Consider the following 65,669-nt stretch of genomic DNA (forward strand, 5'->3'; position numbering starts at 1 on the left):
AGTATTTTGTCCTGGTATTATTTTAAACTATACAAACAAACAACATCTATTCGAGGTGGGAGGTGAAGAAAAAAAGAAGAAAAAATAAATAAATAAATAAATAAATAAATAAATAAATAAATACAAAATGGTAATAACTCATATAAATTAAAGAAAAGAAAATAATATAGTAGTAAGAAAGATAATAGTGGATAACAATAGTAATAAATAACAATAACAATAAGTATAAAACTAAATTAAGCTAAAGATTTTAAGTAGTCTTCCATTGCGTTCATTTCAACATAGTCATTCCAACGTTAAAGTAAATTAGACATTGAGTCACGAATTATTTTTCGGAAAACTGTCTTAGATTTGTCTCGTAAAGCCGGTGCAATGTTATTCCAGCCTAAAGTTCCGAAACGAGAAAAGGAACGCTTTTGAATTTCAAGCTTAACGTCTCAGTTTTGAAAGAAGTTACCTTCTGCTGCAGATCTTGCATTGTGTCAGTGAAGTTCGTTTGGTTTTATGAATAATGCTCGAAGAGGTAAAGGCGCAGATCCATGAGATATGACATGCATAAGGTTTGCAATGGTTTCAAAATAAATCATGGTTACGGGTAGAATCGTTGGTTTGACAAAAATTGGAATGACATGCTCATTTCTAGGGGTAAAAAATATGAAACGAAGAACTCGTTTTTGGAGGATAAGAGAGGATAAGAAGCTTGTTGAGAAGAAATTTGAAAGCGTGACCCCATACACATATCCTAGGAGTAAGGTCGGGTAAGATCAAGGAACGATAGTTCATCAGGAGAAAAAGTTGCCATCAATGAGAACACCAAGGAATTTGACATAATTTTTAAGATCTTAAGTGTTGTTGTCATAAACATTGATAGCAATTTCAAGGTCAGTCTTCTTTTGGGGAGGATGAAAAGTTATATAATTTGATTTTTGAATATTTCGGATCAGTCTGTTGACATTTAGCCTTTCGCACACCTTTTTCAACTCAGAGTTTACAACTTTTTCAAGCGTTTGAAGACTTTTGTCATCAGCAAAGAGAAGCAAATCAAGTATTTCCGAGGAATTCTGAATATCGTTTATATAGAGCAATAATAAGAAAGGGCCTAAAACAGATCCTTGAGGAACACCACAGGGATTATTACCTTTTCTGAGATATATTCACCAATTTGAGTTACCTGTGATCGTCCGTCGAGGTAAGAAGAGAGCAAGTCGTTAACAATGCCCCTAACTTCATAACGATATAATTTTGTCACAAAGAAAGATATTGCCCAGTGTTGTTGTCATAAACATTGATAGGAATTTCAAAAACACTCCCAAATATTTAAAATGAAACTCAAAAAAAGTTCACAGCTGCAGTGGGGTAAATGAACATCAAAAGTTTCTGATATCAATATGTTATCTTGTCGTTTTCTAGTTAAGTGATATTTTGAACCCAGTTAAGGTGGGGTGGGGACGTTATTATTAGAATCTTACGATATGTATGTTTTGGTTTCTTCCTTATGTACTGCACTACTTCAGAAGAAAATAACCACAAAATAGGGCCGGTTGCAATGACTCTGGTTTGTTTTCCAAAAATTGCCAAATTACACGAAATTTTTGCGACCACTTGATTTTAGAGGAGTGATATTTTGCGAGTATTTTTTCGTCAGTTTGGAGAATTAATGTAATCTTTCCTTTTTTCGCAACGTTAAATTTTTGTGAAAAATGCGAAAATGTGATGTTGTGAAAATTTCGTGTACTAAAGTAAGGTATTTTGGAAATGCAGTGTTTAAATTTTTGGAATGCAGTATTTTCCATGGCCAAAGCCGCATTTACAGCAAGGCGCCCAAATGTGTGACCACTTTTAATTTATTCACATTCTTTCGTGCAGATTTAATCCAATCAAAAGCCGTGGATAGCTTGCAGTTGACTTCTGATTGGATTAAATCTGCACGAAAGAATGTGAATAAATTAAAAGTGGTCACACATTTGGGCGCCTTGCTGTAACATGAGGAAAATACCCACCAAAGTATATTTATCAGTTTCCTATGTAATATTTGCTATGTTGCCTGTACTGTGTTAAAGATTGTTGTCAGTTTCGTGAGATAAACTCGAGTAAATGCCAGTATTCTTGCCAGGGTTCGAACAAGGGTTCGAGTCAGGACTATATTTAGTTTTTGCACAGAGTGAAACTTTTTAAGTTCTTGTACTGTAAATATGATATTCGTGTAATTTTTAAATTGCATTTATAACATAGCTAGCAAAGCCGCGCAATCAAATTCGGTATACTTAAACGTGCACCGTAATCCAATAGTGCACGCTGATAGCGTGAGCACATCCTTTCACCAGAAGTTATTTTTCTCGCTACATTTCCACAGGCAAAGTTTGGAGAGCACCCAAGGAGCTAGAGTTACTCTAGGCTATCGCCTCACGCAACTCTTAAGCTTTCGTGCTTTCCAAACTTCCCGCGTCACACCAATTGTTAAATAAAAAGTATTGCTCTAACCATCAAATAAAAGCTAATCACAACCGGAGTGGAAGATAATCGCGAACAAGTCGGAGTAAAAGCTAACCAGCTCGATTTCTGGTTTAAATCCTGGCTCGAAGTCTTTGCTCGGTTCCTGGCGCGAGTCCTGACTCGGTATTAAGGTATCCTCCAGTTCTGCTCTAAGCAAACAATTGTAAACTTAGTGTTATCTTTCATCCCGGGGGGGACTCCCATGTGAAAGGGGCGGGGATGCTCGTCGTCTCGCTTAGGGGTACAAATTTTAGATTTTTGGTCTCATTTAGGGAGTTTTGGGCAAAATCAAATGCCAATATTTTTAGCCGTCGGGGTCTTGTTTAGGGTTGCACACGAAGAAATATACAAATATAAATTCTACTGTCAGAATTTAATATCTTTAAGGTGTCCAAAAAAGCTTCAGCCACGCCCAGATATCGATTGGGCTCTTTTAGGGGTTCTTTTCAAAATTTTCGACGAGCATTTTCGCCCCTTTTATATGGGAGTCCCCCCGGGTTTTATGAAGTGTAGAAGTGCAATGTGGTATGTCAGTGTTTGGACAGCCGGCTGTTGTTGATTTGAAACTAGATAGCCTCGTGGGCTTACATTCAGGAGGGCTTTTTAGGAGGTTTTTTTTATAGGGATGTCCCATAGATGCTAGAAATGACTTAAAAATGTTGCTCAAAAGTTGCTCCAAAAGCTCTAAAACGTTGTTATAAAAGAAACTTCTTCAGATATTTGCTAGGTTGTCTTTGAAGGTAAGATTTCTAAGCATTTTATGCATTTTAAGGGCAGCAGAAATAGCCAAATAACATTTTTAGGCCAAAATTTGTTGAATTACAAAAATCTTGAAGATACCGATGACGTCAAATTTGCTGACGAGTGAATAATCCGGACGTTGAAGCATTTCCTGAACTTTCTCGGAAATCTTCGACAAATTTTGTTAATCTTCGGAGAAGTTTGAAAAATGCTCGGAAGCTTTGGTATGGCCTTCGAACAACACTCGGGAAATCTTTTGGAAATTTTCGGTCTTGAAACTGCAAAAAGTCGGACGTTAAAGCATCTTCTGAACTTTTTCGAAAATCTTCGGCAAATTTTGTTAATCTTCGGAGAAGTTTGAAAAATGCTCGGAAACTTTGGTATGGCCTTCGAACAACACTCGGGAAATCTTCAGAAATTTTCGGTCTTGAAACTGCAAAAAGTCGCTCGAATGTTGCTGGAAAAGAAAAATGATGCTCGAAATATGAAAAGTTGCCCAAAAGTTGCCGAGCATCTTTGGGACAGCCTTAATTTTTGACCCTGAATTTGGTGGGGGGAGGGGGGTGGGGTTTTTTATGAAGGGGCTTATTTTCGGAATTTTACGAATTAGAAAAAAAAATTTGCAAGAGTCTGTAACGCATTATTATTGTTGTTGTTGTTAAACTTGTAATAAACGTTAAAGGAATTCTCTTCAAGAATTATAGGAATAGCTTGTATTTCGTTCAGTAAAGGCAATTAATTCATATTCAGATTATTGTAACATGCAAAGTTTGGACCTTCGCAATTATAACACTATTAGTTAACTGCATCTTGTGTAATATCCAAGAGCCTATCTTTGAACTTAAGGTTTAAGTGTTCAACAATTTCTTCTCCATAGATCGATATCGATGGAAGTCAATTTAGTTTTCACCTTCCATTAATCAACTTTCGATTTACCTGCGTTAACTGAATTACCTACTACTACAAAAATTTAATCAACGTGCAATAAAGAAAAGAAGAGAATTCCAGTTCCGTAAGAGTCCTTACCGTTATGTTGTCCGACTGTTAAGAAAAAAACGCTCCTATACCTCTGGAAATGTGTAACGAGTTCCGTGCAGCGAGCCTGTGCTCTGCCTTTGAGTTCCCTATTGAGTTTTCGTAAAGAGTTCCCTATTTAGTTACTTTTTGGCATGGGTTACCACTTTTGAGTTTCATTTTGAGTTACCTTTTGAGTTTCATTTTGAGATCCCTTTGAGTTCCTTTTTGAGTTCCCTACTGCGTGCCTATTGAGTTCTCTTTTTGCATTGCCTATTGAGTTTTGAGATCCCTACTTAGTTTCTTAATTATAAGTAAAGAATTCACTATTTAGTTTCTTTTTGGGTTACCATTTGAGTTCCCTTTTCGCTTTCCTAATTGAATTCCCTTTTGAGTTCCCTATAGAGTTTCCTTTTGAGTTCCCTGTTCCCTTTTGAGGGCCTTCTGGAGGGATCCATATTCCCAACAAAATTTCCTTGCGTTACCGTGTTCCCTAAAATTATTTCTTCGATAACAGGTATTCTTTGTTCACATTTTCCCAAAAATTTAAAGGTCATGCTCCATGTTCCCTGAAACCCTTGGAGAGCCTCTCTTTTGAGTTCTCCATTGATTTCCATTTGGAGTTGCCTTTTCAATTCCCCATTGAATTTCCATTTGAGTTCCATTTAGAGTTCGTTTTTGGTTTCCTTTTGAGTTCAATTCTGAGTTCTCTATTAAGTTCCCTATTGCTTTTCTTTTTTATTTATTGTCCCTTTTGCATTGCCTTTGAGGCCCCTTTCAAGTCCTCTTTTGAGTTTCCCATTGCGTTTCGTTTTTGTGGTCCGATCTGCGTTCATTTTTGCACTAGTTTTGCATACCGTTCGCCATTACCCTTTGCGGTCCGTTTTTTTTTTTGGCTTTCTCTTTTGCGTTCTGTTTTGCGTGTTCCTGTTGCGTTCCCTTTGGGGTTCCTTCTGCGTTCGCCGTTTTAAACCCGCATAATTAGCCCATGCGCCTACTTTTGCGTACCGTTTTGGTTTTCGTTTTTGCGTTTTGTTTTGTGTGTTCATATTGCGTTTTCGGCTGTGTTTCTTCTGCTTTGCCTTTTGCTTTTTTGCCCATGCGGCTTCTTTTGCATACCGTTGTGATGTGCATTGACACAACTCGTGAATTAGGGTTTGTGCGCATTTTGACGGAAATGTGAAGGGATGGGTGGTTGGAGTTTTTTCTGGCAGTCCGTTCCTGTGATCCTCTTTGGTATTTTTTTCATTTCGACAGTTTGTGATCATAAGAAATTCAACTTTTGGTGAATTTGAATCTTCAGACATTTATTCATCATGCTTACTATACAGTTACATGTTTTAAGCACACCTCGGAGCTCGTATATGAATAACTGTCTTTATGTTCCGAATTTCCGTTATTCGAATTATACCAAAAACATCGGCAATAAACAAAAAACAAAATGATCAGAAGTGAGCGGTTTTAGTAGTTAGGTAAACAGACTTCTCTGTTCGCCAGGCTCGCGAGTTCAATTCGTTGCCGTCTCTCACGTGAAGGATGACGTCACCCCCGCAAGAAAGGGGAGGCTAGCATTTCGTTTAACTTGAACTGCGCTGCGAAATTAGTTAGTCACAGATTCGATATTGTTTTGGCGCTCAGAGAGAAGCCCGTACATTGTCTTTTAAAATATGTTAGGGAGGAATTATTTTTTGGGGGGGGGGGGGGTTTTTTAATAACCTTACTAAAAAGCTCTAAATGCTAGTAGGTTCTAGCTTCAATTCATATAGAATCGTTTCAAAAATCATATATGATTTAAATTTTTCCCTTATTATGCTTTGAATTATTACAATAAAGTTTACCTGTTAAGGCTAATTTACCATGTAGCGTCACTTTAGAACAGGTTGAAAGCTTTAGAGTCAACAAAATCTCAAAAAATATTGTTCAATATAAATGCTAATTATTCTGCATAAATCAACTTCTTATTCAATGGACCACCATACGTTACCTGTTATACAAATCATTCTTCAAATCCCTTTGACATAATGTCGTCTACGAGTTTTGAATGATCTTCTGAGACCTGAGATCTGCAAAATTTACGGATAGCTGAGAAATGGGCTGAATTCGAAGTTTAATCTGATAGCTGACAAACGGCCTTAAATTTAAGTGATAACTAATATAAGATTTCAACACCCCCAACAAAACCAGAACTAAGTTGTTTCAGAACGCTACAAGAAATAAACTCAGTATTTAACAAATTTCTATTTTTCTCGTCTCCTCCAGAAAACAAATTTAACATACTGTAAATTATAAATATACTGGTTTAATTCATTTCGCACTGACGGGGGAGGGGAGGGGGGTGAACTGTGATATACAGTGTATTAGCGGCAGGAAACAGCGATAAATATCATTCAGTAAGTTGTAAACATTCCACGAAAGTTTTTCAGAACTAAAGCCGTTTGTACAAGTTTTCCTTGTTTTTTTTTTTTTTTGTAATAAACTTCTCATTTTCACTTTGTTACGTTAACCCGTAGGTTTTCCAAGTCGAGAAACATTTCTGGCACTTTTTCATTATCTAGATTCCCGGCAAAGTTTTCCCGAAAGTGCGTTTATAAGTAGGAGATGACAATTACCTTCCCCTCCTCCGCCCCCTAACTTTTATTGTCAGTTTGTCAATGTCTGAAACACGAGGCTCTTAAGCCTCTAGTTTTTGTTTTGTTATATCGATAATAAGTAAGCTAACCATCCATAAAAACAATGCAATGGATATCTAACTGAGTTTTAGTAATCTCCAAGAGGGCTAAGCGGTGTTTAACACTTTTTTCAATCGGTTTAACGAAGAAAATTTTAAATAAGAAATGTTACTATATTTTAACATTAATTTTTAACGATCACTAGACAGCACAACTTTAATTTTAAAACATGTTTTAAAATAATGATAAAACATCAGGAAAATACAGTGTAAATTTGATTTCAAAAGGACTCCAAACCTATAAGACAATTTAAATTTATTTCACGGACAAACAGTTACATAAAAGCCGTCGAAGGGCGACGAGAGAAACAAACGTCGATCTATTTAAAAAAAGCTGAGCTCATAACAAAACTTGACGAAAGAAAACCGCAAAGTGAGTGGTATTAAGTGTTCAAAATCATTAACAAAGGAGTTTTCACGCACATATGAACAAGCAACGGCGCGTAAAGCTAATTTATTGCCCAAATTTGTTTCGGCGCCTGAAATACAACAGAAGTACTCATTAGCTAAACAGTCTTTTCAGCATGAAGTATACACTTTTAAATAAATTATTGACCTTAAAAGTCTTCTTACAAAAAGTGCAATTTTTGCATGGCTTTAACATATCTCCCACAGAGTCTTTCAAAGTTGACATAATACCGCAAAACAATAACAACATTAATTAACACGTGCTCTTTAGACCATTATGTCCGCAGAGCAGGTCCCTCGAAGAAAGATCTATTATGCGGTCTGAGTCAATATGCCAAGTTTAAATTTTTTCAACAATGAATTATGATTATGATGCCGCGAGAGGGAAAAATGCAGTTCAAAGTCTGTTTTTAGGGAAAGAAAAACATTTGATAACAAATCAGTTTTTTTGGTTAATTATTTCAGTGTTGTAGTATATCGCTGCACATTTTTACTCTTTATTTTTATTGTATTTGTTTTAGGCCCAAGGCTCGCTAAATACTGCAAGACTCGTGGAAATCTACAGCTATGCTACACACTTAAGTGTCTAAGAACGGATATGTATATCTACCTACAGTATTTTAAAAATGCGCACGTTAGCGAGCAAAAAGTACTTTGTTTATGCAATGCTCCAATGTCACTTTCCATAAATTATAATTTGTATGTACCACAAGATGCAAATCTTAAATTCACTCTTCCAAGCACAACTAAGTCCCTTTCCTAGGTTGTGATAAGTTAAATATTATGGTACGGCAGTATCTTTAAGAGTGTATACCGGACTAAGAATATTTCAAAAGAAATTTTGCAGAGATTTTCAATAAAGACTGGCGAAGTTTTCAGGGATTGAGTTGGTCCGCCTTGAATGAAATGAAGTTTGTTATCTTATAGTGAAATGATCATTTGGTTTTTCCTTAAACCGCTTTAAAACGCCTATAGGATTAATCAAAAAAAGATAGGTTACTGAAATCTAATCAAAGAAATGAAAAACAAAGTTTATCATACACCTTTCACAGGTCCCGTGAGCATTAAAACATGCCCGCGTGCTAACCGGAAATGTCTTAGATAAAGCCGAACGTTCGCGACACACGTGAACCATTCATTTCGCGCGCGCGCGAATTCAGTATGTTTTGTATACTTGCCAAAACCTTTTCTTGTTCAATCTTATTTCCAGCTAAATAAAGCTCAAGAAAACGGCCATATGATAAAGACCCTATTGACTGATCCGTCACGCGCTACGGAAAAATATTTCGCTCGCGTCCCTTTCTTAAAGCACTTGAGACTGACTCGCATGATCGTGAGAGAGCAAAGATTTTCGTTTCCGGTTCTCAGCAGTCAGTACCCGTTGATCATTTGTGTATTTCCTTAGCTACGGGTAGATTAGTTTTGAACCAAGTAGGCGGCATTTTGCCAAAGATAATCGAGGCGTTATATTAGATGCTCTTATATATATTGAAGATTCTATACCGCGTTTATCATTTAACCATAATCGTTCATATATTGAATACACGGGCATTTAACGAATTTTCCGAGATAACGATGCGAAAAAAGACCGTTAAAATCACTCACTTGTGAATTTTTCCGCCCAAATGTTGCTTCATTCGTTTAAGCTGACAAAAGGGTTGTTTCAAGTTTTAGTATATTCAATATCCGAGAGAGTTGCTTGAAAGAAAATGATGTTATTAAATATCAGCTGTCTTCGGCGACGGCCCGAATGCAAATTTAAGGTAATTGTTATCTTTGAGCAAACAATTTTGTCACTTGTGCCTTACGGCAGTAAATTGTCTTCAGTTCTTTGAGCGGGTAAATTCAATTGGAAGTTTTTATAATTTCTCCTTTCCTCTAGGGGTAATTAAATTTGACGACGCGACTTTCTTAAAGAAAGCTTTCATAACACTTAATAAAATATTAAAAAGAGATTTCGCATTAAAACGAAAAAGCTGAGAGCTGAGACGGTTTCATGTTCTGTACTTACAATGAATTTCCGAACAAAAACATAATGGAATATCGAGAGGGGGCCGTCATTAAGATATATACAGGCTCAATGAGACAGGGCTTTTATTGATAATAAATCAGAAACTTTATTGAAAACAGAAAAGAAAGCAATTCGAAAATAGCGCTTAAACCTTGCACATTGCTGGTAACAGCTCATTTAAATATTTCATCTTTTCTCTTCGCTCTAAATGAAAAAGCGAAAGCTTGAACGGTGTTTTTTGGAAGCATTCTCTAATGACGATTTTCCTTTTATTTATTTCGCATTTGTGGTCACTTCAACGGAGAAACAAAGCGATTAGACAGAGTTTAAACAATGCGGTATTGAGTTCAAAGACAGTGAAATTTATTCGAAAGCAGCTCTTTGTAAGCGCTTAATTAGCATATGCAACACCTGTCGTTTTCAATGTTTATTTCTCATCCACGCTAAACGCTTAAGCTCTCTATCTTTTCATGTTGTTTTGAGCGATCGCCTAGAAAGATCGCAGTATCGACACAGCAAAATCCGCTCAAAAAAATACTCGTTTAATTTCCTTAATGAAAGAGCGATGCATTGGAGCAAGGTTTATTTTAATTTTTTTTCCTTCTCTTCGCAGCCGGCTTTCGAAAGTGAAGTAAAAACAAAGCTAATATCTGCAATTTGAAACGCAAACCTAAATGGACAGCATGGGCAATGTTTACAAAAAAACCGCGACTTTCATTAGCGCTTGTGAGCCTTTTTGGTGTGGATGTGTAACCTAAATGTGTATAAACCACAACCTTTACAAAATGCTCAGTAAACGACAAATTAACAATGAAATTAAAACCTTCATATTGCTTTATAAGGTAGTAGCAAATTTTTCAGTTAGAAATGATGGTTTTTTACGTCTCTTTGGGTAAACTTTTACACTAATGAACCGAGCTGTGATCATTTTTAAGACTATTTTTAACATGCCTGTTTCCTGCTAGCCTCCACGTGCGACCGTTGTTTTGTCTCGCAAAATGAATTCATAATGACACTTTTTAGATCATCCTTAAAAACAATTACAGATGAAATCGGGCTGATGTTTGACAGCGCTTATTCAACAACCAATCAAATCGACGTAAAATGAACCCGTTCTCGTTTTAAAACGATGACTTATGAAATACATGCCGAGCCACTTTGAAACCGCGTTGCGAACCATTAGCTGATTGGTTAACATTAATGACCGTTTTCAATAGAAACAATTGGACCACATGTTTCATGCTCGTTCTTAAAGCAATCTTTCAATGTGCCTTTCAAACTTATTCACACTCAAGATGATAAAGTGTCAAGACTGCATTTCAAAAGCGCGCGGCCAGCTGCTCCGGTTTGATTCGCGACTATAATTGAAGCTCCGTGCTCGCATTAAGTTGGAACATCTACCGTTCAGGTGCCGGCGGTCTATTGTTGGCGTCAAAAACCCGTACACTTCATTCACAAAGTTAATCACCTCGATCAGAACAACTGAGAATTTTTCGCTCTCCGTGCCGCAGTGACAGAGGAAAGCTCGGATTAAATTCGTTAATACAGCCTCTAAAAACTGCACGCGACGTTTCAGAATATTGACCCACGAGACGAAGAGTTAACAATGGGAGACGAGATGCTTAACGTGTTTTATAGTGGAGATATTTTTTCCAGCCATGGCAAGATTAGCGCTCGGGAAGTGGCAAGCCTCAAGGCAACCTTCGATGAAAAAAGCGAATTTCGCCTGTTCAGGGACTATTTTGGACTGATACGGCTTGTTCAGAATGCTGAGTTAGAAGGCACGGGCCCCGGCGCGTTTGACAGTTTGTACGATTTCACGTACACCAAGAGATCTCGTGTAGACAGCGTGGGATCAGATCATTCTCTAACGAGCTCTAGCTCGGGTGGAAATCCAGATATCGAACTGTGCATCGAGACATCCAAAGCACCGGGAACGTCGCTCGCGCCTGGCGCGCCAACGCGAAACGTCTCGAAGCGTAACGTTGAAAACAACAGCGACGTAGCAAATCGGAACCGTAAGAATCGCGAGAGCAAGAAGAATAGAAATGCGAACGTATGCGTTTTTTGCAGGAATAACGGCGAAAGCAAAAAGGTGTATAGCAGCCACGTTCTGAAAGATGCTGAGGGTAACACAACATGTCCAATCCTCCGAGCGTACACATGCCCGTTGTGCAAGGCCTCTGGCGATCAGTCACATACCATCAAATACTGTCCGAAGAATAAGAGCGCTTCAAAACAGCAGCAACAGCAACCCAGTCAAACGGTATAAAGTACTAAAGAACTTCTTCTATCTGCAAGAGTTTACACAAGATTACACCAAGCCTCAATTCACTCACCATGCAGAAACGATTAAGGAACTGGACTGGTCAATCGAGAGAGACGGTGAAATTTGTAACCGCCAAACCACCGAACAGAAAAGGCTAATGCTCAAAAAATCGAGCCTCTAAAATATGGTAAACTAATCTTGATATATAAATTATACAACGAGATATTAAATCGTCCGTATTTAAATATTGTAAGTTGCTTAGGTTTTTCTAAGGCTAGGTCTACCAGTAAGGTTTTCGCTATAGGTCTGTCTATTCTAGAACTGTAGATTTTCTAGACGTTTTGTAACATTTCAGAATATTTGATAAATTGTTACTAAAATGGGATAACACCTTAAAGGGCGAATTGTTCAAGAACATATTCACATAAGTTCGCTGATTTTGTCAGCAATTTTGAGGGTAAATATTCCCTCGTTTAAAGTATGACCAAATTTAACAAGAATTTGAAATACGACACATTATTGTATACAAAATTTGCCTAGTATATTCGGCATGTCGAAATTTAAACTCATATAAAATTAATATGTGTACAGGGAAACGAAAAAAATAATACTTTAACTTTGGGCCAACGAATTAGTTAATATTGCGGAAAAATTTTATCGATACAAATGCTATTATTTTCCAGGCGGAAGAATTAAACGATTTTTTTCTGGGAAATATTTCCTAGTACAAGATTCTGTTTCTGTTTGATTTTAAAGCTTAGCGTCTCTCAAAGTTTTGTACAGCGTGAGTTGAGCTATAAAATAGCAGATTGAAGTTATAATCCGCAAATAATCAAATTATCAAATGCCCTATCGAACAAAATAAGTCTAGCTTTCCCTTCGAGGGTCGTAGCGGGAACTCGAGGCATGAAAGTGTTGTACATTTAAGATATTCTTTGCAATCCAGGTACTGTGGGAAATTGTAAATTTGACAGCGATGTAAGAAAGGTGAATTGACAAAACTGTGTTCTAATGTCATTAAGCAGCAGTGCCCCCAACATTATTCATGCAATAAAATTGAATTGTTTTGGAATAGCTGTCTTGTTGACTCGAACAACTCAAATTCATTTAAATTCTACTTTAATCTCTCTAGAATACAAAACTCCTTTTTCTTTGAAGCAACCTCTCATAAACTCACCTCAAATTAAAACGAAAATGCCCTTGAGCCATTGTTTTTAGTTTTTAAGAGATTATCCGACAATGTATTAAAAACAAGATGGTTTTTTGAATCGTTTATTATCAAAGTTAAAACTGAGAGAAGCGATTCTTTTTACAATAGCCTTTTATTTCAAAAACACTCTCTCGAAGTTTCGCAACCACATTTCACCCAAAATTAAGTAAATAGTATTATTTTATGTAATTGTATACTAACATAAGACCAGGGGCTTTCGAATCCATCCATCTTGCATTAAAAAAATTGACAGCAGTGAATTTGAAATGAACGATGGATTGACAGTAATATTTTAAAAAGGTTTCGCACCAAATTCAAGGTTAAAAATGACACACGGATAGATAGTTTCGTTTCGCACCGATCGAAAGATTTATCAATAAAAGGCGCAAGAAAGACCGGGTCGCGATATAAAAACACATTAATCCCCGCGATCCGCTCCGCAAAGGCGTGCAAGCTGCCACTTTTGAAATCGAAACAAAAAGCCACGAGTTATTGCTAAACAACAACAGCGCTGTCACGAAACGGAAAATTATGCTAAAAAAGCTTTTGTACCGTGTATTATTGTCAAGTATATTCTCGAAAGCTGAAGGAATTAAAAAAGTTGAAAGCGTTTTTCTTTGAAGATCTTTGTTTTATAATTCAAAAGCAAAAGATCTTGGCCTAGCGTGCGCTTCATAATGTAGTCATTATATATCGTTATACCCTTGGCCGACAGAGAGGTACCGTTTCTTTATTAAAATTGAATAATCTCAGCTTGGTGTTTCATTGAGGCACGAAAGTGCACAGTGGGGTTGAGAAAACGGACCACATCTATCAGTTTTATTCCTTAAATGAGCGCCAAAGTGTACTCACAGAGAAGAAAAAATACTGTGTAAAAGTCGAAGATTTCGCTTCGATCTCAACAAAAGAAAACTATGAATATATTACGAGAGAGAAAATTAAATGAATTTTAAGCGACGCCCTGTTCTCGAGACAGAAGAACTTCAGATTGATTTACTGCCGAACGTTTTTGCGCGCTCGAAACGGAACTGTCACTTAATTCAAAATTTACTTTTGGAGTTTTAAACTGCATGTTTTTAATGGTTTAAGCGAAGTTGTGAAAGCTACACCGTTAGATTTTTCAACCTTATGCGCGTTATTTTACCAGGACAAAATTTGTTTGGATGGAATTTGCTTTATGAAATTTCGCCATTATATTTGCATATGTATAGCTCGAAAATTCGCCCAAACATGGAAATTTGCTGAAAAACAAACCGAACTAAATGCATGTAGTGATATTTTTCTAGAGTTTTTAGGAAACCAGCAGCATTGAGCACTTAAGGGCGACAAAATCAATAAGCTCTTTGTAAGCGCAGTTGGTTGCTTTGTTTATAATCAGAGTTTTGACAAAACATTTTGGCCCAAAACATAGGAAGGAAGGGAGAGAAAATCGCCTATCGTTAAACTGATTGGTAATTTATTTATCGCGGGTTCAAACTATGAAAAAGAAAACCTTTCGAGAGCTCGGTTTAAAAGTGAGGGGGCGGGCCTATGCTACGAAGTTTTTACTTGATGGAGTGGCTGCCGAGCTTGTATCTTGAACTTGTTTTGCTTTATTTCAGCCAAAGTTTGTTCAACTTCACGTCAAATTTTATTCGTACACATTGAAAATTACAATATTTGCACCCTTTGTCAGTTGACAACTAGCAGGGTGTCATAAAGCACAAATTGTCAGTTAAAAGTGTCAGTAGATTTTTTTGTCCGACACAAGTTTGTCAGCTGCCAGTTCATCTCTTATAGACAAAATACAACTTTAACTTCCACATGAAAAAGCTCGTTCTGGAAAGAAAAAATCCCCTATATATCTATTATCTTGCCGACAAAAGTAAATCAATGTTAAAGATAAGAATCTTTCCGCACAGAACATATTTAATTTCCTTGTTCGCCGGTGTTGTCTTCCGACATTTTTACAAAATGTACAATAGATATTATCAAACTTTGTTCGCACACGGAATTATCATTTTGCAAAAATAAGCCAAATAAAAATCGATAAATTTGTCATCTTTCGCCCACTGAAATACTAGTTGTTAAACATTATTTTTTTTTTGGAAAACAAAAAAATAAAGAACGCTTAGGAAATACTGTTGTGATTGTCGGACGTAAAGCAGGAAACAAATGTTCTCTGGCCCGAAGGGAAAGTTCTCACTTTTGTTTTCTATTGAAAAAGCGAAACAAAGACTCAAAATAGACCTTAAACACAATAAGTTAACGGATTTAATTTAAACTGCAAATAATACAGAAATTTTCTTTGAGTTTCAAGTGTTTTTAGTTATTTTATTTTATTTTTTCGAGTTAAAAAGACACTCTGGTTTGGGCTAGCTTCAAGACGTGAAGCTACAAACGAACTAATTGCCGAAAACAAACAAATGAAAAATTCAGCTGAGGCAGGTGAAAGCTGCAGTATAATGTTTACATCAATAATTCCCACCTAGACCTGATCAAACTAACAGCCTTTTGTCAAATACCGGGTTAAAATACAAAAACGTAACAATTATCGCTTTCTAAGGGACTTAAAAATAAAACCGACAAGCATTAAAAAGCCTGCAGTCGTATATTTGGTCGTGCCTTTTTCCTTAAACATACAATACATTCATGGGTTAAACCAATTTTTTTAGGCCATTATCTCTGCAAGAGGTCTAGATAACTTTCGATAGACATTTTTAAGACGAGTTAATGATGTCAACAAACTTAGCGACTGGGAATGTTTTGCATTTATTTTGTCAGAAAAAGATAATTTAAACACGGATTCATGCATTAATTTGACGCGTGAGAATTAGCTGAAATAAACAATGCCTTTTACGATATTTTCGAATTTTATCTTGATGTTAAGCCTGGTTCTCATATGATCGTCCCGATCGTCTCTGTCGCTTCTGTCGCTTCAAAAAGTTTGATTGCTCTAATCACCTCAGACTTTGCAAACCACAGAAGCGACAGAGACGATCGGGGCGATCATATGAGAACCAGCCTTTAGTTTCTACAGCGCGCCGAAAACTTGGAGGATTTGTGATTAAATAAAATTATGATTCGTTTGTAAGGGTACAGTTCCGGGAAAAAACATATTTTATATTATGTGCAAAAAGAAAATCAGACAGAACACATCTAACAAAAAGGTCAAAAACTTTAAAATTTGAAATTTCTGTTTGGATATATCGCAAGATCTTGGACATAGCTGTCGGTTTTAATTGGCAAAATTAATGAAAAAAAAACTTTTTTCGAGTTTTTTAATATGTTTTCATGGATCAGCTTTTCATGAATCTTCGTGAAAATAAAAACAAAATTGAAAGGTTTTCTAATTTTGTCTATACCACGCGCGTAGGTAAAGCTATATCTAGCTAAGCGATAATAGCAAAAGTACATACAGAGATAATTTATTACCGCGAAAATAAGCGGCCTAGCTTTGAGAATTGAAATTATTTTGTATCAAAATTTACACCAGCTGAAACCTGCAAGCTTGAATTGTATGCCTTCAGGAAGTTTAAATTTTGTGCAAAAGCAGATTCGTATTTTTGTTTTCTAAATCCTTTAAATATTAGACAAGTATTGTATTAAGTGACTCTAAGAACACTCCACATTAAAATGTATGTAACAAACAGATAAAGTTTCCTGATCTTCAAGTGAGGAGCTAAGTGGGTATCAGATTTTTTAATATTTTGTATTGCTGGAAATTTAAACACAATGTGGTAAATTCATCTACATATCAAGACGTTAAATCCAAGGGGATGCGATAAAATTTTTTCAAACATTTTTAATTAACCTTTGTAATGATATCATCGACTGAGGTTCCTTAGACCTTGTCAAGGTCTACGGCGCCATCTTGGGTAGGCAACGCCGTCAGCAATTACAGTGTTTGTATGGGAATCAACTTTTTCAAAAATTGAATTGAATATGAATCGTAAAATTAAGGTACTACGTTAAGGATTGTATTCTTCAAATTTGACAGATGTGGCTGTGCTAGAAAGTATCCAGTTAAGTTTTAAATTTTAATTTCCATATTTTGTATATAATTTTTCCGCAGATTTACGTTCCGGTTTGGCGGGATAACGTGGTTCGATTCGAGGAAAAAATAATAGATAAATTTATGGAAAATAAAAAACGAAAGAGAATCTTACAGAGAATCTTTTACCAATCTTTTTTTCCAAATATTTTCTTATCAAAAAAAATATATAAATAAATTTTGAAAAAATTGTTCCAAAAATATTTCCCCAAAATTTTGTTCCAAAAACCTTTTTTGCCATAGTCCGGTCCAGACAGGGCTTTGGCCATTGTGCTCCAAAAAGTGACATATCGTAAAATTCCGGTTATAAGCCCCCGCTTATAAGCCCTCCTGGTTATAGGCCCATCTATTTGGAAACAAAAAATACATCCGGTTATAAGCCCCCTTGGATATAAGCCCCCCTCTGCTGGATGACAGTACTGAACAAGGTTAAATGTTGTGTTATTAGGACTTTAAAACTTAAAAACGTATTTCGATCAACACTCCCCTGGCTCGTATCGAAACGTTTTTTTTTTATTATTTATTCCGCTTATAAGCCCTCCCGGATTTAAGCCCCTCCGTTTATAAGCCCACCCAACACCCTTATTAAGCCCAGGGCTTACAACCGGAATTTTACGGTATTTTGCTGCTAGCGCTGTTCCCAATGTTGTCGAATTATATAAAAAAAGGTACGCCAGAGTTCCCAAATTATACTTCTAGATTCCAATATTATACTCAATTAATGACTTTTCTGTGCAAATAGAGCGGTTTTCACTTGAGTGTCGAAAATGAATTGCGTTTGCTTTGGTTTTGCATTACTACGCTCAGTGATTGGCTTAAAAATCTCGCGCCACTTTATCAGCCAATCAGAACTTAAACCAAAACCAATCGTGACTCGCTCGCGCACGTTTTCCCGCGCTTCGTGCCAGCTACATGTATTTGCTTCGAGTTTTGATTGGTTCACTTTATTGTCTGTGTCCTTTGTGATTGGCCGGAGTAATTACTTTGGTTTTGGTTTTACGACACTCAATTGAAAACTGCTCTAACAGCGAAAAGATAACTCATATGTAATTCATATTAAACTGAGAGAAAGAGTTCTAGTAACTAGGCAAGGTAATTCAGTGAGCGACAGTGGGCAAGTCAAAATACTTCCGGAATTGGTAGTTCCCAGATCTTCTGAATAATTAAACACAACTTACAAATATTCTGAGGCACTGAAAAGTAAGATAGAAATTGTTATTTCCTTTTATACTTCAGAAAGTGCAAAAAAATCTAATTATGTTCAAGCAATGTTTGTTTGTTCGTTTGTTTTTATTTAAAAAAAAAATTGCTTGCTTACTCTTATTGTGTTAGCATTGTGCTAACACAATGGGCCGGGCCCTTAAGATCCAAAAATATTTTCCCAAACATCCCGGCTTTTAAAGTTTTATATATGTAATCAGTGGCGTTTTATCCATATTTTGTCGATGTTCCTGTCCTGATGGTCATGTCAAGAATAAAGAAAAATACCCTTGTTAAATAAACACCGACCTTCAAATATACGCCGGATTTAAACAAACGCGAGTCTGCAAGGTCGACTTCAAAATAAACGCTCGCGGCATAAGATAGAGACATTAAGGTTCGTGCGTTTTCCCGTGTTTCACAGCCAATGGTTGCATGTGTCTACTTCGAGTTTTCAGTGATTGGTTCAGCTGGTCAGGGGGCACCCAACAAACTTTTTCTGTGAATATCTGTTCGGAAGACCTATAACCGCCTACGATTTTCGGATTAATAAAAGTGTGATGAGAGACAGCACTGGTGTTTTCTTTAGCTCAAACTTTCGTGACATGGCGAAGAAATGCCTGTTGTTTTCGGAGAGAAAAAATGTCGTTTTGGGTACGAAAAAAGGGCAAGCTACGATTTTCGAGAAAGCAACAGCGGCTCTTAAATTCGGGTAATAATACTTTGTTCCCTTTAACTTTCTAAAGTTTAAAAGATCAGCTAGAGTATTCGAAAAGATACATTTTTCTCGGCGTTTCAAAATAAGGCTCTATTAAAGTCGCACAAAAAAGACACTTATAATATAAAAACGGTGTTCCGACACCTATAGTAAAAATTTCGTTGGGTACCCCTAGCCTGTTCCAGGCGCCGTTCTTCACGCCGCTTCCCAACTAACCGAAGGCCTGGAACAGGCTAGGTGCCCCTGACGTTTGTAATCGTGGAAGCAGGTGTTTAGTTTCGATTTGGTGTTACCAAACTGCCATAATCTGCATTATAAATCATCTCTGTGTTAATTATCTTTAATCAAAGTGCTCAGTAGTATACTCGTTGTTATCAAAACTCTAATATAAATAAAATTTTGAATCAAGCTAGGGAAATAAAATTTACAAAAAGAAACAAATGCTAGATCTTTGAGCGAGTTATTGAACTCATAATATAGTTCTGGGATAAAAGCAAAATCTACATAAGATATACATTGTATCTTACATAAAAAGTGTTAACGATATAACAAGAGAACCGAAACTTTTTATCCAATTACTAACTTATCGTCTAACTTCGGTGAAATTGGGCTTATTAAGTTTCACATAATATTAGCTATACAATACTATTTACATGTATCTTTTGAATCATAATGCTCTACGTCTAAGCAACAAAAGCGTTTAAATGTGGTGAATATATATAAAGTCCAAGAGTGAAGCTGTCTATTCCTTGTACACTCCAAAGAGCAATGCAACAGCAAAAATATCGCCTTTACTGTAAGTAGTCGACGCAAAATTATCAACAGTGTGATCCCACAAGCACTGGCTTGCCACTCGCATACCTTGCCCACTTATAGACCCAATATGCACCAGACATATCAACTTGCAGCGCTCAAAATTTAACCATTTGACTCGTTGTTTGATATCCTCGCAAAGTTGGGTAGTAAGCGCACGGCACTTTACGGAGTCATAGCCGTTAAGCCCGTCCAAACTCTCCTCAAAAGCTTCGTCCATAATTTTCTTGACAATTTGCGGCCGGAATTTTCTGTCGGCTTGCGGCGCCATTCTGTAGGTCGGTAGCACTTCGGCTGGTTTGTGTCTTGAAGCTGCTGTGTCTGTGTGGTCGAACCTCGGAGAGACGTTGCTAGAGACTTTGCGGCTGGAAGAGTACAGGAAAGGTGTCGAGGTGCTGGATGGCTTCCTCCGATCGCTCCTGTCAGGAGAGATAGCATTGACACCGGAGTGTTGTGAAGCATTAGTAGATGACCTTCGCCTTCGCTCCGTATCCCCTTGTGCCGAAGAAACCGATAGCGAAGGTGGACGATGTTCTACAGTGCTAACACGATGCGACTGTGAATCCATACTCGTTTATTCCGCGATAATAACGACGTTAAAAATATAAATAAAGAACGAAATATGTGGGCGCTTGTACTAATCAAGCCGTAAATGACATCTCTTCGATTTTATAAAATTCAAGCGACTTTGTTTGAAGAGTTCGATGATACGACTACAGTTTTCGCTCGCTGTGAAACTTAGCAACTTCCTTGCTTTGTAAAAGTTAATCCTCGACAAAGAACTATCTTAAAAAAACTTTTCTTCAGCGCGTTGATCTTTGATCGGCTTTTAAAACTTTGATAAGATAATCCGCGTTATCTGCAAGTAAACTCAACGGTTGCCAAGCAATACTAAATGATGAGTCAACTTTTCCTTTTTCTAAATGAATGTTTACTTAGCTTGTGCAAACGATCAAGCGAATATTGTGCATCGAGAATATACATACTAAATATGGTGGCAAATATGCAGATCTTCTAGCCTCGACTACTTAATTTCCTGTCCAAAAAAACTGTTAAATTTACTCAGAGCACAACTAAACTAACATTGTTTATAAAGCTAATTTCCAAAATGCTCCATGCTGTTATAATCTGTTCTATCTATTGAACTAAAATTTTCCAGAATAAAATATTCAAAAGAAGTATGAACAGTGTTTACTTAGCGTGGGTGAAGGGAGGCTGTCAGAACAAAAGGCGACTTGAATAACGGGTACCACTACAAAACAATGAGCATCAATTCAAAAGATTTTAGTGAATACTTTAATTAAATGGAAATTGACAAAAAGGTCTTAAGGCTGGGACGGCAATTAATTTAGCAAAGAAATTTTAACATCTTATTGTATGTTTGCTAATTACGAACTAGCTACTTTTTCTCAGAACAAAAACATTTGGTCTGCAGACGTTTTTTACAACGAATTGTAAACTGCAGTTCCCAAAATGACAGCTTTTTCTGTCGCCAAAGTGCTCTCATCTGAACGGTTTTTCTGCAATAAAAACTGACAGTTTTTTTGTCAGCTTTATAATACGATCTTTTAATTAACAACAACTTCTAATTACATTCTACGCATTATTTCTATGTTTTAAGATATTCGGTTAATGCAATGCTGTTTAAAGAAAGAACAATAATATACGATTATTGAATACGTTTTTGTGATAAGAATAATCAAGGTTGAGGCACGTTTAAATTCAAGTTTTATCCTTCGCTGTACATGTAACAAAACCCAAATCTATATATTGTTTTATCATATACTGTTGCAATAGAAAGTCTCGAATAGTATAATTATCTTACATTCAGTTGCGAGAAAATTATTTAAAATGTGTAGTTTATAAAGCTCACGGAAACTACGTTCGCTTTCTTATTCAATCGTATTCTTCAGAGCCTTTTCAAATACTTCCTCAGCTGACTTATGAAGAGATCTTAAGGCTCTCTCTAATTTTAAAGTCCACCGTTTTATATGTTTCTTAGTCTCAAAAACGAGGTTGGCTCGAAGTAACCTTTGAAGCTATCAGAAGCTATCGCGACCAGAAGTGTTGCTCCCGCTCCGCCTTCCTCCCCCGTCTCCTGCCCCCCCCCCCCCCCCCCGCCCCGTGGATTGGACGCTAGTTTATCGCAGTTTACCCCCCAGCATTACGTCGGGTTGGGCAAAGAATGCTCCCGTGACCAATTACATGCATATAAACCTTTGTAATGGGAGGCTCTGCTAGTACAGCTTCTTTATTTTATCCAATGCAACCTCGTCTAAAAAAACACTACTGAATTATCATGCCTCTACACCTGATTTGGTCAAAGTTTTAACTGTTAGCTAAGAAATGGCTGAGATCTGCAACATTTACTGATAGCTAACAAATCACCTAAAATTTAACTGATAACGGAGGTTCCAGCAACCCCATCCACGAACTTATTTGTTCTATTAAAGTTGTATGCCGTGTTTGATGATTGTAATTAGGGCTCTTCGATGCTATGATTTAAAATTTACAACGAATAAAGATCCCAAAAAGAAGTTCCCTGTGAAAATATAATTTCAAGTCTAAAAAAGATAGCTTTGTTTTCTGTTTCTTTGGTGTCTGGTGCAAATTACAGCACTTAGAAATAAGTGCCAAATTTTTGTTCATGAAGAAGCGTTTCTGGTAGCGTCATAAGTTAGTCACAGTTTAGTCATGGTCAATTTAAGGGCTCTTTGGGTTATCTGTATTTGACAAACATCAGTGCATCGAGATCATTACAGAGAAACTTAGAATCTGGTGAACTTAAGCTGATTTTGAAGACAAAACAAGATTGGGAACACCAGCTGCCCTGCTTCAACAAACGAGGTAATTATTATCAAACAGCTACTGAGCAAAGGCCCGGCAATCTGGTGCTAAAACGACAGTCTTGCGATACATAAGGAAAAATGGATCTTACTCTTGGAGAGCAGTATATTTTCTGTTTGTAAAATCTGACGGGGAAAGGGGGCACGAGCTTTTGAAACACTTTGTAATAGGCGTATATCGTGCATGAGGCAAGCTACATTTAAGATAAATGTAAGTTCGGAATGCTATTCGACAGTTGTTTATCAGTGAAGGCCCAATCCTCGCCTCTACAAACCTGTTTCTTTTGCATTCACATGACCAGTTATGTTACCATGGTTATGTTATAACCAGCCACGCGGACCTACACATTTGATGCAACTGGTTGACTATTCAAAGTACCAATCAATTCCAGACAAGCATTCATTTTCTTATAAAACCAATTGTAAAAAATCTTTCAGAACACAAAGCCGTGTACGCAATTAACTTCGAGAGCTTTCCCGGTGGATTAACTTTATATAGCTCTTTATTCGAAAGCGCTTTTCTAAGCTTTGTTATCGAATTGAATAGTTGAAGGTTTTGTGCCGAAAAGTGTTTGACGCAAGTAGCGGAAAACAATAACAATAACGCTACCGATTTCTAAACAAAATGTGAAGTTACTAAGGCGCGCAGATTGAAGTTACTAAGGCAGCACGAAAAACCACTTGAAAGTGTTTGAAAAATGTCAGCTTCGGGAGCTAAACGAGGGGCTGTTACGCTTTCAGGAAGAATTTCACACAAGCTTAAAGTAGGAATTTCTTCTAAACTGGACACGAAAGAGGTTTTGCAGCTAAAATCGGCCACAAATCGCAGCGATGTCCACATATTAACCGACCAACTTGACGATGCTTCTATTGTGGACAGCGAGTTTTCAGCAGGCAAGGTGTTTTACGAAAACACATACAAGCTTTTCCCAGATGCTAAAATGCCGACGAAAACGATTGAAACGGCAATTGAAAATGTCTTAAGAGAGCACTTCGCGAACGAAGTTTACGAGACTGCCAAATGCAAGAAAAACTGTCAGAATATTTGTGAGCTCATCAAAGAAAAAGTCAAGGGAATAATGATTTCGCGGTATAAACTTGTGGTTCTTGTCCACGTTGGCGAGAAAAAGGGCCAAGGAGTACAGATTACAAGTAGATGTGCGTGGAATGAGAGCTTTGATAATTTCGTTACTGTTAACTTCACAAATTTGTCCCTCTTTGTTCAAGCAACAGTTTATGCTTTGTATGTGGAATGACAACAGTCCATGCTGTGATTTTGAGTGGTTTGTGCCTGAACTGTGTATGGATATATAAAGAATTTCTTCAAACCTGTGTGATCGTGGAAAAGTTGCGTGTGGAATTTCAGCTGGAGTTTTGCTCACCGGTCTTCATTTGAACATTGCTTACTATAGCTATAAGCTATACTTTAAGTAGCCTGCGTTTTAGTTCGTCTGCAACGCAGGCTATCCTTTAACAGTTAGAGAGAAAAGGGTTTTAAGTGTGTAAATAATTAAAAAGACGAATGAGACAAATAGCTGAAAAGAGAAAAGAAACAAGGTCGCGATATATCCATGTAAGTCTTTTTTTATTGATGTGCAAAATTCCCTTTAAACCTAAAGAAACCTCAAAATGATAGTTTCTAGTTCCTTGATGATAGATAAGATTCGGGAAGATTGAACAGAGAATTACAAACAACGAACTTGAATTGAAAAGCACTTTAAACTCTGCGTAAGAGACTCATAGCCAGTAACTCATGTTCTCTAAATGTTTTTCACATAATTTCATCATCTTTTTCATGGGAGAGTCAGTATTTTAGCAGGAATGGTTTTTTTCTTGAATAATTAGCTCCCTCATTCTCTTTGGTTTGTATCAGTAATGCAGTGATGATGACCTTGAAAATAGAAAATCCTCGCTGCTTCGATTACACAGTAGCAGTTCGGGTTCTTTTTGTCCTAAAAAACGTGAAACTTTGAAATGAAGCGTTACAAAGGCTGTTTACCATTTACACGGGGAAACCGATTGGTTCTCGGTTTGGGAAAATGGTAAGTAATAGCCCCGAACGGAAATTGGGTATGAAATTTGGCGTGTTCCATTTAGAATTAACTCGGAGTTGTTGGAACTGAATTGAGCCGCGTATTCCGGTCAAGACTTGCGATCTGGAACTGGTAGATAAAGATCCATTTGAGAATTTTGGACGACCTTTTAATTTCAAGAATTTAAGACGTTCCGTTCTTTTTTCTTTTCTTTTTTTTGCTTCTTTTTTGTAAGTTTTTTTGGTAAACAACCGAGATCGCTGTATTTTACTGTAAAGCTACACGTTTCATTGTTTTGTTTAGTAGTAGCAAAATTAGTTGAGTTTAAGCTGATTAACTTGTTCAAAGATGTACATATAGTTAATTAAAGTGAAAAATATGTTTATTTCAAATTTGCAACATTTTAAGTCTTTTAAAATATTCTTACTCTATATAAAAGTCGGTCTTCGCCTAATTTGGGAATTAAAAAGTTTTTTATAGGAGAAAATGTGGCCAGAGTGTATTTGTAGTTATAGCAGGAACCCTTGGGCTCTCAAGAACGTATTATACATTTGACACTAATTTGAATTATTAACAGGGTTTTGTCTTGATCGTGGTAGTGTGAGTTGCCTGGTGAGTTCACTTGGCTGGATGAACAGGCTGCTTGGTGTTGTAGACAATGTCGAGTGTCTCTTCTTCGCTTTTCTTGTGTTGTATCGTTTCTGTACATTTTACCCTCGTCTCTTTGTTGTGGGCTTATTTCCTGGTACGCTGCCTGTCTATATAAATTCACAGCCTGGCCATGATTTCCTTTCTCGTTATACCTTTGTTGTGGCGCAGCTCGAATTAGCCTGTTTTCCGCTGAAAAGTCAGGGTAATATTCGTCATCTGAAAAACTCTCCCTGCCCAGTAGTCTTCGGTAACTATGAACCGACATTTAGGTTCCACATTAATTCTCTTCTCTTCTTGAAAATTTGGCAGAGCTCCAACATGGACGGAGGATCTTTACGCGCTTGCATCTTGGCAGTAATGACAGCTTCACAACTGATCATTTAACCAAACGAAGGCTACGTATGAAGTAATCAATGAAACTGTAAGTTCCAACACGCCCTTCTTTACGTTAATAACCACACTGATGTCGGCTTCCTTTGTGGACTTTGCGCCCACGATGCGAAATACTCGCGTATCGCAAAAATCATTAATGCGAGCAGAATTAGTTTTATTAAGTTTTATTCAAAATTTTATTTCAAAAAAGTACTTGTATCTGGATGAAAATCATAATTATTTTTTAGTCTTTCTTCTTGAATCCATTTCCTATTTATATCTTTACAATAGAAAAACAAAAGGTGATGCACTCCTGAACATGAAAGCCTGGCGGTAAAAAGAGAATGGACTGGGTATAGTTTAAGAGATTTGTTAACCAATGAAATGGCTTGTATCTCGCTGTTATCAAAAGAGGCGTATGTTGTTTTTAACAGTGCAAACAGTTAGCGATAGTGTGAGTTCGGGCACGCCCCTATTATGTGGGCGTCCTTTGTAGATCATGCTGCCCATATTTTAGGAAAGTACTCATTTGAGGAGTTGCATGTGAAATAAATAAGGTTTGCAGTATTGTACAGAGAGCCGGTTTATGGTAAAAATAATTGGTTCTTTGAACAACAAAGGAGAACAAAGTAGAATTACGCTGGAGACAATTCATTATCAGAGGACTGCCTCAATCGGTAATTATCGGTAAATACACCTAACTGCGGAAAACTTAATTAACTTAATCAGTTGCTTTTCGAATAATCAATTAATTAATTAATTAATTAATTGTAGGAAAGATAGATTAAGTTAATGAGCGTAAAACAATTGTTTACCAATCAAAAGGCGCGAATGTTGTTAATATTACGATATTGTTATGTTCATGAGAGTAAACTAAAACCATTCTCAATTACAGTGTGACTACTCCAACAAGGCCAGCCAACCAAATTCTTCTCAAGTTCACCAATAGTGTTTACATGTTAAAAATAAAAATGGTCACAAATTTATTGCTTCTGTGGCGTGCAGCTGAGGTAGATCCACAATTTGTAGGAATTCTAGTGCAGTGGAACCCCGATATAACGATATGCCAAGGGAGCAGTAAAATTATATCGTTATATCGAGGAATCGTTATATCGAAACTCCCAATATAACGATATGGCCGTAAAATAACCGAAAATATCGTTACTAGTCGGGGTAAACCTTACGAGTACTTTTTATATTAAAGGAGGATAAAGAGGCTTAGAATACATTTTCGTATATCATCGTATAAAGCTGTTTACAGAAACGTTAGCGATTATTTGATAACATTGTGATGTTATTGCATTAAATTCATTGTTTTTCTTAAATTGTGACTGTGAACTGATTATATCGTTATATCGAGGAATATTTTACGTTCGGTCCGCTAAATTCTCATCGTTATATCGAGAATATCGTTATATCGAAGATCGTTATATCGGGGTTCTGTCCCATTACATTTTACTGTAACTTTTGCCGGGACATAGAATAGTCATCGTTATACCGGGAATATCGTTATATCGAGGATCGTTATATCAGGGTTCCGCTTTGTTTACATGTAAGGTTTTCATACCTTATTTTGCACAGATTTTGTTAGGTTGCCTTGGTTGGAGTACTCACACAGTAATCATCAAAAAAAAAGCTGAAAATCAAAGTTTAAAACTACAATAAAACCACATCCAGACCCTTGGTAGAAACGGCCCGCCTCTTCAGTACAGGAAAGCGCAGCGTTTGGTGAAAGAGGCAGGGCAATAATTGGAACTCAGAAATTCGACATGTTATATCTTAAAAATTGTCCTTTTACAATCCTTCTTTTTACATCCAAGCAAGTTTCTTTAGGCCGTGGTTGTGTGCTTAACAACTTATTACACGCGTAACTTATATGTTCCTTTAAACTGCGGTCTTGTGTGAAAATTTGACCACAGAATTCGCACAAAAAATTGCGAGGGGACCACCTACTTAATTATTTTGTTTTTGTTTTTGCAGAAAAAGCTGTAACGGCCGCTGAAGGCGCTCAGCTCTCAACATCTTCTGGAATTGGAGCATAATACATTTGAAGCACTTAGTTATCGTATCGCAGCTCGTCCAAGTCGTGTCAGTGAAAAGCGCAGCACAATTAACCGCTCTCAGCGAAAATTAGACATTTGGTCGGTTGGCTTAATGTCATAGTTCAGAACAAGTAGACACAAACTTTGAATTGAAAAAGGCAGATATGAGGATGAGATTCATTTTCTTTTTCATTGTCCAATATATTTAGCAATAAGATACGAATTTGTCAGTAGAGCGGTTTTCACTTGAGTGTCGAAAGTTAATTGCGTTTGCTTTGGTTTTGCATTACTACGCTTAGTGATTGGCTTAAAAATCTCGCGCCACTTTCTCAGCCAATCAGGAGTAAAACCAAAACCAATCGTGACTAGCTCGCGCACGTTTTCCCGCGCTTCGTGCCAGCTACATGTATTTGCTTCGAGTTTTGATTGGTTCACTGGATTGTCTGTGTTCTTTGTGATTGGCCAGAGTAATTACTTTGGTTTTGGTTTTACGACACTCAATTGAAAACTGCTCTAACCTAGATAAGTAAATCACAAATTCCAAGCAATTATCCATTTTCAACATTAATTATGGAATTAATGAACTCCACTGATCATTATGTTAACAAGCAATTAGTGCAGTACGTATCGTTCTGCATTGATATGCGAGAGGAATTATTGTAAAACCCTTGATTGAGGGTCTTATTGGGGGTAGCTGGATAACAATAAATACTTAATTTTTTGGCCCTATAACATGAAACAGTTAATTTTTAGGCATTTAAACATTAATAGTAAAAAATTCACTGTGACAGTAAATTTTATCCAGAAGTAAATATCAACCGCTCCAAAAAGGCCAATATTATTTTGTTTTGTATATCAAGAAGTTTTCAGCCATTTTCCGACGACTACCGAAGTTTTCCGAAGAGTACAGAAGATATCCGGAGACTACCGAAGATGTCCGAAGACTACCGAAGATTTCCGAGGAGAAAACCGAAGATTTTCTCTTAGTTCATGAGTGATTTTATTACCACTTTTCGAAGAGCAGATAAGAATTTACAATGCTAAAAGACAATAGGTTTTTCAGGAAAAACCACCAAACACTTAACAGTATTGTCTCCGGAAACAGTAAACATTAAACAATTGACCAATGTAACACCAAACGCTAAACTAAAAATTATGGGCAAATAACACTAAACACTTAACCCCAATCAGACCCTCAGGGTCAGACCCTCTTGATTATTGATTGTTATTTGTTTTGTTTTCTCTTTTTGTGTTGTTTGTGTTCGTATAACATTTTTTCATTACATAATGCTCTTGCAATGCTGTATAAACGTTTTATAGCCATGCAAATAAAGCTCGAGTGTTGTTGTTGTCAGTTATTCTTCCTCATCTTCTTCGATCACTGGCGTTGAGGTCAGAGCCCTTGGTAGTCCACTCAGCAAGTTTCCACTAGCTGAAAGAAATGAATCACTGTTGTGCCTCGCGAAGCGTCGAGGTCTTGCGGATTTAATTCGGCTCGGCGTGCTCCGTCCGGGAAGCGATGCAGATAGGTCTGGGTTAAGCTTCACTAGATTAGGCGATACAGATACTGTCTTTGTTTCTGATCTCTTTGCAGTCTTGGAATTTGTAAATAATTCTTCAGGGGTTGACTGCACTGAGCTTCGTCTTGTTTTTATGGCGGGCTTTTCAAACATTGCAAGGTTGTCTGGATTTAACGCTTTGAAATCTGCTCGAGAATATATCGAAGAAAATCTTCCTAGAGCAATCAGAGATGTTTCAGCGGTTGACCATCTTCTGGCCGCATTACTTGAGAAAAATTGTCTTTGCAATGTTATTGAGTTTCTTCTAGGAATTCTTCTCTTAGTCGATTCTTTTCCGCCACGTGATTTCCCTTTGTCATGGGGGTCCCCTGAGGTTCTTTTCTTTGCTGACGAACGAAACGAATGGGTTGATTGTTGCGTCATCAAGGTAAAAAGCTTAGGTAACTGGCTTTGACTGCAGGGTGATTTCCCTCCGTTGTTTTCACAGGTTTTTATTTGAGAAGACATTTTCTGTTGCTCTATAGCAGGTGAAGGTAATGCCTCTTTCGTATCCAGCCAATCACCTTCCTCCAATTTGATTGACGTCTGTTGTTTATCACAAGGTGCTGCTGTCGTTGCCATGGCACTTCCATTTTCTTCGGAACTTTCATCGGCATTCAATGTCCTGTTTGCAAAACAAACTTTCTTTTTTTGCGGAAAACCCGAGTTTACGGCATTTCTGGGCTCAAAACTGAACGTCACAGATCTGGACAGAAATTTAGGCTTGTCGTTTTTTGCCAAAGAGGCAGATTTTGTTCTTCTTCGAAGAAAATTCTCATTGGGTTTAATCTCCTTGGAATCTGGTGTTAAAGTTACAGAGTTTCTTTCTGCGTCAGCCATGTTGTTCAAGTCTTTTCTGTAATGAATTATAGATGAAGTTCTTGACCTTTCAAAGTGATTTTTACTTTGCTGACGGTTTAATAAGCCATCCTTTGCGAAATTGGCTTTTCGAATTTCCCCCTTCGCATCTTCACTCTTTGCTTTGTCTTTATTTTCTTTCTCTTCTTTTTCCTTCAAGTACAAATCCCATTCTCTAGCATTCAGTTTCAAATCAAAGTCTCGAGCGTTTGGCGATGCTTTACCGTCACTTAACAACACTTCTATACAATCACTTTGCTTGAGTTTCATGGCTCTAATCAGAGGTGTTTCGCCTTTCTTGTTCGGTTTATCTGCTGCCCGAACATCATAGATATTCATTGCTTCAGTTAGAGCTTTCGTAATGCGAGAATTTCCAGCGTCAACTGAGTAAATTAACGCAGTGTTCCCTGTAACATCAACAGCACCAAAATCGCATTCGTCGCTCTGAATCAACAACTTTGCAAGTTTTTCCTTCCCGAGTTTACAAGCTTGCATAAGAGGGCTCATTCCTTGTGCATCTTGCAAACAAACGTCCGCTCCACGATGTAGAAGCTTCTTGGTGATACGACAAGCTAAGTTTTCGTCTTCTATGAAACAAACCGCCAAAAGTGGAGTTTTTCCTGAGAGTTGTTCCTGTTGGTTAACATCGTCGCCAAGTTGTAAGAGTATTTTTGCTTGTTTGAATCGCTTTTGTTCGATAGCTTTCACTAGAGCTGCCATATCTGTCCTTCAGTGAGGAATATCTCAATACTCTAACGCTGTCTCAAACTGACTAAATTCTCTTAGCGATGCAAACTGTTTTTAAAACCTCCTTCTGAGCATAGTTCACCAGAAATTTCGAAAGTTGATTTATAATGAAAAACATTCCTTGCCGGACAAAACCTTCGCTTTCCTTGTAACGGTTTTATTTAGTTTCGCTGCAACGAAAATTTGTGACTTACTATGAAGTCCAACTAGTTACTGCAGTTTTCGTAAGTTTTGGAGTTTGCAAGAAACGAGAAAATGTTTATTTAACCATAAAAAGTTTTTGACAATACCATGGTTGCCATAGTAACTTAACTGAAAAAGCAGGTGAAAGTAGAAGTCAATTTCGATCAATGGAGTATGTTTGAAAAGAATGCAAAAATAATGTAGTTGTGTTGTGTTGTTTGTTATGTTTAGTAAATCTTTATAAATTATTAAATAAGAAGCCGGTTCAAATGTAGAATTCAATTTCTACACGCTTATTTGGATGATAACATTGCTATAATAGTATAACATTGTTTTTAAACGTTGAACCTTGCACTATTTCAAGCTAAAAATCAGTTTTCTACTAAAACTATTCGCCATATATTTATGTTAAATGTTATGTTTATATAATGTTGTTTTTTTGCAAGAACAGAAAAAGGGGAATAAATATTGAGTTTCCCTTAGTTGTGTATGGATAGCGTTAGAATAAAAAATGGTTTCTTAAGCCCATCATCCGCAGTAATATATCATTACAATATATTTCTTATATGATTGAACCCTATCCCCCTGTGGTTTATCGGTACAAAAGTGAATAGCTTTTGACCAATCAGAGGGTAGACACGCAGCATCTTCAATTATTTTGTAAAAGGTTATATTGAGCTATCGATTAACAATGTTACTCAGTTATACCCTGAAGTCATAACCACCAAACTACAATCCGAACGTCACACGACCACCCGAAAGTCACTCGGCCAACCGAACGGATTATACGACCACCCGACCATTGCTATCACCCAAACGTTACGACCTCCAAACGTCAAGAATCGAAAGTTGGTGACTGAAAGTTGGTGACTAAAAGTTGCACCTATCTGAACGTTGCATGACCATACAAAGGGTGACGACCACCCGAAAGCAACACGACCACCCGAAGGCAACACGACCACCCGAAAGCAGTACGATCATCTGGAAGCAGCACGTCCACCCGAAAGCAGCATGATCACCCAAAAGACGATCACTCGAAAGCAACACGACCACCCGAAAGCAATGCGATCACTTGTTTGTTACCACAACCCGAAAGGTTACGACCTTGAGCATTTTGATGTTTGCAATTTACGTAAAATCATTACAATAAAATGCCTTTGTAACTAGCGAGTGTGTTTTACTTCTAAGCTCAGGAACCTGCAATAGCTTAGCTAGGTTTTAATACAAGTCAACCGACAGTGTGAAAATGTTGACATTTTGGTACTTTCTGACGGACCACAACTGAAGTGGACTAAGTCGGGTGCTTGAAATTTTAAAACGCCGTATCTTCAAATGAAGGTGATGTATGTATAAGCATAAACTAGCCGATCACTTGAACAAAAAATATTTTAAAAGAAATGTTTGAAGCGATGTAATTATGATGACTTAGGATGAAATAGATGATTCAACGAACAGAAGCTTTTCCGAGAGTTTAACATAATGTAGATTTTCAAGCTCATAATATGTAAAAGTTACATTAGTTTGGGCTCTTGCAAGTTTAATCTTTTGCCAACTCTTTTTTACAACGTAAAGTATATTTAAAAGTATCTAGGTTGTCAGAACATTTTAGGGCCTGATTATCGCCGAAATTCTCCCGAGCAGATTAAAGAAAAATTCTAGAACACAAGTAAGGGGAATTTTAAAGTCGAACAAAGAACTTAGACCAGGCACTCAAGTAAACTCTCAAGTCGAGTGTGGAAGCAAATATAACTTGGCCAGCTTTATGGCTTCAAAGTTAAAGATAGGAATAAGCTAAGTTAATAGTGCAGTTAATTAGACTGCATTTTAAACTGAGCGCGTTATTTTCTAGATCTTTTCAGACCGTTTGCCAAGGACGTGCAGATCTCATCATGAGTCAAAATTAAATGCGTTATCTCCCTCAATATCAAATCAACATTCCTTCGTGTGCTGTTCATGTTGATTTAACACCTGAATAAACAAACTATAACAATGTTGTTCTCACTCTAAAGTAGTTTTTCTACTCGTCTTACTCTGATAAACCCTGTAAATTAAATTATCTTTGACCCACATGAACCACTTGACAGCTTATTGCAATTATAATAATGGCTGAAGTTTAATATCTGTCAAAGCGGAACTGTGTGCATTTGCATCTTTTTAACAAAGTTCTAATACTTTCACACATGGTTGACTTCTTTATGCTGTAGCTATAGACTCTTTGTTTCTCTTCGCAAGAAAAGCTTCTTTTAACGGTCGATTCGGCCTGTTCACAGCGGGGAGCTAACAGCATAATCCTTACTAACAAAACAGTGGAGTTTGTCAGACTAGCGTTGATAAACTTTCGCTTCGCACATAAGGCAATAAATCCATTATTTTCTCTGACAGTTAGAAGGCATTTTAGAAGTCGCTTTATGCATCTCTGCCAACTCAGTTGAAAACGCTCAAAGTTTTTGCAATTTCCCCCTTTAACTCCGTCACAACTATATATATGGAAGAATGTAGAAAGACGCTCGCTTTTTCGTCCTTCGAAGATTTTGAAACCTAACTGAACGATTCAGAAAAATACAACATCGCACAGCTTCAATATTCCTAAACAGTTCAAGATATTAACAAGCGCTCAAATCATTACTTTAATGGCGGACTATTAATTATTTTCCTATTACCTTTTACAGCGATAACTCTTTCAATTTGCCTCCTGCTGTTTGTATTTTCATTTTCGTTTAGTAACATCGTTATCAATTCTTGATACTAACCAAACTATCTAATTGTGCCTAAGCGCACCGTTGCAAAATATTTTCAGTGGCGACAAAACTTCACGGCTCGTCGTTGAATAAAGTAGCGAAGACAATCCCTGTAGCGAACAAGGAATCATTATCAAATGTTGCCATTACAAAACTATCTGTGTTTGGATTCCAGACACACTGGCTGGCCATTTCAATGCCTCGGTCACGAATAGCTCCGATGTAAACCAGAGCCGTGATCTTGTATTGTACACTGTACAAAGATTTAACACCATTTTCTATCATCTGGCTAATAGTCTTACATTTTGCACCGCATATTTCGTGATTGTATTCCATATTGTCGAGGTGTGACGATAGAATCTGCTGAATTAGATCTCGGATTTTCGAGCTGAAATCCTTACAATCCAGTTCACAACCTTTTTGAGCCTCAAAATTATCACTAGCTTGTTTATTTACCATTTCCGCTTCGCTGCTTGAAGGACTCCCTTTGCCATCTCGTTCCTTCCATGAACTAGCTCTTAACTTGAAGGAAAACACATTCACCGGGCCGCTACAAGCTTCTCTTTGTAGAGGTAAGGTCTTGCTCATACCCAAATCGTTCAGAGCTTCGCGTGAACTACCATCAACACCGCTGAATAGCTCTCTTTCGCTATTTACCGAGAGTGCTTTCCGCAGCTTTGGCCTCAGGACGCCTCCAACGGATTTGTTAAAAGCGAGACCTCGCAGCCGCGACGCCGGGCTTCTTGACCCTGATTTACCGTTCATTATCTTGTTTCACGCACGTTTTTGCACCAATTAAAAGACGCTATCAGCAGACAAAGCAAAAATCTGCACGGTTTTGCGGGATTCATATACCGGTATCAGTATCTCGATAAGCTCCTAATGTTTACTTTTAGTTTTATTAAGAAAAATGGTTATATATTAACTTGTTCTGCTTTAAGCCAGTCAAGTGTTGAGAATTTAATTGACATTAAGACACCCTTGGTAAGCAATACCGTATATCATTACTTGATGACGTAAATTGAAAACCTTTTTAAAAAACATATTACGCATGCTCCTATAGAAGAGCTAAGAGAAGAGTGTGATTCATTTTAGGGAAAAATCTCATCGGAGAACATACGGCCACGAAAAGGAACAACAAACCACTACTTCCGACGTTTGGAAAAGGATTAAGGCTGGTTTGGCCAGCCGAAATATGATACAAAAAAAATATATATCATTCCACGTTGTATCGGTCTCTACCCTAGTTTCAAACATGCTTATAATTATAGCAAAGTTAATTTTTTTTAAAATACTTAACGGAACGTCAGTTCCAATCGGCTTTATACAAACAGTTTCCGGGCCCTGGAACCGAGTTTAGCAACCTTGTGACGTCATTAGTTGTTACATGTCGGCATGGATTGGGAAGCGCGGTAGATTCTCTCCTATTGTTCGTATTGTCGTGATCTACTAGCCACCAAACTCATATACGTTTTGTCTGGATGAATCAGAAATACATATAAAGGCTTTGGATGGAGGTGAAGTGATTCGTCGCATTAATATGAGTGCGACAGATTGGAACTGTTTAGCCGATACATTGAGTACACAATTAATTGTAAACGCGAGTAGCATCACTAGTATTGAAGGTTCGATCGGTGCATGTGTTCCAAGTTCAAAAGAAGACTGATCCAATAGACGAGTGAGAACTTCGGAAGATTCCGAACCATTACGAATCGTCATGGCGACAAGTTGTCGTGACGTCTTCGATATCTTCGGGGAGGTGCTTACGACGTCGGCAATGTCAGTTCTGATTGGATAGTTAGAATCGGAAAATGATTTGGATGCGCTTCCGAGAATTTACTAGAAAAAAAGCGCAGCCGATACAAGCGGCAATGTGCTGTTCAAAAGACAAACACAGAAAAATAATTACGATTATTTATTCCTTCATTTATTCAATCTCGATTTGGTATGAAAGCGTGAAAAATCACTTTAATCATATTTAGTGTTATTTACAGTTCACGCTACTTTTATGAAATCAGCTGTAATGTTTGTATTATTTTAATTGCTAATCTCGTACTTAAATGAAAGTGTGAAAAGATCAAACTTGTCAGTCAATCATTCATTTATTTAATATATTTCAATTTGCGACAGAGGAAAGTAAGAATATTACGAAAATGTCAACACAACACAAATATTAAAAGCAGAGCGGAGGAAAATCGGTTTTTAAGTGTAATGCAGTTTTTTTTTTCTTTTTTTTTTCCTCCTTTTCCAAGAAAGGGTTCTTTTTTCAGTTTATTCACTGAAATTTACGGCTGCGTCCAGCGTAAAGTTGATTTCCCACATACAATAACTGAAGTTTAATCTTGATTCAAATATTATTCTTGAACTTGACCGGCGGGGGTGGGGCACAGTATGAGTTATTTTACACTTGGTCAAAACTTCCTTTACAATGCGATTCCTACAAAGAAAATTGATTTATAAACCAGAGTCACTGTTTGTAGCAAGCAAAGCCTACTTTCAGAGAGCCATATGGTCAATGTTTATGCTTATATCCATCACTCTTTCAAGACGCCAAAAACGATAGCAACGGCAAACAACGAAGCATTTTGGAAAAAAGATGTAGAGAAATTATCTTTGCATTCATTCCAAAGAAAGCGACTGGCCATCAAAATGCCTTGTCCGCTATTTGAACCAATGCTAACACTGCATATCAAGCGAAATCTTTCCATCCCAAGATTTTTCACGCGGCCTTTAATATCCTCTGACAAACTGATACATAGCACTCGGCAAGTGCTTGGGTCGTACGATTGAGTTGAAAGTTTCTCTTGTAGAATTTCATCCATGATTTTTTTTATTTCGTGTGCGTAAAATACGTTCTGTTTTTGCTGCCCTTCGGTTAAATTAGGTACATCGTGGCGTCGTGCTTCCTTTCCAAACAAGCTTGCGTTTCCCTTGCCTTTTTCTTGCTCCAACATCCATTGCCCTTCGTGCTCGGTTGCTAAGTTTTTCGTGGAGTCATTTCGCAAGCTTTTCTCAAAAATCCCATAATGTTGGTCACGAAATTTTCCATTTATATTCCCATACATTTTTAGCCTCTAGCACGCCGAAGGATGTTTTATGTAAAATAGAGACTTTCGTTTAAATTGAAGATCCGCCGCAGTGTATATTCCCTGCCTCCTAAAATATTTATGCCTCTAACAACGGGATTGAATTAATCTCTTCCTGTTAAGGATGAACGTATAATATTGAACCTGAAGAGTCGCTTGGTTCTTAAACTGACAAAATGATGATTTCGTTATTGTTTTTTCACACCAAACCATAACAAGAGACAGAGTAATCTTCATTTCAGTGAATCAATGTTGTGGCAGATGTTTTATAAGAACGTATCCATGGCAACTACCTTTGTTTTATCGCCGGAAAAGCTCATGAACACACGCTGCGTTTTTTTCTGATCTATTACCGATATTTTGCTAATTAACAACAAAGATCGCTCTTTAATTGTTCTAAACCGTGCGCTCAATTTTTGTGTTTTGACAAATTTTATTTACGTTCGAGTAAACTTCAGATCAATATAAAATTGTCCGTCCGTGTTTTGTGGTTTCCTGTTGAATGTACGTAAAAGACCGGCAAATCGTTCCAAATCAAAATAATATTTATTTAAGAAAATTTACATTTTTATTGAGAGATCTTGATTAGTTCGATCCTTAAATAAAGCGCTGGAGTGGTTTTTAAGACAATTTCCTTTGTCAGTCTTATTTTTTTTTAATGTTAATATAAAGTCATGAGAAGCTATTAATAAAATGACCTCTCAGCGTATATGGAAATTCCGTGCTTTCATACTAAATCTTAAATTTGAATCTAAAACCTGAGTTTCCTCAGGAACGATATATTTACCATGCGAAATTATTTTATTTTATCATAGTAGTTGTGGTAGCAGTGTTTGATTGGACTCAATTTATTTTCGGGGGGGGGGGGAGCGGTGTTTTGACCAATTTTGGATGAAGTACTATATCAGGTTCCGATTCCTTTAACATTCAATCAACAAGTGGCGATACCTCACAAGTATTTTTGAAACGTTTCACGCCAACATGACGCAGAATGCAGTGAGGTTACGTTATGCGGGAATCGCGAAGCAACCTACCGTATTTTCTCTATTAGATCCCCCTCCCCGTATCCTATCATATTTGTCTACTGTGTTGCCCTACCCTCCCCCCTCCGTCGAAAAGAAAATGATAGTGGTGATGATGATGAATAATCCCATAAACGCTTGGGAACCGTTTAAGTTATTCCAATACCCTAAAGCTTAAAGGACGAGAGAAAGATGAAAAAAATACCGTAAGAATGACCTGTTAGAAAGAAGTGCCACCACTGAAGAGTGAAAAAGAATTTATCGGCAGCAACATCAAGTGTTATTCAACCAAGATCCTCCACAAATATTCAGGAAAGTCTTTGTGCTAGCCTGCGTAGCTGGCGGGATTCGAGTGCGAGTGCTTGCTTTGAGACGGGCCGGCGAACTGCAAAGAGAGGGAACCGCGGAGCCGCGAGGAATTTCAATTCAAGTGAACTTCAAAAGCTTTGATTCAACGGTCAAAATGTTTTGCAAGCAGGTTTTTGATCAGATTGCAGGTTTGAGTGGTGTTAAAGGACCATTTTGCTAGATTGTGACGAGGATTTTATCGAAGATTTACTAGATTTGCCATGTTTGAAGATTCTGTAAACTGTTTCGCGCATGTCGGTTAGTGCCGCTTATATGTACGTTTTCCACGCATGAATTGAGAGGTCAATTAAATCGACTTTAAATGGTTTCGAATTCCTTCTGAAAACTTTGAGATCGCTTGTTGTGGAGATCACTTCGTGTGTGCGGCGAGGTGAATATTCTGCCGTTATTCACCGAGATTTCAAAGAATAATTGTTAATTATTATAAAATTATCCACGTTTGACCTTATATTGGAAATAAGTGCGGCCTGGGGGGGGGGGGGGGTACTCCCATAAATTTCGGATAGGGATGTGCCGCCAAGGTTCTTAAACCCTGACCCTATTAAAGGCCCAAAACCGAAAAATGACACCCTATTCAAGGGGAGGAGAAGAGTTCCATGACGACCCAAATAACGGCTAACCGCGCACGGCAACACACAAATCTCGATAAAATCGCTTTACTAATAACTGAACAGTAAATTCAGTTTTAAAATACCTTTTTTGGTTTAACTGGGCGTTTATTTTAGCTTATAGAATTTAGGTACCCTATCTAAGGATCACACCGGGAACTCATTGCCAAAAGGAGCAAAAATGATACCCTATTTAAGGACCGAGAACCTCAAAAACCATACCCTATCGGGCGGCACATACCTATATAGGCCACATATGGGAGTACCCCCCCCCCCCGGGGAATGCGGCAAGTGCCGCACAGCTTAACGGTTCCGTTAGAAAAATGGCTGAAAATAGCAAGTTAGGCGAGCTTTATACTGGATACAAGAAATAACCGGCAATGCCTTCCCTGAAACATCACAAATACCATAAAAATGCCATAGTGGACTCGACTACGCAAAACAAAGAGCGACTGTCTCACTAAACGAAGAAGAGAAGCAGCAAATATTTTCCAGGAGACCAGAAAACTGACACAATTTCATTCAGTGTTCGACGTAAAATAAAGCTCAGCACTTAATTACATGTTACCTTTTAATCTTGTTCCTGCTTGTCCTTTGAAACTTCAAAAAACTTCACCGACTCTGAGTGCAATTTCGTCTCAGCATCTCGATGTACCAGCAGTCGAGCCGTAAACAAGTACAAGATGTATAAAACCCTTGCTTCATTCGACTTGCACAAGGCGTATAATTTCCAGAAAAGCTATTAATTCGGATCTTCCCGTAAACCTTAATTGCTGTCACAATTTTCCAGCATGAATAGACGATTTAAGAGGAGATTGTCCGAGGCAAATCTTCGAAAGAAAACTCTCTAGCTTCGCTTTCTTCGCGTATTTCATTCAACTCGATTCAACTCATGAAGTGAACACTGCGCACCGCGCCACAAATTTTCCCGCCTTCTCATACTCTCCCCGGGCCCCGGGGAGGCACTCCCTTATATGGCCTATACGGGGACGTACCGCTGTTTTTTTTTACTCCAGCCCTGAATCACACAGCGGTCAAACGCAGCGCGCGTGCGCAGTTCCTGTGTAATTCCCGCCAAAATTTTCCATACAAAGTCTTAAATTTTTCCGAAAACTTTCGCTGTAAATCCAAAAGTTAACGCCGTCCCTGGAAAGTTAAGGTTTATACGCCGCTTATGGATTAGAAATTTGATAATTCATCTTCACGGAGTGTCCCAGCTTGAACTGTTCTTTCACCGTACTATTTCTTTAACAATTTCTTACAAAAGTTTGCCCACTTTCAAGTCGAAAGTTCGAGGCGGCGAAGACCGATGTGACGTCAATTTTTGCGTTTGACCGCTGTGTGGCCCTGAATAGGGTATATAATTTCAACCTCCTCTGTCCTAAACAGGGCCTGAACCTGTCTTAGACAGGGTGACTTTCGCTTCGTCGAACATCGCGTATGGGACGCAATCACAATAAAGCGTAAATGATTGTCGATGTTGTCCTAAATAGGGTCTTAAAATAGGGGGTGTTGTCCTACACAGGGTAGGTATTCGTAAGTTTTTATTGTCCTAAACAGGGTCAGGGTTTCAAACCCCCAGTGGCTCCCAACGGCACCCCTATACCCAAACCTAGGTCAAGTACGCCCACCCCCCCCCCCCCCTCCCCTAGGGCTCATACTATCACTTTGCTTACATTAAAATGAAATGTCCAGTCGATTTTGTACCTCATAATCTAACTGCCAGGTTAGGCTCATGGAATAATTGTTAATTTATAATGAGTTGGCGGTCATGGCCGAATGGCCGATCAAGCATAAAAAAAGACTCAAAATTCTTTTAGGGGTCAAAAAAAGTTTGAGCCACGCCCAGATTGGTCTCAAATTTTCCGACGAACATCCCCGTCCCTTTTATATGACAGACTCTCTACCTCAGGGTGGGTATTTTTTTGCGCGCTCAAGCCGGGCTACTCCGCTGGTGCCTCGCCTAGGGCTTTCCACAAGTTGCTCGAGATTTCCCAAAAAGTTGCCCGTAATTTCTCAAAAAGTTGCTCAAAAGTTGCTCCAAATATCCAAAAAGTTGCTTCTGATAATAAAAGTTGCTCAAAAGTTGCTCCAAAAAATCCAAAACGCTGCTTCTAGTCAAGAGAATTTCTCTAAATATATGCTAATTATAGCAGTTTTATGCAATTTACAGCAAAAGAAGTATCTAAATAACATCGAAAGGGGAACATTTGTTAAATAACAACGATTTCGTAAACTAAGAAAAATCGTGAAGATATCGATGACGTCATGTTTGCTGGCGAGTTTTGTAATGTTTTAATGCAGAATGAGCCGAAAGTTGAAACTTCTTCAGATGGTTCTTCGAAAATCTTCGGCAAACTTCGTAAATATTCGGAAACGTTCGTACTGCCTTTGAACAGCACTCGGATAGTCTTCGGAGATCTTCGGTCTGGAAATTGCTCAAAATGCAACAAGTTGCTCGAGTTGAAAAAAGTTGCTCGAAGGGGAAAAAGTTGCTCGAAACATGAAAAGTTGCCAAAAAGTTGCCGAGCAACTTGTGGAAAGCCCTAGCCTCGCCCCTTTGCATTCCCAGCCAAATCCCGCTCGTTGCGTAGCGTAACAGACATTAACATCGAAATAAAATGTCCAGTCGATTAACTTCGCGCCTCGTTGGCTATTTACCACCTCGTAGCCAACTTGGGCTCATGGAATTCTCGTTAAATATAATGAGTTGACAGTCTAGATCGTTCCGGCATGTAAAAGGGCTCAAAATTCTTTCGGGGGTAAAAAATAAAGGCTTGAGCCAGGAGCTCCTGCCTGAGCCACACCCAGATAACGTCTAGATTGGTCTCAAATTTTCCGACAAGCATCCTCGTTCCTTTCATACTCCCTGCCTCATGGGTAGAGATATGTTTGCGCGCTCAAGCTGGGAAATCTACTCAAGTTCTTCTGCGCCCAAATAAATAGTATACAATCGAAGCTCTCGTAAGCGGACACCCTCGGGACGCGAAAAAAGTGTCCGTAACTGGAGCTGGTCGCTTACGAGAATGGTTCTCGTAAGCGGCCACTCGAGGTGTAGGGGAAGATGACCGCTTACGGGAGCTTACCCAGCTAACAATAACTGGACGGACGTGGATGACGACAAAACAAACACTGAAATATTGGACTGTAATTACTGTAAAATCATTGTGACGAATGGCGATGTGAAGTTGATTTATAAAAACAAGATACACGGCCGCTTACGGGAATGTAAAAATACAGAGTTTGTATGGGAGTCTAAACGGGGTTTCAGAAAAGGTGACCGTAAGAGCTGTCCGCTTACGAGAGTGTCCGTTAATACAGCTTCGACAGTATAACCTGCGATCAGGCTTTCTTTCGCCACGAGACTGGTGCCCAGTCCACTGCATGAACTCCCAGTTGACAGTCCAGTCCCCAGTTCTCAGACCTCCAACCCATAAGTCCTCGCGGGCTGATTCGCGCATGCGAAATAGCTATTAGATAGCAAGATGACGTCAGGTGGCTGGTTCTTTCTAAGGATTGCACGCTACAGTTGTAGTACAGTGCAGTCGTTTGAGAGTTTCTTGAATTTCCTTGCTGTTCATAGTCGTCTTTAACTATCCTGGAGCTACAACTGTGTACAGATTAACCTCACAACATGTTTATAACGTTTAAGACCCTTCAACAACAGTCCTTTAAGATAGAAATAGACGAATCTGCAACGGTGAGTGTTTGACAATTTCCTTCATTTTCGTGTGGTCATCTTTCGATCTTTATGTCTAATCTTTTCAAGACCGTTTTTACCATCAAAATTGGTTGTATTTTACCCAAACTAGCTTATAGTGTACTGTGTGTCTTTTCTATTGCCATACCACGGTTTTGGCTCAATGAATTCTGTACGGTTAATTCAATTTTACGATTGAGATAAGTTGTTCAACTTAACTTAAATTCTCCTTCCGGCGATACGTTAAAACATTAGCGTTGCTTTTAAGACTGCTAATCCCATTGTCTCTAAAAGATATGGTAGTCTATAGAGTTATAGGTAAAATGTATGACTATAGTGGCCTCCCCAGATGTGTATATTCTGTGCTCCTTTAAAAGAATTTGATTTTTCTACAAGCAATTGAATGGCGATACATTTGTTATCAGTTTAATACTCTCGTAACTTTTATATTGTGACCGTTTCATGATCTTTGTTCACTTTTATCTTTGTATTTTCTCAAATTTCGTAGTTGTTTTCCTTGACAATATTTCACTTTCGCAGTGATTTGATCCTTAGTTGATGTTCAGACATCCATGCTTGCTGTACATACTTTTGTAATGCTATTAATTAATTGTAAATATATCTAGTGTTAATTAACTCTAGATTTAAGATGCAATAGGCCAGGAAATTAACTGTTAAACATTATTGTAAATAGCTGGTTATTTTTAAATCACTTATATTCTAAGTATTATTTTTAATTTTATTTTGTAGGGCGCATTTGATCATATGTATATGTTAATTTGCACCATACAAGTTTTAAATATTATTAAATATTATAATTATCATTGAAACCGATACTTTTTGTTGTGTATTACAACAATACAAGCAAATGTGTTACAGAAATGACAGTTTCTTTTGTCTATATTTTCTTGGCTAAGGGAAAATAAATTGCACGTTATCAAATTAATGGACGTGAACACATCTGGGTCCAGCAGTATAGATTTAGGCAAGCCTAAAAGCGGAGCTCCCCATTTATTTAATTTTCACTGGAGCTTACAATGTTTTGATTCTAGTGAATAAGCGGCCAAAGTACTAATGTTTATGGCGGTTTATAGGTGCGACACAAATTTAAATAGCTCACGGTTATACCGGGTGGTTATACTGAATGTCAGCAGTACGACAAAAATAATAATCTTAAAGCGGGGCAAAATCATTACTCATGGCACGAAAAATTACTTTAGAGTACAGTAAATTATCTGCTTTCTAGCAATAGAAAATAGTTTCGCGATCCTGTTATAGTTTCGCAGCAGTTTAGTAGACTCCACAATATTTATTACATTGATATAGGATATATTCAACGTGCATTTCAGAGTCTGTCGGATTAGCTCAATCGGTAAGGTGCCAGTCTGCTGATCTGGAGGTCGTGAGTTCAAATCTCAGAGGGTCAAGTTTTTTTTTTCTTTTTTCCTTTTTTTTTTTTTTTTTTTTACCCCATAGCAATAAAATGGTTTGTTTATTCTATCAACCCGATTTAGCTTTCGAATGCTCCTTCATGTATGATGCTGGCTTTACAGATAGACACGAAAGTCATCGATCGATTATGGCTCTCAATGTCCACTTTTTTGGCGGTCGATTACTTTCTACACATAATTTTCAGCCACATTTTGTTTCATTGCTTCTTGTTTTTCTTTTCAAACCTCTTTAAATTTTAAAGGCTGCCTTTATACGGCCGCCTTTATACGGCCTTCTTGCTTCACTATGGCCGCCATGTTGCGCGACTCCGTACGGACGCCGTACGTACGCGCCCGCGAACCATGCCGCTATCCATGTTGACCATGAAAACTCATTTCGATAGTGTTCCTTCTTTCATGGTTATGGTGCTACGCTTAGGAGCTCCGCTATTATAATTATCATCAAACCGATACTTTTTGTTACAAGTGTATTACAACAATACAAGCAAATGTGTTACAGAAATGACAGTTTCTTTTGTCTATATTTTCTTGGCTAAGGGAAAAAAAATTGCACGTTATCAAATTAATGGACGTGAACACATCTGGGTCCAGCAGTTTAAAGGGTGGATAACACTGGCTTTCCTTACTTTTAAGGGACTCGCGCTATATAGGGAAAACAACTGTCTAAATGCTCGCACAAAATGGCGTAAGCAAATGGCGAATTTATTAAGAATATTGTCACGTACAATTAACGGTAAGTGAATTTACAAGTCAAAGAAGGCAATTTTTTAAAATTAACAAATTTAGAACGAGTAAAAGAAGGCAAGATCTCGCACTAACAAATCAAAAGTGTTATTGTAGCGACCTCTGTACATACAAATTTCTTCGTTCTTTACAGAAATTGCGTAGTCTAAATTGGTCATTTTCACCATTTTGCGCGAGCATGTAGACAGTTGTTTTCCCTATATAGCGCGAGTCCCTCAAAAGTAAGGAAAGCCATAACACTTTATTTACTGGATAAACCGCTATCCAGTGGATAAGTGTTGACAAAACATGCCGTGCTATCCACTGGATAGTGAGTTACCTATACTAATGGATATTGTTAAAAATATATTTAACTATGCTTTAAACAACTGGATTTATCTTACATGTACATGTTTGTTCACAAGTCAAAATGGATTGCAAAGCATTCTGTAGCACAATTGCCAGTAAATCAGGATTTGATTTTATGATTTATTGTCATGTTTCATCACTTCATAGAAACAGAATTAATGTTTTCTATTTGTTATGTAGAAGAGTTGGAAATGTCATATCACTGTTCATGTCCGCCGTTAGAGCTGTTGATACCATTAAAATAAGATGCAGCTAAGATGCACCTTATACAAGCAATTTAAGTCTAGATTTAGACATGTCTTCAAGAAGACTAGCCCAAACCCTGTTCAAAAATAAGCTGTGTCCCGTTTTAGATGCACATTGTTTTAGTTGCAAGACAGGGTTTTGTAACATTTATACGTCCAGATGACATCTTATTTTAGTTGTGTCTTATTTTACTGTCTTATTTCTCTTACATTGTATATACATAGCCCTATTGTTTGTCCAAAAATTAACACAGCACATTTCACATATCAGGTAGCAGATCTAAAAAACAAACTTGAAACAGAGAAAGGAAAAGATGAATATCCTAAAGCCAACGTCAGACTTATATATGCTGGTAAGTACATGCATCAATGGCATATGCCTTTTAAACTAGAAAACTACATGTAGAAGCAATAATTTATCTTTACTAAACAGTATAAATTATGCTGTCAGATGATCACATAATACAAAGTAATAAAAAATTCTTTACCTCCTGGCTTAATATTTTTCTCCAGTGTCAGTGTTTAGAACTGTTAGCTAAAAACTCTTAGTTAGCAAAATGTTGGAGAGAATTCTTTTTTAGTGTAGCTAGTCCATCAACTTGGAATAATTTGTGTGAAAAGCTAGAATGATACAGTACTGTACATGTCCAGGGTTCTTTTATTATCTTTAATCTTTTGATCTGAATATCAAATACAGTGAAATCTCGATTTCTTGACCTTCTGAAAATTCGAACAAGAAATTGGTTTCCCTTCAGTTTGCTCCACCTTGTCCAATATAATTGCAATTATACTCCAAAAAAATTCACAAACCAAATTAAATTTTCATTTCCCTTGAAGATTGGAGAAATCAGGTTTTCACTGTTGTAATCTTATGTTACAGTGTGACTACTCCAACAAGGCCACCCAAGCAAATTCTTCACAAATTGATCAATAGTGTTTGCATGTTAAAAATGGTCACAAATGTATTGCTTTTGTAACATCTCTACATGCAGCTGGTGTAGATCCACACACTTGTGGGAAATCTATTGTTTACACACAAGGTTTTCATTCTCTATTTTGCACAGTGGTCGCACTGTAATTTATTGTTCCACTTTTGAAATAAGGTGCGGCGATTCTTTGTTTTTAGGCAAAATATTAAATGATGACCAGCCGTTGACAGAGTACAAAATAGACGAAAAGGGATTTGTTGTTGTCATGGTAACAAAGGTAAAAATCCTTTCTAATATTTTTCAAACTATGTAACTTACATGTATTCAACACATGAACAATGTACATGTAACTGAAAACGCTTTCCTTCAGATGTTTGATGTGGTCGCCATTTTCTTTTCACTGTACTCTTAAATCCCTTGATAGCCCAACCCTGAACAAATAAAGGCTTTACTCAGTACTACCATTGTCTTTTTCAGAGGATTGCGTATATCTGTATGAATTTTACACTCGTTTCCCTGTTTGCCAGCGTGCGCAACATTTGTTGCAGACCCAAAATTTGTCTGAGACACAAAAAGGTTTCTGATTTTTTTCAGAAACGTTTTGTGCCGAAACAAATGTTTCCCAGTTTGCACAGCAGAGAAATTTATTACATTTATTTTGGTGGGCGGTCCTTTGCTCAGCCAAGAAACATCACCAGCAACAATGAGTCCTCGTTTGCCACAGCCTAAGGTAACTGTTTTTTTTTTTTTTTTTTTCAGCCTAAGGCTGCACCAGCCCCAGCACCAAGTCAGCCTGTGACAACACCTCAGGTACAATTTATACCTGATTGAAAAACCGTTGACCCATGAAAAGCATGAACCATGAAGATGTATGATGCAACCCAAATGTTTACTGGGAAATCAAAAAAAAAATAATCATCATTCTGTGACAGGATAAACATCATAAGAAGACAAGTTGCATAAATCATGCTCTTTAGGCTATCAAAGAATTTTGTGAAATGATAATTCATAACATGGTATTCCATGCCAATCAGACAGTGACAAAATGCAAACTGTATTATATTTTTTTATAGCCCACAGCAGCGACAGCCACAGATAGTACTTCCAGATCTGCTGAAGAATCTAAGCCTGAAAGGTGAGTACTTCCTTAAATTGTGCTGTAAAAGTACACAGCATCAAGAACTTGAACCAAAAGTCATTTCTTTAGGATTTTTAGTCTTTTCCCAATTTCTCAAACCAATTTCCGTTTCCCTTGGAGGTATGAAAAATATGTTGAAATTCCACCATTGATATAATCATGTACAATGTAAATAGCCGTATACCACTGCTTGCATGTACATTTTGTTCATTTGTATTTATTTTTGTTATTGTTTGGAAGTCTTAATAGCAACAATCATCAACTTACCTTATTCTTACTAATTTTTGTGGAGTCGCATTTCCTGAGTATTAATTTTCACGATTGCAAAAAAAAATAGAGCAAAATTGTATTAAATTTCAAGATTTTGTCAGTGTTTTATGGATCAGTTGACAAAGACTAAGGGACAACTGGAAATTGACAAAGGTCTGGCTCAATGTAACTACAAGGAGCCTGCAAACCGAAACTGGTTCAATCAGTAATCAGAGGAAGGGTGTTAGTCAAAAACAAGACAGAGCCTATTTTCAAGGATAGATACCGTATTTATTCGGTTATAAGGCGCACTCGGTTATAAAACACACCCCAAACTTGGCAACTTTGTCATGCTAAGTTTCCAAACTGAAAATTCTCCAAAAACACTTGGTTATAAGACGCACCATGAGTTGGAGAGTTGTAAAGATTCGGTGATCAATTTTTGGACAGTTCTTCTTACAGAATTTGAATGATTGAATGTTGTTCATACTCCTTGGCACAATCTTCAAGTGAAAAGGTAACATTTCTTGCTAAAAAAGACGTAAATCCACTTGAGCAAAACATCTTTCCATCGTTCACGCTTTGAATTTAGCTGCTTAGTAACCTGGCAGATGTGCAGTTTCCAGTAACCACTGAGTTTGTAGCTTGGTTACCAAGTTCTCAAGCATGCTTCGTATTTTATTGCTTCATACTTTGTTTATCGAGTGGTTTTGAAAGATTCTCAAGCTTTTTTGGTGTTTTCCCTGTCTTCTAAAGTCATTTCCAACATTCCATGCTTAGAAAGGTTTGTTTCAAATGAGTATGCTTGATTTTCTTTGTCTGTTTCAACAAAATGCTGGCATTGACACGTGTTGCTAAAGCTTGTTTATACTGACAATAAACTTTACGTAGAAACTTGCTGTTTCTTATATCTGTTTTCTTGTTTTAAAAGTCAATGACCAACATTAGTGTTTTCATTTTTCTTGTTTTATTTGTAAGTTCCGGTAAAATGGCGGTCATAAGATTTTGTTGGGCGAAAATACTCGGCTATATATAAGACGCACACCAATTTTGGCATAAACTTCCCACAGAAAAACAGATTTTCATTGAAAAAACTGTGCGCCTTATAACTGAATAAATACGGTAATTGCAGTTCCAAACAGTAATTTTTATTGTTTTGATGATTATATACAGTATTAATTTTCATGTGTTTAAATTTTGCGTAATGTTTTTTTTTTTTTCATGTGTATTAAACTTCGTGATTATTTTAAAATCGGGAAAATTAGTAAGAATAAGGTACAACAATATTAAATTTTTCATTATGTATTGTCTGATATCCCCTTATCATCATCACTTGTAGCACGGAAACTGCCAAGCCACCAGCCACAGAAGAGCCTGAATCAACGACAACTCCAGCTGTTTCTACTTCGGCGCCAGCATCTAGTGCAGAGCAAGCTCTGTCTACTGCTGAGTCTACACTTGGTAAGAAAACTGTTATACATAAACTTGCAAGCCTGTTAGAAGCTTATCTGTTGTTTTGTGTTCTTGTAGGTGAAGTATTTTGGCTTAGTGGCCAGCGGCTCCCTTCAGTTTCCCTAGCATAAAGTGACTAGGAAGTATTTTTTATGTAATCTCCCCACCCGTAGATGGGATGCAAGTCCACTGCAGGGTTACCCCCAGTGTTTTATTTGCCAGTACCAATTCAGCCGGGCTGCCATTAAGTTTTTATGCAGCCGTTACATTGAAGTTATCACCCATACCATTTTCACACTGTACGCAAGTCTAATGTAACACCAATCAATAGCTTTAAACCCGTAACATCCAGTGAACTCAGCCATATTATTAACACGTGTTACAGGTTATGGCCCTTAATGACAGCCCTGCAATTTCACCTGGGTGGAAGGCGTGTTAACCTAATGGTTAGTGCACTGGACTCCGGATTGAGCAGTCCAAATTTGAGCCCTGGCCGTAGCAATGTATTATGTTCTTTGGCAAGACACTTGACTCTTATAGTGTCTCTCTCTAGCCAGGTGTATAAATAGGTACTGGCAAATTAATGCTGGTGTAACACTGGGATGGACTAGCATCCCATCCAGGGGGTTTCCACTGATCGAGTATACTTGACAAGAAAGGGCTCTGCACCAATTGAGTCAAATCTTTGTTGAGCATGGGTGCACCTTATGCACGGCTGCTTTAACTTTGCATGAGGAGGACCACTACTGTAAATCTTAGCATGCGCACACGGAATGGCGTGACGGATCTTACACGACGGCATCAACAAAATTGTTTTGTTTTACAAATTGTTTTCTTTAAAGAGCCTCTGAATTCCTTCAGTAAAAACATGTCAAGCACCACTTGAGGTCTTTTCACTGCTATATGGTAGAGCTGTGTGATTTTGTCTGTGAAATTCCTTTTTGGTTTGCGGCAAAAGGTGAGATGTTAAATGGCCTACAAGCTGCATGCTCACACAAACAACAGAAAAGGGCAAGAGCATTTGTCAGCTCCAAGAGAGCATTCTTTCGGCTCTGTGTTGAACTTAATTTTTCCAAATAATTAATTATCCTGACTGACTAGCCAAACTTTGGTGATGCAGCGACTTCAAAGAATTGATGCGATTTATTCATCTAGACTCTTTCTTCCCAAATCCCAGCCACAGGGAAGTTACATGTAAAAGAGGCTCTTCTTGCAGGCTGGTACATGTGAGTTAAAAGCTCTCATCTCATTTCTAATGAGAGGAGTTTCTCGTCTTGTGATATGACTACGAAAGTCTCTCCATACCGTAGTCTCATTTCCTGAGATGGTGGTAGCTTACTTTTGAGCTTAAGTGTAATTTTGTAAAACCATTTTCAAGCATTGTTTTCTTTGCAGTGACTGGGTCAGCCTATGAAACAATGATAACTGAAATAATGTCGATGGGATTTGAGAGACCTCAGGTTTGTCATTATGGTTATAGACTGAATTATTAACTAAAAGGCGACTGAACTTAAAAAAAGTTCAGACCTGATTTCTGCCACATGCCCTCAGTTAAGCACCTGTCCTTGAAAAAAGCACCCCTAAAGTTCTAATAACATGAATGGAATAATAAGCACCCCCTCAAGATTGAGCTCCCAAAATAAATTAAGTGCCCAGGGCACTAAATTGAGCCTTAACAGTACTCAATCCACTCCATGATACCTTATTCTTACTAATTTTCGCAAGTACTGATTTTCGCGATTTTCGTGATTTCAAAATAATCACGAAATTTAGTACATGTGCGCACGAAAAAAACATTGCGCAAAATTTAAACACGCGAAAATTAATACCATATTATATATCACAACAGTTAAAATTTTAAATGTTTGGAACTGCAACTATCTACCTTTAAAAAATATCTTTCCATCTTGTTTTTGACTAGCACCCTTCCTCTGATTACTGTTTAGAGCTTGTAAATTGGTTCAAAACCTCTTTAGTACAGTCACTAAAGTTTCCATTTGCAGGCTCCTTGTAGTTACATTCAGCCAGAACTTTGTGTATTTCCAGTGGTTCCTTAGTCGTTGACGACTGATCCATAAAACACTGACAAAATCACGGAATTTAATACACTTTTTCTCTAATTCTTCTTGCAATTGCGAAAATTAATACTCGCGAAATTCGCCTCTCGAATTTTCGTGAAATAAAGTACGCGCCAAAATAGGTAAGAATAAGGTAAATCCATTCATTACTGATCGCTGTTTTTTGACAGGTTGAAAGAGCCCTACGAGCAAGTTTTAACAATCCAGACAGAGCTGTGGAATACCTGATGACAGTGAGTGTCCTTCCCTAAACACATGCAATCTTCTCTCTGTGACAATCGCTATGTTGTGTCGTAATACTTCTTGTCCTAGATAGTGCTAGAACAGGGTTGCCACAGGTCAGGAAATTTATGGTCTGGGAATAAAAAAATTAATTATTCAAGGTCGCGGAAAAGTCAGGGAATTTTATTTTAAGGCAGGGATAATTGAAATATAACACGTATGATTTCAAACAATTGATGGCTGGAAAAATCATTTCAGGTCAATGTGATCTCAGGAATGTTTTTTTTTAATGTTTTTTTTTTTTTTAAGTGAATGCTAAGTTACAGTGTATATCTGACTTTTTGCATTTATTTGGTCAGGGAAATTTTATTTCTATCAAGGAAAAGTCAGGAATATTTTGAAAACTGACGTCTGTGGTCACCATGTAGAAACACATTAAATTTTTTTGATTATCGTATTGTGTTGTTTTACATGTAGGAATTACAGTATCCATAACCCCAACAGAAGTAACAGAATAGAAAGAAACAAAAAACAGAAAATTCCAGTATAGCTCTATACTTTCCTTCAAAAATTTGGCTTTTGAAACCACCTACCCTTTGGAATTTCCAGTGACCTTTCATTGAGTGGATATAAATATATATTATAGAACCCTTAAGCTGGTAGAACTTAGTTAAGTCCTTGACATAACCACCAACAGATTCTCACATACATTTTTTACACCCCTCCCAAATGCACTCTTATAAATACACTTGGCTACATGTATGAAAATGTGCAGGCATATCAAAAATGCAAGTCGGGAGGTGCAATGACCTAATAGTTAGTATTCTGGACTCCAAATCAAGTGGTCAGGTTCGATCCCTGGCTAGGGTCAATGTGTTGTGTTCTTGGGCGAGACACTTCCCTTACAGTGCCTCCTGTCATCCAGGAGTACTGAAAAAATTTAAGCTGGGGGTGTTCCCCTGTGATGGATGAGCACCCATCCTTGGGGGAGGTAGATTATATCTGCATTGCGTTACAGCAACTGGAGTTAAGTACCTGCTATGAGCTTCTAGACTTCATGTAGAACATGGGCTTTATCTAGGATGTATGTCAGGACTTTGTTTCTGGCTGAGCAATGTCTGCTATTTGTTGATTAATTTTACAACTATTTTTTGTATTTATCACTGTATTATTTTAGGGTATACCTGATCTGCCTGCGGAACCCCAGGCCCCTGAGGAACACGAAGAACAACAAGAAGAGGGAGGGGATGAAGCTCCAGCATCAGGAGGTCTTTTTACAACATTAACATGTTAATTATGTATTAAAAATATTAGATTATAATAATTATACTGTAAAATTCTGATGATAAAACCTGGTGTTATTTTGTTTAAAATGATCTTTAGCTGGCTTGTTATCGGAAGGGCTTATCAGAGAATTTGGCTTATAAATGGTTGGCTTATAATCCACAGTACGCAAAAAGAGGGCAACTTGTACACTTACCCATACATGTAATTCTTAGCACACAAAAAAACTAAAAATGCTTATAGATGCATGTACGCACATAAAAGTTTCAAAACCTTCAAACTTCTTTTTTTCTCAGAAAGTAGTCTGGAATTCTTGCGTACGCAACCCCAGTTTATCGCCTTGCGGAATATGGTTCAACAAAACCCACAAGCCTTACCATTGCTATTACAGCAACTAGGACAGGAAAATCCAGAGCTACTTCAGGTATGATAAAGCAACCTGAATAATTCAGTATAATTACATGTAGTGTTTAACAATTGGTTCATGCTTTAGTGTGCACTATCAAGTTATGGTGTACGCGGGAAGTTTGAAGAGCATGAAAGAAGCAAGAGAGTTGCAATCTCACAGTGATAGCCGAGCACAACTCCAGCTACTTGAGTGCTGTTGTTTTAGCAAACAGAGTAAATAGAACATTCCACCCAGAATGTGAGCCAGAAACATTATTGTGATCAAAAGTACGGCATAAGTAACCAGAAACCCATGAGGGTTGAAACGTGTAACGCGCGTTCACAGCGTTTGAATATTCAGTTTTGCCAAGTACCATATTTGGAAACACAAAGAGTTTGTACGTTAATGCTTTACACACGTAACAACACACGCAACCACATTTTCGGTTTTGCGGCGAGTTACTTGAATTCCGACCTACGGTACACGCGGTAAATTTCTTACAGAAACTAAAGAAATTCATTACACATATCCAAGTGATGTTCTCCACACTATGTACTTAACAACGAATAAACAGGAGAATTTAACCAAATTGAACTTTATTCAACCAAGCTTGTTCAAAAACAAGATTACGCCATCTAGCGAGAGCTAGCGCACGCTGTGAATTCAATCCAAATATTGCAATTTTTATTGTTTAATTTTTTCTCCTGATTTTCCAAATATGGTACTTAATGGAAACAAATGCGCAAACGCTTTGTACATTGCGAATCATAGGGAGTTACATGTTTCAACCCTTACGAGTTTCCGAAGTAACACAGTAAGTTTCAAATCATGTGGCTTAAAAGTTAGCTGAAACACCTTTTTTGTACAACTGGTACTTCATATTTAAATGTAATGTTTTGATTTCATTCCAGCTTATAAGTTTACACCAAGAAGAGTTTATAAGAATGTTAAACAGCCCTGATACTGCCGGCAGTAGTGCGCCAGGTGGAGGGTCACAGGAAGCCCAGCCTGGCTCAGGAGGCGAACAAGCAATACCACCAACAGGGCAGGGACAGGGAGGTCAACCAAATGTCAGCTACATTAATGTCACAGCACAGGAAAAAGAAGCCATTGATAGGGTGAGTGTCTAGTTGATAAATCTGTCAGCTTCCTCCCCCCCCCTTTCCTTTGTTAACTCGAGAGTTAATAAATCTGTCTGCTTAAAGGTGGAATGTAGGGCTTTGTTTATTCAAGAAAAAGTAGTAACATTACATGTCAAGAGGGAATGCAAAGTGTTCAATTTTTTTAAGTTCACAGATCATAAAAAGCAACCTGCAGACCGTTAACTCGGTATCGCCAGTATTTTGTTGTTTATGTATTATTAAAAGAAATCATTATTAATAACATGCTTTACAGGATCGTGTCGTGAATTTTTGGTGAAATTTTCAGAATGTTACTCACAGTGTTTTGTGGCAAGTTGCACCAAAATCAAATGATTACTTCTTTTTAGGTGCTTACTGTACAATACATGTTTAATTTATTGGGGTTCTGTTCGATGAATTTTCATGTAACTTTGGCAGGGGCTGAAGGATTACTGTAGCTTACAATTCTATCTAATTTTTCCAAACAGCTAAAAGAACTTGGATTTACAGAGAATGAAGCAGTCCAGGCTTATTTTGCCTGCGAAAAGAACGAGACATTGGCTGCCAACTTTTTACTCAACAATGGCGGCGACTCTTAATGATTTCCTTTCTTTTCTGGCTTTTGTTTCGTCGCTGCTTAACTGGTTGGCCTAGAAAGACCTTTTCTTTGTACTTTGTTAATTATTTTTGTATCCTGCTAACTGATCTGTACTAACATTTTATTGTAATAATCATCTTTTCATAATGTATTATTATCATAATTATGATAATTGAATTGGTTTAATTATGATAATTCTAAAAATGATTATACTAATTTATTATTTTAGCTGCAATTACAGTTATTATAACTAATTATTTTATTAATAATTATATTCAATTATTTCATTAATAATTGCATGTAATTATTGTAATAACATTATTAACATTTACATAATTATTACTAATAATCAATGGTTTAGTTGTATTGAGGTTTTTTAAGCCTGTGCCATCCTTTTATCAGTGACCTTGTTATAAAGCCAGTCAAACGAACTATCAGAGACCCAGGGTACATTAGCTTCAAAGTGAATTAATTATGGTCTTTAGGAAATTCTACAAATGGAGACATGAAAGAAGCAAACAGAGGACGTGCCATTGTGAAATGACCAAAAAAAGTGACTTTTAGTATTATCTAATGGCCTTAGTTGCATGTAAAGTTGTGTTGTACCTTAAAAATGGTTAGCGTCCATTTGAGCCATCAATATCTCATAGAAGAGTTGCGCACTGTAATATGGAAGTTAAGTTGCTATTAGCTGGCATCTAGAAATGCAAGGGTTAAGTTTTTATTACGCAACAGTTTTGCTGGGAGATTATAGAAGTTGAGAAATAAAACAGTGCCCCTTGCTTCCCATCGATTCTCAGCTAGCTGTATACAGAAGACAGATAAACTGTTTTTAGTAAAGTAGTTATATATCTGTCCCCATGTGTTGCTTGCTAAGGACTTATAGCGGCTTTAATTACTTGGATTATTAATTAAAAACAGTTTTAAAGTTTCAGTGGTTACTTATTTGGTTTAACAATTTGCAAACCGTAGCACTTTATACAATGACTTGATTAAAATATGTTTTTCAGTAAACGACGCATGCATAAAAATATGTCTGCGTTCCAGCCTAGTGGCCCAATCAGCCTGGAGCTTACCCCGGTTTCTTTAGCATTAAGTGACTAGGAGTATATTGTATTTCTACTCCCCCCTGGATGGGATGCTAGTCTGTCAGGATTACCCCCCCCCCTCCAGCATTAAATTCGCTGGTACCCATTTATGCACTTGGGTAAAGAGAGGCACTATGATAGTGAAGTGTCATGCCAAAGAACACAACACAATGACCGCAGCCAGGGCTGAAACCCAGACCAATCGATCTGGAGTCCAGCGAAATAACCATTAGACCACCCTATCTCCCACAAATGGCACAGGCATACTCGGGAGAAAAGAAATTCCTAGTGCTCCCAAAGTCAAACTTGCCACTGAGCTATACCAGACTTGTGATAGCGAAGCAATTAAACTAGTTCATGTAAATGATTTGTTCATGACTATGAGCCACTGATTTTGGGAAATGAATTAATCAAAGGCTCTTCGAGCAACCTTATGGTAATTCAACAAAGTGCCGACCTTCGCATTATTATTTTCAAATAAGCATCCAATAATGTAATGATCTCACTTCATTTGCCTTCAAATGTTTTAGTTTTCCATAGGAGTGTCCCCAGTGATTATTCGTGCCCTCAGGCTTTGTAGCGCAAATTCTAATTTTTCATCACCAAAATAAAGTGTAACCTTCAACTCAGTTTTATCCTCTTTCATCATCATCATTTGTCCTTACCGTGCCATTGGATGTATAAGGCCTCCACAGTCTCTCTCTAGCGGGAGCGGTCTTGTGCCATAACCTGTGTGTGTAACCTTTGATCCTCTTTCCCATTCAGATAGACCCAGGGAATGAGGTTGGAGTATAATTTGTTTCTGATTGACATTTCCTGAATGTGTTTAAAGGACCTTTCTGTCAGCACGTTTACCATTTTAATGCATAAATTAATTGTTTAATATCAGAATGGGGAGAGTCGAGAGTAATTTTAATACTTCATTACCATGAGGTTATAAGACGAGAAAATAAAACCACAAACTTTAAAAAAAATAAAAATTTCCAAAGTTTTGAAGCAGTTCAATCCCCTACCTGACAAATCATCTACATTCTACAGATGCAAATTATTATGTCACCATTGTATAAATACTGTCAGATACTCCACCTAATTTTTCCACACAGGCGCATTTTAAGTAGCTTCCACTCCCAGCCAAATAATATATTTCAACTGTAACTCAGTTCAATACATCATACATTGAATCACTTACTTCACACATGCCACTGATTAAAACTATTTTATTTCTTTACTGGGTTGCATGTTATAGCAGTTAATTTAAAATGAACTTTTGATATTAAAGTATTTACAATCAGATATGACTAAACTTTCACTTGTAGTATTAAGGCTACAAACAATGTCAGGTAGCAAATCTAACATCATGGCAAATTCAATATTGCAGAAAAGTTTTAGTTACATAATAAATGGCCAGAAAGGCAACTACCGGTATATACCTGATTGAAGAATCGTTGACCCGTGAAAGCATAAACCATGAACGATGCGACCCAAAAGTTTACTGGGAAATCAGATAAAATAATCGTCGTATGTGACAGAATATTCACACGATAATAAGACAGGTTGCATAAAACATCCTCTTAAGGCTCTCAAAATAAGAAAATATGTTGATTATCAATAAAGGAAATAAGCTGAGCTTACCAAGGCTGTCTACCCAGAATACCATTGGGTCGTATTGTTCATGGTTTATGCTATTCACATGGTCAATTCAACGTTTCTTCAATTAGGTGTATACTGTCACATATACGAACAATTCACAACCTTTTCCCAGTAGACTTTAAACAACGGGTTTGTCTATGATCCCTGTCAGATTATGTCATTAATACATTATTAATACCATTTATAAATATTCACTCTTGTGTAATTGACTCTTACTGTTGAATTGCAAAGCGTGCAAGTGACGTCATAACTCAAACAAACAAACCGAAATGGTGGAAGACTTTCCTTGAACACTTTCTCAAACAGTTGGTGTTCCTTAAACACTTTATTTGAAAAGAAAACTTTGCCTAGAATTCCCTGTATTTCTCTGGGAACATATAATAATAATTATTTGGGCGTTCCATTTTTAAACCTTGCAGGCTTGTACCTATTGCATAAAACAAGAGTATGATGCAGGGAAAGATTCGGCATTACTTCATTGTTCAGATCTTGATTTAGGGCAAAGTGGAATTTGTCCATAATTTGCAGTTGTCCAGCCAGTCATTGTTACCAGGGACAACAACTACATATCAATAATGATTGATCCAAACATAATTGAAAAGAAAATTTATATTTTCATAATTATGCTAAACAAAGTAATGAAGAATGTCTCCAATCTGCCTGGATTTACTGTTCATTGGGTACTGAAGTATGAACAGACAGAAAACTGTTAACAGGATCTTAGGACTATCTCTCCCAACTCTTCTTTACTCTCCAGTCAGATATTTTTTGATGAACTCGACCACCAAATGCCCCGGCAAGGCATTACTTAAATTAAACTGAGAGTGTGTTTCCAAGGCATCATACAGTTTTAATGTCAGGAGAAACATTGGGGTTTGATGGTTTCCAGGGGACGAGTAATGATCTCTAAATGAGTGGTTTTTTCTGACATACTCTGGTACATCAGATATGGCATGGGTTTCCAATGATTTCCGTATGTGTTCAATGGTTTCCCTCTCCTCTAATGTTAGAATCTCTTTGAAATGCTTCTGTGTTGCAACGCCAACCACCCTTAATTGACCCTTGACCCGACACAGTACTGGGCCACCTGAGTTCCCAGAGTTGAGAGCGCAATTTAAAACAACCATTGAATGACCTGCTAAGGTTCTCTTGGAACCAGAGACATTGCCACTCACAAAGAGAGCTGTTTCTCCTGTGTGGCTCATGGGATAGCCAAAAGAAAAAATTGACATTCCTGGTAATAATGACTGGCTGGACAACTGCAATGGACAAATTCCACTTTGCTCTAAATTAAGATCTGGACAGTAAAGTAATGCCAAATCTTTCCCTGCATCATAGTGAGTGACCTTGCAGGCCAGCTCATCAATGGCTGCATTGGAAATATAGATTTCATGACTTTCTGGCTCATTTAAATAGGTTTCAATCACATGCCTATTGGTAATTATAAAATGATCACTAACAATAAACCCTGAGCCATGCTCAATTTCAATATTGGTGGTGGCTAACTCATACTCTCTTTGAATACTAGCCCTTTGTTCATCAACCTTTTGCTTAGTTACACCATAACTTGGCTTTCCTTCACTTTCGTACTTACATGCATCAACAAATGTTCTAGCATCAAAACTATCAATTGCTTCCTTTATATCTGAAATGTCATAAGTCTGGTCACTTTCACCTCTATTAACTGTTGGAAATATCTCTGTATCTCCTAAGCAGACACCAGCAAAGCAATCTCTCACTCTGCGCTCTGCCTCACTTGAGGAATATTTACACAGACTTGGTTCACTACCTGTACACATATCAGATATGGCTTTCTTATACTCTTTTTTCAAATTTTTTCTGTGTTCATTAATTAACTTTTTTAACTCTTCAGATCCAGGCCCTTCTTCTGGATATTTCTGAAGCAGTTTTCTGCCATCAAATTGAACAAGTGCTTCTAGAACTTTAAAAATGGTATAACCTTTTTTAAAAATTGGCAACCCGTTATTACCAAATATGACAGGAACAATTTCACGCGAATCTAATCTATTAAGTGGACTAGCATAATAATAGCACTGACGCACTCGCGTCACTGCATCGGTGTGGGAAAAATCATTAAGCAGAAGCATATCCGGCCATTTAAACTTACATGTAGGATCAACAGCTCGAATACATTCCCTTGCTACAACAGATCTTTGTGCGTCAGCTATCCTCCTTTTTTGATCCCAATAATCAAAAAGATTATAAATCTCAATAATGTTGTAGCCGTTTTCTCGATTTTCCCTTTCTGTAAGTTGCCATCGGTCCTCTGCAAAGATCCCAGCAAAGCAATCCCTGACTCTGCGCTGTGCCACAACCCAGGAATATCTGCATTGGCTATCTGGGTCAGCAGTGGCATCCTCCCTTTCAAAATCGACATCAGCTCTTCGTTTGTCAATCAAGTCGCTTAACTTATCAGACCCCGGTCCTTCTTTGGGGTATCTTTCAACACATTTCCTTTTATCATAGTTGACAAGTGCATCATGAATATCAACAATGTCGTAAGTTCTATCCATCCTGCGTCCACATTCATCATCAAGAGTGAGCGGGAACCCGAGGGGCAAATCACCCGCGTAACAATCCTGCAATCTTCTGGACGCTGTGTCCCAATCATATTTTCGAGTTTCTGGTTTCCCGTAAATCTTGACCTTTACACATGCGTTCAGAGCCTTTCTTCCCTCATCTCCAAGTACATCACCGTTGTGCATGCTCTAGTGTTCACTAAGCTTAATGATAAGCTTTTAAAAGTTAACTTTCCTCCAACAAGTTCGCAGTAGAGTAGAAGTACGCCGCTCACGCCACTGATAAATGTAAGCTCAGATTACAAAGGACGAAAACGACAAGAAATCGTTAGCTTGGTAACCACACCATAAATCGCAGCGGGTTTGCCGCGGCTACGCCAAGCGCAACAGGATTCCCGCTGGTTTAACCGTCGCGTAAACAAAAAGATCAGATAACGTATGACAAGGACAAGCACTGCAAAATAGATCGAACATTTTTTAAAATATTTACAAATGTCCAATTTGGCTCCTCTGCTCCCTGTGTAACCCTGTGTAAATGGTTCACTCAAGAGAGGATAATGGGACAGAGAGGGACTTAGAGGGCGTTGGCCGGGATATGTCAAAGACAGAAAAGTTATTTAACAATTATTCTATGAGTCCGCGTTGGATACGAAGTGGTAAATAGCCAACGAGGCGCGAAGCGCCGAGTTGGCTATAACGACTCGTATCCAACAAGGGCGAATAGAATAATTGTTTTATTAAATTCTTCTTTAAGTTTAAATCGACTGGACATTTCATTTTGATGTAAACGAAGTGATAGTGTGAGGAGGCGGGAAAATTTGTGGCGCGGTGTTCACTTCTTGAGTTGAATGAAACACGAGAGGAAAGCGAGCGAAGGCGGAGTTTTCTTCCCAAGATTTTTATCTAACAATCTTCTCTAAAGTCTTCTTTATATCCTGGAAATTGTGACAACAGTTAAGATTTACGGGATGATCCGAAGCAAAAGCTTTTCTGGAAACTGCACGTCTTGTGCAAGTCGAACGAAGCCAGTGTTTACATTGTACGGCTGTCATCAAGACTGCTATATTATTTGAAGCGAAATTGAACTCAAAGCGGAACAGATTTATTGAAGTTTAAAAGGACAAGACCAAGATTGAAAGGTAATAAACTTTACAGAAGTGCTGAGCCTAATTTTATGACGAACACTGAATGAAACTGTGTCAGTTTGCCGTTTTTTCGTAAATTATTAAGCTGCTTTTCTACTTTATTCACTCGTTCTTCTTGTTCGTTTACAAGTACGTATTATTAATTAAACTTCTCTCATCAATCCTTTTGTTTTGCGTAGTTAAATTTTACTATGGCATTTCTGTGGTTTTGTAGGCACCGCTGATTATCTGCTGTTTTCAACGATTTTCTGATGAAAGTGTCGCTTCCCGCAGAAAAATTTTACGCTGAGCGGCACTTGCCGCACTCATTTCCCATATAAGGTCAAACATAGGTATACGAGCTGGTAACCGGGATTCAGTGAACCAATCAGAAAGCTAGAAATGCAATATCCGAGGTTGAGAATTTAATAATTTTAGATATGCGGACGCCCACAAAAGCGTAGTTCCGGTTCTAGGTAAGTCAATAAATCGGGCCAGCGTGACATTTGTTTTATCGGCTAATTAACATTCAGCATGTCATTTTTAGTTGGAATTTTACAGGCGTTTAGACTTCGGCAACGATATTAATGTCAATGATAGATTGTATCGGAAGCTTTCCAAAGTAAGCGTCTTCTGTAGATGCTAAAAAAAATCGTGACAGGCCTACACCAAGAAAAAATATTATTTTATTTTCTCTCGCCTACACGGACTCCTACTGTTTATTATTACTATTTGCCACCTGATTTTTTAACCGCTGTGTCTCAGTCTTATAAGTATCGCTCTGAGAAGCGTGTCTTTAAGCGATTTGCTTTTTTAATGCGACAACATAGGATAGGAGGCTTTCGAAAAAGGCCTTCTCCTTCTGCATACTATAATTATTATTGGGAAGCGTTTTAGGTCAAATAGACGTTTATGGCACTCCAAAAGTGTAGACTGGAGGTCACACAAGTCTGCATGCTTTCCTGCAGTTTGTAGACATTAACACCTCTCTCATTTGCTAAATGATTTTGCCCGTGCGGTTTGATTTGGCTGATATCATTTTGCAAGATATGTTTTAATCTCTCAAAATGTTCGCCCTGGAAGGACTTTGTCGGAAACTTTCTTTGAAAGTGTAATTTTATTTTATTTTGTGACGCCGAACCCGGCTGTTTAATTAACTTTGCTTGAAGGTGTGATGTATCTTATCACAGCAGGGGCGGATCCAGGGGGGGTGGATTGGGTGGCTAGCCACCCCCCTTGATCCACCAGAAAAAACAAAAATAAAGATATTAAAATAGAAAATAAGGACAATGTCCATCCACCTTTCATAGTCAGGTGGCCGTTCAAAGTTAAGAAAGGCCATTTTTCCAAAATAGGAGATTTTCAAAAGGCCTGGTTTATGAACTTCTGGCTTTATGTAACAAAACATGTGTGTATAATTTTAAAAAATTAGATTCCTTTTAACTTTCAAGAGTTGTTTTAGCCTTGCTGGAATAATTTTCTTCTCCATTTACATCTTTTTTAGCGAGTTTTCGTACCGTTTTTTCGCATCGAAGCGATTTCAAAAGCAAGCAAAGTCGCCAAAGTTGTCCCCAGGCCACTTTCCCAAGGGCTAAAAATTTTCACGCATGTGGGTGAGCAAAAAAACGCATATCTGTTCTTTCCTGTAAGTTCCTGGCTTGTCAACTTTAAATTTCAATCACTGTTCATTTCATAAGAACTAGACTTTTTCTCCGAAATATAACTCAAGGTAAGTTGAAGAAAGAATATTTTGCCAAATTATCAAGGAAAAACAGTGTTTTAATAACTTAAAGCTGCTCAGAATCGCGGAAATCACGTCTAAGGGGCTTCAACTTTTCAAAATTTTCTGAGGGGGGCATGCCCCCAGACCCCCCTAGGGGGCAGGAGCCTTTGCCTTCACTAAATATGGGCCACAGACCCAAAATGATTTGCACTCCACTTTCAAAAAACTGCCTAAAAGCCCGAACCCCCCCCCCCCCCCCCTACCATAAAAAACAAACTGGGGCTTGAACAATATAGCAAACAAAAATATTGGTAAACAGCCACCCCCCTTTGAGAAATCCTGGATCCGCCCCTGCACAGATGACATACCGGTATCTGTGTTTTTCCGGTTTCGTCTGATTCGTCAGAGAATGTCGAAAAAGATATATATTTGTTTCAAAGAGACGCTGTGCCGTATTCGATCGGGCGTTTTGTCGCTTGAGCTCGAAATAACGGAGGTTTTTTATTACCCTGTTCGCACGTATGGTCTGGCACCGCATGAATGAAATGTAAGAGTATCTCTAGGCGTATTGGGGTCTGTTATCTGTTATCTGTTTTGCCTGTTTATGCAGGTTTAATATATATGGTTTTGACTTTATTCTTCGCGAGCCATTTGATTTGAAAAAAATTGTAGAATCTATCTCTTATTCCTAATATTTCCTGCGAAAATTTTATTTCACAACTCGCTCTCATCAATGAAACGTTTCCGCTATTGTTAATGACATTTCTCACGCCTTGATCATGAATGGCGTGTGCGGAAGCCAAGAAAAACAGACACTTCCGTTTTGCACGCGGCTAAATATAACTTTTCTGTCTTTGACATATCCCAAGGCCTAGACTAGGAGACTACCTCTCTGTCCCCTTATCCTCTCTTGGTTCACTTCAATGGAAAGGCCTGGGGCGATTGGCCATTCCGGAATCGCGCAGGGAACTGGGGCGGAGTGGCCAATAGTGGTGAAATGGGTTGGTGAAACGAGCCACAGAAAATCAGTGATCGCTTTCGGCAATTCTACTTTTCAATAAAACCTGAATAAAACCTTGATCTAGAAACTGCAAAACTCCATGAAAATCAACTTTTTGATTTGTGATTTACAGGCAAAACAAATCAAAGTCTCTTCGAGATATCGACGTTTTTGCATGAAGTTAGCCTGAATTTCAGACATCCCTCTGTGCTCGCCTACTCGCCAGAAGAGACGTCTGAACACATTTGGCTCTAATGCCGTCCGGTGACGTCACTACCCGAAAACCGGGTAGTGATTTTGATTGGTTGATTTGAAAATTATTTGCATAATTATGTGAAATTTTGACTGAAATTTACCGCGCGAGGATTGTTATTTGAAAACGTTTGCAAAAAGTTTCGAAAGAGTTCACCTTCCCAGAAATGAATTTATAAGTCATTTACCTTGAGTTTATTACTTTATTAGTTTACCTACGGATGAAGAATAGTAATGGAAACCGGTAGGTTTTAAGTTGGCGGCATTCGTCGCTTCGACATGCAGTGTTTTGCCAAATTTATACGTAATCTTGTTTTGTCAACAAAGTCGCTCGACGCTTATGTCCTGCAGCCTCGACGAGTCAGTGATTTCTGAACTCAGTGCCCACGGTCAAGTAGGATATTTTTGTATTGAATTCCGTTTCTTGATGCCTCTGTAACCGTCTAAATTGATTCATTTAAGTACTCACGAGTGTGTTGTATTCGTCCGCTGTGTAACATATTATATTTTGATCGCTAGAGAAAGCAAATCAGTTCAGATTAAATCGGTTCCGTAAAAGAATATAGCCTGTAGTCGATTAAAATCTCATTCATTTGTCTCAAGTTTTCAATAGTTTACTATTAAAACAATTTTATACCCTGTAGTCTTTTATTGAAGCGATTTTTCTTTCACAATTTCATGGCCTCGACAGAAACTTTCCCGCATGAATTAAAACCAAAGTGTAGTGACGTCACCGGACGGCATTAGAGCCAAATGTGTTCAGACGTCTCTTCTGGCGAGTAGGCGAGCACAGAGGGATGTCTGAAATTCAGGCTAGCATGAAGTATGAGTCGAAGGTTTATCCTGTGCATTGTTCTTCGAACTTATCATTACAGTTTCTTTGTAGTTTAGTTTAACAATTTCCTATCTTCGCGGAGGAAATGCAGCCATATAATTTTGTCAAAAATGGCTCGTCCGCGCCGGGTATTTATACACATATTCCTTAACATTACACAAATAAACAGTGCAAATATCACCGAGATCTGACAATTCTATACTTTAAAATTGCAAGGACCTTTCGAGGCAGTCGATTACGGCAGCGAAATTAGCAAATGAAACAGCAAAATATGCGTTCGACGCTTTGTTTTTGCGACGCCATATTTGAATTGTTATAGCCGGGTAGACCGCTGTTCAATGTGTTGAAGGCCGTATCGTTACGATTGCTCCACGAAAAAGCACGAAAAAAAATACGGATATTTCCGACTACTGTCGAAGAAAATATTGCGCATATAATTGGGGCGTAAACAAATCGTTACACTCAAGCTGCGTTTTGTCTAGGCTCTGCGAGGGTCGGATTTCAAGACCCAGGATTAAACAAAAGCCATATATACAGTGAATGCTTTTGAATTATATTTGAAGATGAAATACGAAAGAATTTTGCTGTCTTTGACTGAAATTCCACTCGAACTGCGTAGATACGATCGCATGTTGTAAAGCCGATTCATGCAACATTGCTGTCATTCCCTGTCAACGCGAGGTCACGTCCCTAACGACCTAGGCTGATGACGAAATAGAGTTGCGCTTACATGTAGCGACCAAATTTGGCCTAATTTT

At 37.7% G+C, this 65,669-nt stretch overlaps 8 protein-coding genes across 8 annotated transcripts; 3 read left to right on the forward strand and 5 right to left on the reverse strand.

Moving 5' to 3' along the window:
* Positions 1–10,633: 10,633 nt before the first annotated feature.
* Positions 10,634–12,736, forward strand: LOC144638663 (uncharacterized). Its single transcript, XM_078497883.1, has one exon. The coding sequence runs from the start codon at positions 11,002–11,004 to the stop codon at positions 11,665–11,667; it is 666 nt and encodes a 221-aa protein (XP_078354009.1). The 5' UTR covers positions 10,634–11,001; the 3' UTR covers positions 11,668–12,736.
* Positions 12,737–19,149: 6,413 nt separating this feature from the next.
* Positions 19,150–21,599, reverse strand: LOC144638532 (dynein light chain Tctex-type protein 2B-like). Its single transcript, XM_078497726.1, has one exon. The coding sequence runs from the start codon at positions 20,204–20,206 to the stop codon at positions 19,568–19,570; it is 639 nt and encodes a 212-aa protein (XP_078353852.1). The 5' UTR covers positions 20,207–21,599; the 3' UTR covers positions 19,150–19,567.
* A 1,458-nt stretch (positions 21,600–23,057) lies between these two features.
* LOC144639144 (dynein light chain Tctex-type 5-like) lies at positions 23,058–24,669 on the forward strand. The gene has a single exon (XM_078498392.1). The coding sequence runs from the start codon at positions 23,183–23,185 to the stop codon at positions 23,738–23,740; it is 558 nt and encodes a 185-aa protein (XP_078354518.1). The 5' UTR covers positions 23,058–23,182; the 3' UTR covers positions 23,741–24,669.
* Positions 24,670–27,814: 3,145 nt separating this feature from the next.
* On the reverse strand, positions 27,815–31,084 carry LOC144638571 (uncharacterized). Its single transcript, XM_078497763.1, has one exon. The coding sequence runs from the start codon at positions 30,717–30,719 to the stop codon at positions 28,938–28,940; it is 1,782 nt and encodes a 593-aa protein (XP_078353889.1). The 5' UTR covers positions 30,720–31,084; the 3' UTR covers positions 27,815–28,937.
* Positions 31,085–31,213: 129 nt separating this feature from the next.
* Positions 31,214–34,557, reverse strand: LOC144638522 (uncharacterized). Its single transcript, XM_078497715.1, has 2 exons — positions 31,964–34,557; positions 31,214–31,910 (listed from the first exon to the last, which is right to left on the reverse strand). The coding sequence occupies exon 1, from the start codon at positions 34,430–34,432 to the stop codon at positions 33,740–33,742; it is 693 nt and encodes a 230-aa protein (XP_078353841.1). The 5' UTR covers positions 34,433–34,557; the 3' UTR covers positions 31,214–31,910; positions 31,964–33,739.
* A 1,193-nt stretch (positions 34,558–35,750) lies between these two features.
* On the reverse strand, positions 35,751–37,153 carry LOC144638476 (dynein light chain Tctex-type protein 2B-like). The gene has a single exon (XM_078497676.1). It carries the CDS (start codon positions 36,730–36,732, stop codon positions 36,202–36,204), a length of 531 nt encoding a protein of 176 aa, XP_078353802.1. The 5' UTR covers positions 36,733–37,153; the 3' UTR covers positions 35,751–36,201.
* Positions 37,154–42,234: 5,081 nt separating this feature from the next.
* Positions 42,235–55,630, forward strand: LOC144637451 (UV excision repair protein RAD23 homolog A-like). The gene is made up of 12 exons (XM_078496508.1): positions 42,235–42,452; positions 45,512–45,593; positions 46,367–46,446; positions 46,929–46,979; positions 47,243–47,304; positions 48,896–49,017; positions 50,404–50,468; positions 51,257–51,319; positions 52,486–52,576; positions 52,889–53,016; positions 53,892–54,098; positions 54,590–55,630. Exons 1-12 carry the CDS (start codon positions 42,387–42,389, stop codon positions 54,698–54,700), a joined length of 1,128 nt encoding a protein of 375 aa, XP_078352634.1. The 5' UTR covers positions 42,235–42,386; the 3' UTR covers positions 54,701–55,630.
* A 1,394-nt stretch (positions 55,631–57,024) lies between these two features.
* LOC144638555 (uncharacterized) lies at positions 57,025–60,325 on the reverse strand. The gene is made up of 2 exons (XM_078497749.1): positions 57,514–60,325; positions 57,025–57,217 (listed from the first exon to the last, which is right to left on the reverse strand). Exon 1 carries the CDS (start codon positions 60,161–60,163, stop codon positions 58,184–58,186), a length of 1,980 nt encoding a protein of 659 aa, XP_078353875.1. The 5' UTR covers positions 60,164–60,325; the 3' UTR covers positions 57,025–57,217; positions 57,514–58,183.
* Positions 60,326–65,669: the final 5,344 nt, after the last annotated feature.

Source organism: Oculina patagonica, chromosome 14, assembly GCF_052425735.1.
Source record: "Oculina patagonica isolate OP01 chromosome 14, crgOcupat, whole genome shotgun sequence".
Taxonomy (NCBI): Eukaryota; Metazoa; Cnidaria; class Anthozoa; order Scleractinia; family Oculinidae; genus Oculina; species Oculina patagonica.

Bases quoted from the DNA above. Each gene is read 5' to 3' on its own strand.
- LOC144638663 (XM_078497883.1), top strand. From the start codon at position 11,002: ATGGGAGACGAGATGCTTAACGTGTTTTATAGTGGAGATATTTTTTCC.
- LOC144638532 (XM_078497726.1), bottom strand. From the start codon at position 20,206: ATGGATTCACAGTCGCATCGTGTTAGCACTGTAGAACATCGTCCACCT.
- LOC144639144 (XM_078498392.1), top strand. From the start codon at position 23,183: ATGTCAGCTTCGGGAGCTAAACGAGGGGCTGTTACGCTTTCAGGAAGA.
- LOC144638571 (XM_078497763.1), bottom strand. From the start codon at position 30,719: ATGGCAGCTCTAGTGAAAGCTATCGAACAAAAGCGATTCAAACAAGCA.
- LOC144638522 (XM_078497715.1), bottom strand. From the start codon at position 34,432: ATGAACGGTAAATCAGGGTCAAGAAGCCCGGCGTCGCGGCTGCGAGGT.
- LOC144638476 (XM_078497676.1), bottom strand. From the start codon at position 36,732: ATGTATGGGAATATAAATGGAAAATTTCGTGACCAACATTATGGGATT.
- LOC144637451 (XM_078496508.1), top strand. From the start codon at position 42,387: ATGTTTATAACGTTTAAGACCCTTCAACAACAGTCCTTTAAGATAGAA. The intron at 47,305-48,895 runs GTGAGTACTTCC...CATCACTTGTAG, and splicing joins GAAGAATCTAAGCCTGAAAG to CACGGAAACTGCCAAGCCAC. The intron at 53,017-53,891 runs GTATGATAAAGC...ATTTCATTCCAG, and splicing joins AAAATCCAGAGCTACTTCAG to CTTATAAGTTTACACCAAGA.
- LOC144638555 (XM_078497749.1), bottom strand. From the start codon at position 60,163: ATGCACAACGGTGATGTACTTGGAGATGAGGGAAGAAAGGCTCTGAAC.